The following is a 72,089-nucleotide window of genomic DNA, read 5'->3' as shown; positions in this document are numbered from 1 at the left end:
GAATATGTAACGAGGAGGCTAAACAGGATGCGGAGACGAGTCGCATTAAACACAAACACACGTTTATTTTTACACGTAACACTCACCGTAACTCGCAGGCTCGCATATCCACACACTGACAGCAGTAACACGGCCACGCTAGACTTTAATACACACAGACTAATGAAACCACGGGGGGCAGGTGTGGAGCACAGGGGGGCGTGGCCACGCTGACGAACACACACGAGGAGACGTTCAGGAGGAGGCGCTGTTCAGTGACAGAGACCCCCCCCCCCCCCTCCAACGACGCGACTCCCCGCGCACCAGCCTATCGGGCTACGGCCCCGAAACCGACGCCAAACGGTGAGGCCAGAGGACAGAGCGACCCGACACGGCGAGCGAGAGCAGGACAGAGGGGGGAAGGACACACTGACAGGCACAAGCACAGACACCAAGATGGACAAAGTGACTGGTACACACAGCGTGATGGGGACAGACACGGTGACAGATACAAGTACAAAAATACACAAGGGATTATTAAGGAGTCCAGGTAAGCCGGCAGGAGCCCCAGGCTGTCCCCCAGTCGTCAGCTGGGCTGGAGTCCATCCCTCGCCGATATGGGGGGTGGTGACTTCCGCGCATCTGTTTCAGGAGGCGCACCAGCTACTCTGCCCATCTCTGGGGTTGCCACTGGTGTGGGGCTGTGTGTCCTAGTGAAGGGAGTTTCCTCCTCGGACGAGGTCGCCTCTAGATGTGTCGCACGGAAAGGCTTGCTGGCACCCAACGATACCTCCTGGGCGGAGCCTTGCTGTGTTAAACTGGAGTGAGGAGGTCGTGCTCAATCCCAAGAGTCTTCAGAGAGAAACAGGTCCTGGCACATGCCGGGTTGGGATAGACTAAAGAATAACTGAGAATAACGTTGTTGAAAACATATGACTGTTTACAGGGAAAATTGTTCAATATTTGTGTTTCCAAAAGAAAAGAAATTGTAGACGCGTGAGAAAGAAAAGGCATCTGGCTGGTGGTTGCCTGGTTGAAGGAGTGTAACACACAGAGAGGATCAACTGATAAAAAGATTAAAGCTGATCCTAATTTGGAGGCTGTTGTATTACGTCATTTTAGTCAGGGGAGAAGTGAGAAGGAGAGTCGAGGATACAGCATGTGTTCAGGCTGACACTGGTAGTGCAGTAAAGGTTATGGTGTGTTATCATGATGGAAGGGTGGCTCAGGTATACCATACTTCAGAAAAACTGTGGGAAAGAGAAAAGATGGAAGCTTCTGGATGGTTTTTGAGGGGCATCATGAAATTAGAAAAAGGGACGTTTGATATGCTGTGAAAAAAGAACCATTGTATAAAATATTAAGACCTAATGGAGAGCTAGAGGCTGTTATGACATGCACACATAATGCTTATGAAGTGATTAATGAACATGAATGCTGATTGTGTGGCATTAGACATATGATGCATCATACTTATACTTGCTCCAGAACTGACATGTATGTATGCAGCAAGTGGAAATGTTGGGAATCGCAAGTATAGTAATATATTTAGTTTTCCCAGGGAGCTGTAGTAGACTTTTATCTGATACACAGAGGAGTGTGAGGGAGCCGTTAGAGAGAGAGAGAGCACAAGCGGGAGGGGGAGCGAGAGCCCCCACACACCCACACACACACCCACACACACACCCACACACACACACCTCCCTCCTACTTCAGGAGGGAATTTGTATGTCAGTGTGTGTGGTACATGTTTGTGTGGGAGGCTGTTTGTGAAAGAGATCAATCAGAAACCAGGCAGAAAAATGCAAAGGGGGGCAGACAAAAACCAGAAGAGATTTACACAGAAACCCCATCCATTTTTATCCTCTCTTAGGAAAGTAGTCCAGGGACAGACAGCCTAGAGAAGCCAGTCTGCATTATGTTATTGTAACGATCCGAATGTCGCAGGACACACAGACTCCGTCGACGTAGACAGACATTTATTGATAAAGACGGAAGACTACGGCACTCACATTTAACGTCATCGAACACGTTTAACATTAACGCGGTGAACAAGTACTTCAACAACATGACCATAAACAAAGACAAACCATGAACAATGACTGAGTCTGGGTTTAAATACACACACATAACGAGACTAAACCAGGTGCAGGTGTTTGCAGGCGTGGTTACAAACACGATAAACAAACAAGACCCTCCCACTGCACACGGCGGGCCAAACCACGTGACCTGTGGGAGGAACGCGTTCCCTGATAGCTATCCATTCACAAGCACATTTCCAAAGAAACACGTTCTGTTCTCAGCCAGACAAAATACAGACACATGAATCTGCAGAAACCTCTCCACTGGCACCCACTAAGATAGATGAAGATTCCTCAAGGTGAGGAGACATGTAACTCTGGGTGGTATAAGATGACATTTAGTGGTGATATAGAGGTATTAACAGTATTAGACATGTAACTCTGGGTAGGTATAAGATGACATTTAGTGGTGATAGAGGTATTAACAGTATTAGACATGTAACTCTGGGTGGGTATAAGATGACATTTAGTGGTGATATAGAGGTATTAACAGTAGGTGTTTACAAGACTAAAGCAATGCTATTCCTTCAGTTGCCTTACAGTCAGTGTCTCTCTTATTGAGATGATGTTTATTGTCTTATAGTCAGTGAGCAGACAGAGAGAGACTACCTGTACTACACACCAGACACTAAGTGATCAGACAGAGAGAGACTACCTGTACGACTCACTTCACTCATCACTCTCATCTCTAGATGATGTATCTTTGTAAACCAGTTTTCCATCTGTACATTTATAGGTACTTTACTAACAGAACTGTTGTAAAGTTTATGCAGGTCTCCATGCCAATAAAATCTCATGAGGCTCCTCTGGTGTGTACAGTAGAGTGCAGGTTACACAACCCCAGCTGAGTGTTTAGTAACACCTCACCCTCCTCTGCTGTTATGAACCCCAGTAACCACACTTAGCCCTGCACTGCCATGCGTACTTGCACACACCCCTGATCTGATTCACCAGAGTTCTAGCACACACCTGATCCTCATTCTCCTCATTACTGCCCCTTTATCAGCATCCCTCCCCTGTGTTCACGTCATGAACAATTCCTACTCGGTGCGTGCCAAGTGTTCTAGAATCTTGTTTGTCTTCCTGGTTTCCCGACTTCTGCCCGTTTTTCACACCTCGTCTCCCTCCTGGCACCTGGACACCCCCCAGACTCTGCCCCGTGTTATTGACCTCGGAACAACCTGACCGCGAACACCTGTCTGACCCCCATGGATCGGTTTGATTTCACTATTAAAACCACTTGCAATTGGATCCTCTTCCTTGTGTGTGTGTTCAAAAGTTACAGGTGTGTACTGTAGAGTACAGATTATACAACCCCAGCTGAGTGTTTAATAACACCTCACCCTCCTCTGGTGAGTACTGTAGAGTGCAGGTTATACAACCCCAGCTGAGTGTTTAATAACTCTTAGGAATGTTAGACACTGGAGCCTTTCTGTCTTCAGGCACCTAATGCAAGGTCTCTGCCCATCAGCCATGACATGGCAGCTTGACCGTGAGCTGGTCACCCGAGGTCATCCGCTCCCTCTTCTTGTCTCCTTTACCGCTCCCTTTCTCTCTCTCTCTCTCTCTCTCTCTCTCTCTCTCTCAGCACAGGAGTAGCTCATGGCTAGCACGGGAACAGCTCGTGGCTCGTTCATGCATAGAACATCTTTACTAACCTTGTCTCTTTCCTTTCTACGTAGGCCCTTAGATCATGCCTCGCTTTTCCCCCTGTCATCCTGCAGATTTAGATAGTAGATACAGGACACATATATACTCTGTGCTTTCCTCAATAAAGTGGAACTCTCTTGATTCACTACCTTGGTGTCAGTGTCTGGACTTCCCCGGATTGATCCGGCTACAGAGGACAGAGGGCTGGGGGGAACTTGGAGGAGATCGAACCTGAAGGACTGGTCACTTTGAACCAGGTTCTAAAAATAAAACCTCACTGTGGTCTGTTTCCCTATTAGTTATTAAGGTATTTAAAAAGTACACATATCACTTAATGAGAACTCATTCTCAGAGAGCTTAACTCTTATTTCCCCCACTATGTCATACATGTTGTCATTAAAAGGAGGAGCTGTATAACTGGAATTGTTGACTGTCATCATCACTCAGTGATCATCATTAACACACCTTACAAATGATCTTAAAACAGTAAAGATGGAGTCTACCTTACATTACTGACAGAACAGCACCCTCCACCCTTCCACACCTACAATAATGAAAGAATATGAGTGTGTGATGTGACACTTTGGGTCAGACGGCACAGGTCCACTGTTGAAGCTAGGAAGACGACCCATGGACACATCACTCTTCAGAGACACACAGCTGGGTGCTGGAGACTCTGCTCTCTTTACCCTGATGAAGATGAGGAAACTTTTGAGTAATTACATACTTCACTACATCCCATTTATCCTGAATATTCCCTCTTCCTGTTTTCTCAGATTAAGTGCTGATGGAAAGCTCCTCACTTTGGATCAGAGGTTCCTCCTCTTCTGCTGGAGTTATAATTCCCCATTATGGAGAATCACACATACACCACTGGACACTGGAGATGCTGCTCTCTGCTTTCTGTCAACAGTTCATACACACAGAGTGAATCACACTGAATAAATTCCTGACAAAATTGACAACATATTAAAAATGAAGTACACACTGATATGAACAAGGTAGGTGGACAACTGAAATAGTGATGACAGCAGAACACTGAACACACTACTGGATTCAGTTACATATTCCACTAAATACATAAATAATGTTATACTGAATATATTTAAAATTCCCTTTAAACACACAAAAAGCTGTGCACCATCACTTGTATGTTTTTCTATTTTAAAGAAATTAAATAGCAAATCCCCATAATAAGTAATCAACTTTCCCAGAATGCTTCCCACAGGAGATGTAATGTTTCCACACAGTGGGAACTGAAGTCTGGATGCTTTCAAATGTATTAATGAATTAATATTATACAGTTCCCATTTGGTGAGCGATTTTGTAAAGGTTTTCAGTGCTGGTTCTTAATTCCCAAAGCCCTGTGGAGACCTTCACTGTGTCTGTGATATTTGTTCTCACGGACTGCCCCGCCCCCGTAAATCACGTGGTGCAGGGGCCACGCCCCCGTGATGACGCGCACCTCCCCGGGTTCAGCGTTGAGTTTGTCCGTCTCTTTAACCCGCCAGTGCGCATCTCAGTGTTGGTCGTTGTTAGCGGCATGTTCGTATCCATGTTTGTGCAGCCAGTGTTGTGGTTAAGAGTGTTTTTGTTCCCTTTTAATGTAACGTGTGAGTGCCGCCCTTGTCTTAAATGTTTAATGCCACTAAATGTTTCATTTAGTGGGAGTCTGTGCGTCTCACTCGTCACAAAAGTTACACACAGTACTACATGTAGTGAAATATTGTAGGACTGTCTGTTGCCATTTGAAACAGACTACATAAAATAGATAAAAAGTGGAAGAACAAGAACATATAAAAATATAGACACATAAAAAAGTTGTATGAAACATACATGTGGATGAGAACATAAAGCTCTCATATATGCGTCAAAGTTCCCTCAGGCCCTGGAGTGATACTCTGAGCACTCAGTTACCGTAACAGACCGTATATATGGTCACATTATGTTGGAGTGATACTCTGAGCACTCAGATACCGTAACAGACCGTATATATGTGCACTTTATGTTGGAGTGTTATTCTGACGCGTAATGGCCCCAAATATGTGCACACTGGCCGTCAACTGCCAAAGCACCAAATAACACCAATTAGCAACCAGCACAACCAGTATGTAACACACCCAATGACAAAGAAATTCAAGTGTAATTTCATCATATTTACACTGAGTTCTCAACTTAAATTTACTTGATTCAAAGCTTTTCACTGCATACGGCAAATTAATCTATAGAGAACACATGTATTTATACTAGTGATGCATACAGTGTGTTAATCTGTGCATGACGGGAAGAGGAGCAACCGCATAATTTCTGACACACACACTCTCACACCAGAGACAACGAGTCAAATATAAAACCAGGCTCAGTGGTTAAGGAACTTGACTTATAATTGGAAAGTTGCTGGTTCCAGCCCCACCGTTGCCACTGTTGGGTCCTGAGCAAGACAGAACACTACACAGGGTACACGTTAGCGAGATGACGGACAGAATCCATCAACGCTAGTCTGTGAAATATATCACTATGACATTTCATCATGGAAATTATCTGGAACATAAAGTGGTGCAGTTGCATTGAAGTAAGACACTATAGTGATGATTTATAGTTTCAGTTGTGTTATGCTGTGACTTTATTAATACACAGCTCTATAGCTATGTCCATGTTACCATTTTGTCAATCTAAAACTACAGAGTAATGCTTATTTCTTCAGCACAAGATTTGTTTATTCTGTTTCTTGTTGCATTAACATTCTGTCACTGTTACATTTGGGTACAGCTGAAATAGTGATACTGAACCTGACAACATGTACATTGATTAAGGGCAGATAACAGACATCAGTTGTTCACTACATTTACAGTACTCTATAGGTGGAGGTATCCTTGTCCTTAATCAGTGTACATCAGTAGTTCACTACATTTACAGTACACTATAGGTGGTGGTATCTTTGTTCTTAATCAGTGTACATCAGTTCACTACATTTACAGTACACTATAGGTGGTGGTGGTATCTTTGTCCTTAATCAGTGTACATCAGTTGTTCACTACATTTACAGTACACTATAGGTGGTGGTATCTTTGTCCTTAATCAGTGTACATCAGTAGTTCACTACATTTACAGTACACCATAGGTGGTGGTGGGAAAAGCGAGGCTTTGCGAAACACTGAGATGTTTGAAGCAGTTGTGTTGAAAATAGTTTCAAGGTCTCAAAAGTGTAGTAAAGACTACTGTAGGGGACTGGGATGACTGGCACTGGTTGGCTTTATAACTGTGTTCAACCTGGTGTGTTGGCCAGAACACTTAAAGCCATACTGAGTTCAAAGGTGTAATATCTGTACATTCTGTAGATTGTGTACATATATACCCAACCATATACATTGTACATTGTGTATATAATCATAATATACATATATTGTACATACATTGTTAATATATTTTTGTACATAGAATATATATATTTATCTGCATATATATATTTTTCTCTATGCACCCCTGTGCATAGGGGTGTTTCTCTTCCTCAGTTTGGACAGAGCACTCTCCACCATTTCACTGCGTGTTATACTGTGTATGACTATGTATGTGACGAATAAACCGAACTTGAACTTGAACAGGTATGGGTTTTGATGTTACAGAACTGAAGTAGGGAATAGGATAATAATGCTAAGAGATCAAGCACAAATACAGATATTACTTTAAATGTCAATGTTGCTTGTAAATGACAACCTGCACAATACACAGAAAAGCCTTTTACAGTCGATTGTAATGTCTATAGTGAGATCAATATACAGTAACTGGTGCTTGGGTGCCATCTAGCGGCAAATCTCTAGAACTGACTCAGTGACTTGATAAACCAAGAAATGCACTGACACAACTAACATTTAAACTACTGATTAAACATCCCAAACTCAAGGACTGATACACAAAGGAAGTACATCTCCCAGCTGATATGAAACACAGTATTACCAGAGGAGAAATGTGCTAAAACATGAAACTAAACCTACACAGAGAGCACATGGAGTAGTTTGTCTACTCGTTAGTAACTGTAAACATCAACTAAAATTGTTTTTTCATCACAAAAAAACAATATGAACTCACAGTAACACAAGCAGAGTTTTGCTGTGTGGGTAACACTAAACACCATCTGCTTCCTGCAAGAAATGATGCCTGAATGCATGCAACAATATAACTGATATCTTTAGCCAATGACACAGATAATTGAATTATAAAGGAAAAACATTTAATATTCATTTAATATGAATTCACATTATAAATCTTCCATCATTTCTGGGCCTTTTCAACAGAAACAATCTGACACTCATCTCCATGGTGACAGCTACTGGCCACTTTAATCAAATCTTGATAGTGCTATTCTGTGAAACAACAGTCCCAACTAATTAGCCTAGATATTATTCTGGTGGGATATGCCAGGTTACCAATACATATGATCAATTAATATTTCAGAGAAATCACCAAACAACAGTTTTCAAATAGTTTTTCAGTAAATGTTTGTTTTCTGTTATGTTCTGTAAGGCATTTCAAATTATTGGTATTTCAGTTTCATGTTTAATATGTGAAAGATAATCTATTAACAAAAGGCTTTGTGTATTTACATGTACTCTGTAGGGTTGTGTGTGGGTTCACATGTACTCTGTAGGGTTGTGTGTTTGTTTGTTTCAGACACTGTCAGTCAAAGCCAGGAGCAGCAGGTACTGTATAACACCTGTAGAAACACAAGCTTAGTTCACCTGTGGTCACGTGACATGGCCGTTTTGAGCCACACTTCGGATCAGCGTTTCAAAACGCTGCGCTTCAGAAACTCGAAACAAGCGTAGAAACGTTAGTGTCGACCGTCCCATCCTAACTACAGGTAACACTACAGCTAATGAACTATACAGGGAATCTGAACTGTCCACTGAGAATGTGGACAACACTACAAAATGACTGAAACTGAACAGAAACTAACTGTAAAAAACACACATCACAGCAGCAACGTTACGGCTTTACTTTAGTCCAGAGGAGTTTTAACTGGGACCATTTCGAAAGATCACTGACTAACTACGACTTAAAATCCTGATTTACAATAACTGAGCACGTATATCTGACCCCGTTAAGTTATTATTTTAAATATAACTGTGTGATCATGCTGGGTGTCCGCCATTTTAGTTGCGTAAGTTCACCAGGACTTTAATCTTTACATTTCATTCGACTTTTTGGTGAACCTACGATTTAAACACACAACGATGTACAAAACACGTTGCTTAAACTGCACCGACATCGCATTTTAACAAACAGAATGAACTTACCGTGAAATATTTTAAACGCGCGTATCTCCAATCCGCCAAACTTTCAATAATGACAACAGGTGAGACTACAGGAACACCAGCGAGTAAGTAGAGGGTGGAGCACTTGTCAATCATTTTCAACTAAAACCAATTACACAACCGATTTCTGATCAGTCATGTTATTTAGCAGCCAACATTTTTGCTTTCCATCAATTTTACTACAGCCACGTAAGAGAGTAAATCTCCACTATGTCGGTACGTTGAAACACTTCGGAACTTCACATATCGCTTTGTTTGTAGATCTAACTTGCAGATGATTGTAATTTAGACAGATAATTAGACTCACAATAAGCATGTAAGTGTGTGGACGTCCATGGCATGTTGTGCATATAACAAATATTAAATCTTCTTAATGGCTGAATGTGGGCATGTGTGTGTGTGTGTGTGTGTGTGTGTGTGTGTGTGTGTGTGTGTGTGTGTGTGTGTGTGTGTGTGAGTGAGTGTCTGACTGACTGAGTCACCGAGTGCCTTTGAATGTGACTCTTTTCTGATGGCTGAAATTATTCAATGAGTTCGTATGCAGGCAAAGTAAACATCAGATATGTTCACATTTATAGTTATAAGAATATATGTTTAATATGAATTAATTAACACTTTCCAGATTAGGCAAACTATCAACACACAAATTGAGAGATTAATTCTGATTCTCTTTGTCATGATGGGATTCTTGATGTAAACATAAATAAGTAAATAACCTCTGAAATATTTGGTGTACTGGTACAGGTGCTTGGTGATAACTAGAGAAAGACACACTTGACCAGCCCAGTATGGGAAGCAAACCACTGCCCTCACAAGGACATCCATCTGAACCACCACACTACAGAGGAGGTGCATAGGGTAGTTAGACAAACAACTGATAGAGCAGGGAATGCTTCCCTCAAAAAACCTAGACACACACCACCATTTATTTACAGCATTTAGCTGACACTTTTATCCAAAGTGATTTGGACTTGTAGCTGAGTACAACTTTGAGCAATTGAGGATCTTTCTCAGGGGCAGCTTGGCAGTGGTGGGGCTTGAACTGGTAACTTTCTGATTACAAGTCAAATACCTTAACGACTGGGCATCCACTGCAGTACCACTGCCTACAGTAGCCCAACAACACCAACAACATGCTAACAAAACAGTATGAAGAAATTTCAATAGTTTCCATAGTAACCACTTCAATAACTACCACCATTCACAACTGTAGCATCACTCTGATGCTCCTTAATAACAAAATCCACCAAATAATAAACCATCATGACACAATAGTTACAGATGACACACAACCTACAGAAACAACACAAACACACACCTTTCACCTTTCAACTGTGTATGTATGAATGACCTCTTCATTACTGGTGTCCCAGATCGTGTAAACTCCACTATCAGATGATGCTGTTCTTCTCAGCTCAACAGCAGAGATGAACGACACTCCAGTGAGTGGCCATCCACTGTGCAGATCTGTCCACTAGAGGGGGCAGCTGCACCTGTGTTGTTATTTATTTAAGTATTGTGAAAAAGAATTTATTTGGTTACATGTATTTTATTTTGTACATCAGAAAACTACAAGATGTACTTTAATAATAATAATAACAACAACACTGCATTATTAACAAAAATATACTATGAATATACTTTAAATTCATGAAACATCACAACTAATAATTTGTTTTTTTTTACTGTTGGTGTGTAATTTTTCAGAGAAGCAAACTGCTTATTTAAATTACTTTAGACACAATCACATTAGATATAATCACATTAGATAACTCCATATAACATTAATACATAATACTCTACATTAAGACAAATATATGAGTTCTAAATAAGCAGATTATTTGTATATTAAACACAGAACACAGAATTCATAGAACAGAACACACAGAACACACAGAACACATAGAACACAGAACACATAGAACACAGTCTAGTAGTAGAATAGCAGTAAATGTGTATTAGCATTGATTTAAATGCCCTGCAGAGGAGATAAAGATACAAGACAACAGTAAGAATAAATAACAGCTGGATCACTGCAGAGCTCTTCCATTAGAAGAAGGAACCAAACAAGTTCCTCATTATATGAAAACTGTATTAAAATATTAAGTGAGCAATCTCCTAGTGAGCTATCTAGGGGTCCTTTATAGCAGACCACAACCAGATTCCATTGAGATGACTCCCAGCCTCACTAAAGGCTGTAATTAATGACTACTTGGATGTCATAAATCTGCATATGACATAATTATTAATTATTCAAGATGACATACCAATAGAATAGAGAAGAGGAAAAAAACTTGTATAACAAACCAACTCTTATCTTATTTGTTTCTTAAAGCTAAAATTTCCCACACAAAAAAAATCCCACATAATCATACTGTCACGGCTGGTTGGCCAGCAAGCAGGAGCGACATGCCCACTCCTGCTAGGGATCAAGCCTCTTACCTGCCTCGCTCACAGTCTCTGGAAAACTGATTAAGTTCACCTCATTGTGCTGTTGAATTTGTGCTGTTGAATGTGTTGAATGTGTGCTGTGTAACAGAGAGTTCTTCATCCGTCTTCCCCTCTTCTCCAGTTCTTCATTCTGCATCATCTCTCAGCTCACTAAAGGTGAATCGTCATGGTGATCTACTCTCCCCTGCACTCAGACGTGTTCTGGTCTGGTCACATGGACTGAGTTCCATAAACAACTTGACATTCTGGCTCAGTGTAACCAGACATCCTGCCAGTCAAAGGAGGGATTTCACATGTCACATGATCAGCACCTGAAGGGAAAGCTCTCCCTCACCATCACTGATGCTGATTACACTAAGAGGACCTGGTACACCTGTGAGTTTGTTGGTGTAGACATGTGTGATGTGAGTCTACGGATGGAGGGTAAGTGTCCTCCTTTATTTAACCTACTAAACATTTGCAATTGGAGAATAAAAAAATAAGGTGAGTCCATCTGTGTGTGTGTGTGTGTGTGTGTCCCCTTGTAGCTCCTGAGGTTTCCATGCAGTTTACCTCTGGAGAATCTCTTATACTGGATGCTCCCATCTCAGAGCCAGTGGAGATGTTTATTAACAGGACTAGTGATGCCAGTCCAAACGCAGTCAGATTATTTGAGGTCATAGTTTGTGAAATTCAGTGTGTCTGAGTATGAGCAGAGAGTGTCATTCAGTTCCAGTCTGAAACTGAAGGAGCTGAAAGAGTCTGACAGTGGCGTTTACATCATATGGGACATCAGGAATAAGGAGACTGTATTCACCTTTAGAGTCACCGTAGAAGGTAAGACTTTAACCTGCCTGAGCACAGTCATGTTCAGGATACTCTCAGGTAATCTCATGTGTTAATCAAATTGCAAGATTTCATTTTCTTTATGTTTCTCTCTGTGTGATTTTTGGTTGCTTATAAATCTGGTGTTGTAGGAAAGAACAAGACTTTGCCTCCAGTAAAAGGTGAGTATTTATTATAATCTGCTGTTTTATATTTTCATTATATACTTCACTATATACTTCACTATGAAGACAATCAAAATATACTGAAACTCACTGTTTGGAATAATAAACTCATTTACTGTCCAGTAATATGAACCGTTCCTGTTGTTTTACGTAACTTAATAAACAGGAAATACATCACCTGTGTGTGGTCCATCTACACTGATTACATTGTACAGTAGAACGTCTCCTACATGAAGAGGTTCTAGTGGAGGGGAACCCTGCACATCAGAGTAGACTCTTCCTCCTCCTCTTCCTCTTCCTCTTATTAGTTACATAATAATATATACATTTATATACATTTCTCAGACTCAAGGATGCTTTACAGACAGATATCAGCTTTTACAAACACTCACACTGTAACGTTGGATGTTATATGTGAGTGCCGATGGGCGAGGACCCCCTCGTCTGTGAAAGACGTTTATTAACATAAAATGTGGACAACAGTGGCACTCGCATATAACATCTACGGAGAACATACTTAAATATTTAACACAATGAACACAATGAACACATACACATCAATAAGGAAGAAACACAAACCCACATTACTGCTGCGATGTACATACAGACTGATGTAAACACAAAGTCGTGAGAATGACCAACAAAGGGAGCACACATGGACAGTTTAAATAGACACACAAGACCTTAACATTAACATCTCTGTCACGGTATGGCCCCTCTCCGCACAAACAGCTCCATGTGTGTTCATCTGCATCGCCACGCCCTCTCGTGCTTCTCACCTGATCCTTGTTGTATGTCATTGTCATGTGTCTCTTGTCTTATCATTGATGTTGTCGGTGTTTGAAACCTTAGCCTGCGTGCTACGTCTTATTGTTAAGTGCATTAATTAACATCTGTTTCAATGTGCCTCGTCCCCGCATCCTGCTTAAGCCTCCATACGTTACACCCTCTACACGTGTGTGCAATCCCGGGGGGCATGGTTACAAACAGAGACACAGTACATTTGTGAATGCCCCTGCACGCGGTGGGCTGTACCATGTGACTTATGGGGGAGGAGCAGTCTGTGACACACACACTGATGAGAGTACCACTTCATTCAGTATCTGAGTTATTACCACCTGACTACTGAATATAATACTAGGACCAGTTTATTGGATTAATATATCCTGTTAAATACTGGGAGGGTGGAGCGGCTGTTTCGTTTCTTTCATGTTATTTATTTTGTTTTTTCATCTTACTACTGTAAGTAATATTTATCTCACATGTGCACACAGTTAAACTAAGGTAACCAATCTAACCACACAAATCTAATTCGTTATAATAGATGAGGAAATGCGTGATTCTTCTGCCCCTGAAGACGCCCCCTTGAAGACAATGTGTGTATATTCAGGCTCTGAATACGACCCCTTGAAGACAGTGTGTGTATATTCAGGCTCTGAATATGACCCCTTGAAGACAGTGTGTGTATATTCAGGCTCTGAATACGACCCCTTGAAGACATTGTGTGTATATTCAGGCTCTGAATGCAACCCCTTGAAGACAGGGTGTGTATATTCAGGCTCTGAATATGACCCCTTGAAGACAGTGTGTGTATATACTGTAATGAATCTTCCTGTGAGAGGCTGTAATGGAGGATAAATGTAGACCTTCATAGTGAAGAGGAGGTCTACACACCCTCAGGCATCTGCTGGCCATGGGGTCTCATACTGGAACTGGAACTGGAAATGTACTACGGCCATCAATCTCACTACAGCGTTAATCCCACTATAGCATTAACCCCTATGTAATCCCACCTACATCTAAATACATCGATTCAATTTAGCATTAATGTGACCTTAGGTGCTAAAATAATCAATCCCACTCTTTTATCACTAATCCAAACAGTATTTACATATTTCCATTTCAACATTACTTTCTTAAAATGATCAAAAGTGCCTTTGTAACATCCATTGATGGGAACGTCACACCTTAGTCTGTGAAAAAGAAAAGTTTTTTTATGGAGTAGAAATAAATTTAGAAAAGGTGTGATTATCTCTCAGGCTTCACACACACACACACACACACACACACACACACTGTAAGTCTTGCTTTTTTGAAAGGATTGGTACCATCACCTGTGAGCTGTGTCACAGCAGGGTGTTTATTTTAAAAAAACAAAACAAAAACCCCAACTTTTTGGGTCAGCCAGCAACTCATTACGATGAACTTCCAGTCATGGAATGTTTTACCATTGTTGTCTTACCTTTGTTTCCAAGTATAGTATATTGTACTCAAGATCTGGCAAAGCTACTGAGATGACTGGTAAAAGATTTACAGGCAGGTGTATTGAGGACTGTCCAGGATAATTAATCAGTTTATAGTTACTGAAACATTTCTTTTATATTTTATGTTCAGTGTGGAATAGTGGCACCCAGTCAGAGATGAGAGAATTGTTGGTGAAATATTCTACATGTTCTCTTCACATGTCCACTGTAGATGGCCTTCTCATCCCATGATATTTAACAACCTGTTGGTACAATCAAAATCCTGCTGTATTACTTTGTTTCTTTTGCAACGTTGTTTAATGCTGTTGAGGTCATTCTCAGTGAAGGTCCTAATGAAATGTGCTGCATCTGTGGCTTTAGTTCTGCTTTCTAGATGACAATGTTTCCAATTATATTTCATATGTATGTTGTACATCTTGAAGCTTGTTTTGACCCCTATGACCCCTATGTGTACAGTTTTTAGCCACAGTAAGAGAGCTTTTTAAATATTTTTATGTTGTTCCATAACCCAAAGTCTGCCCTGCTATTGGGGGTTTGTGTGGCTGCCTGATCTGCGAGGACACGAGGCCATTAAACCAGTTGTATTGTATATGGTTTGTTTGCACCTGGAGGCAGTTTGCATAACTGGACACTGAATACAAAAACAAATAATATCAATATTTCTTAATTTCTAATGATTTTAAAAATAAACATACCCATACTATTTTTTCATGGGACCTCTGTATTTCAAAATATGTGCAGGAACATCTGTCATTAAAAAATATTTGGACAAAGCTAGTGTAATGATGCTAAGTGATTGTTAATTACAAAAAAATTGTAGATGGTAAACTCAACAATTGTGTGAAAACAGAAATAGTTTTTTAAACCCTTAGCTAGATTTCTCAGAATGTGATTTCCTAATATATTTGTTCATTTATTTATTAATTTGTTTGAAATAAAAATGTATGTAACTTACCCAAGTCCATTTTTTATAATGCCTACTGCATAGTACTGCAAAAATATCAAGTTCAATGTCTTTGCCGTTAAACGGTCATGAAGGCCTGTATTTTCATAAACATTTTCATAAAGTTTTTCAAATCCATTAGCATATTAGCTAACTACTAACTACTTTAGTCTGTCCTACACAGTAAAAATGAGTAGTTCCTTGAAGATTACTCCAAGAACCTAGGGGCTCCTCCAAGAACACAAATGTTCCCCAGTGCTCTTAGATGTGCCTGTAAGAACTTTTGGGATTCGTCAAAGAACCCATTTGAATTAAAGTTCCAAGGGGATCTTTTGGCTTCTAAACTATAAGGAACTTCTTGAATTATTCTCAATTAGTCTCTCAAGTAAACTTGAGATATTTGCAAAAGTTTTTCTTTCCAATATCGTTAAAATGTATGCATGCTGTCACGGTGGCCAGTCCACCACTGAGAGGGACATGCCCACGTCAGACGGGGGTCATACCATTTTTCTACCCGATTCTCAATCACCTGAATACTGATTGGAGACACCTACTGCTCATCACTGTGTCTCACTATTTATACACCTGCAGGTCCTGAAAAACAACGCTGTGCATTAGTGGTCAAGGATACTACAGACTTCCCTCGGTGCATTGCAACTCGGTGTTTGTAGCATCCCTGTGGATTACTTTACCACTTACGTTGTTTGTCATGGATAATAAAGAGCACGTTAGTTTATCTTTGTCTCTCACCAGCATCACACATGCCAGATAACCTACACTGATTTAATTTTGTATGGGTTTTTTTTGTGTGTGTGGACTGTGTGCTCCTTTATATTTTAATATTAATCCTTAAGTGGAACAAGAAAGATTCTTTACATGAGCAGAAAATATTTTGAATTGTTTATTTTGGCCCCACCTCTAATATCAGGAAATGCCCTATTTATAGCAGACATAATCTTTTTAAGCATTTCTCAAGAAAACAAAGCTTGTAGAGCCAACAATTGTCAATTTCCTTATAAACTGGTCGAGTGCTTTTCTAATTGTGCTTTCCACTGACACACTTCTCACATTTTTCAAGATAAACCCAACCATGTCTGTATAATAAAATTTTGCTTTGGCCTGCAGGTGCCCAATGTTAACAAAAAAGTCTAATGTCACACCGCAAATGAGTCTGAGTTCAGAGAATAAATAAGAATAATACATTATATGAACAATTACAAATTTATATGAGTTAAATAAAACCAGAATGCAAGTTTGTATTTATTTCCACGACCTTGATGTTTTTTATTTAATCATACATTACAGCTGCTATCATACAATTCACATTTCTATGCAAATTCCTGGTTTTTGTAATAGTTTTTTTCTTAACTAGTATGTTCACTTGCAATTGTGAATAATGACTTTGAAGTTGACTTTGAACATTTTTAGTGACTTTAGATTTGACTTTGACTTGCACTAAAAGACTTTGAGGTGAGGCTAAGAGGGCTATAGGCTAAATGTTAAAGACTAAAGGATAAAGGCAGCCTATTGAAACACAGGACAACAAGCTAAAGGCTAAATGCTAAAGGTAGACTATTTAAACCATGGGTTAGTCATTTAATCCTGTTTCTGTTGTGGTTTAGTGGCTTAGTCCTGCTTGTACTGTAAATTTTTGGTTTAGTCCTGTTTGTACTGTGGGTTAGTGGTTTATTCCTGTTTCTAGTGTGATCTAATGGTTTCGTCCTGTTTCTAGGGGGGGCTAATGGTTTAATCATGTTTCTACAGGACTGCAGTTGACTACCATATTTTGTTTTTAAAACTTACATTTTTAAACCTGTACAGTACTGACTGGGTTCTCCTGTCTAGTCTGTACAGTACTGACTGGGTTCTGCTGTATCCTCTGTACAGTACTGACTGGGTTCTCCTGTCTCCTCTGTACAGTACTGACTGGGTCCTCCTTTCTAGTCTGTACAGTACTGACTGGGTTCTCCTGTATCCTCTATACAGTACTGACTGGGTTCTCTATTGTCTCCTCAGTGTTTCATGGTCACATGGTGAACAAACTATAGTTCATGAATGTTTTTTATCCCCTTTTCATAATCTCTCTTTTAGTATCTGCACAGTCTTCAGCAAAGGTGAATCTTCATGACGATGCTACTCTCCCCTGCACTCAGACGAATTCTGGTCTGGTCACATAGACTGTGTATCATAAACAACTTGACATTCTGGCTCAGTGTAGCCAGACATCCTGCCAGTCAGAGGAGGGATTTCACATGATCAGTACCTGAAGGGAGATCTCTTCCTCACCATCACTAATGCTGATTACACTAAGAGGACCTGGTACACCATTTAGTGTACTACCACAACGCTAACCCTCTGGCTGTAACACAATTTAGTGTACCACCACAAGATGTTCACTGGTCCCATTTGTCCTCCACTAAATATTTTCTGCTGGCACCACTGCATAAGTAACCAGGGTTGCAAATTGTAACCGATTATTCAAGTTTAAATTTCTATCTAGCATATATTAAATTCTGATATATAAAGTTGAAGAGGGACAGTTTCTCCTTGTATTCTCCACTCTCTCTCTGTATCTGCAGTTTTTTCCAATCATGTTTCATGTAATGCAGCACAATTCATTAGATATGTTTTGGTGTTAGAGACTAACACAAAGATGTTAGTGACTTAGGTTGTTAGGTGTTAGTTGGGAATTTTGTTCAGTATTTCAAAGTAGGTGTTTTGGTATAGCAATGACTTATGCAGCCAGAAAGTATGAACTGGTTCTTGTGCAGTGATCTTGCCTCATAAATCATGAGCTTTTCTCACTTACAGTGGCCTGTAGTGAGATTAAATGTATAAAATGTTTTAACAGGTAGTGTTAATTTGATGCAAATGTTAAGACTGGTTCAGATCTAGCAGCTGAACAAAGCTGAATATGTTCTGTTGAATGTGTTGAGTGTGTGCTGTTGAATGTGTTGAATGTGTGCTGTTGAATGTGTTGAGTGTGTGCTGTTGAGTGTGTTGAGTGTGTTGAGTGTGTGCTGTTGAATGTATTGAGTGTGTGTTGTGTAACAGAAAGTTTGCCATCCCCCGTCTTCCCCTTTTCTCCAGTTCTTCATTCTGCATCATCTCTCAGCTCACTAAAGGTGAATCTTCATGATGCTGCTACTCTCCCCTGCATTCAGACGTGTTCTGGTCTGGTCACATGGACTGTGTCCCATAAACCACATGACATTCTGGCTCAGTGTAACCAGACATCCTGCCAGTCAACAGAGGGATTTCACATGTCCCATGATCAGTACATGAAGGGAGATCCTCACCATCACTGATGCTGATTACACTAAGAGCATCTGGTACATCTGCACCTGTAATAGTAGAGGCATCTGCGATGTGCATCTACGGACTGAGTGTATACAATTGATTACCAAGTTATTGTTACCAAGGCAATAAAGATATATGCAGATAGAACTTTATTGATCCTGGGAAGGGCACGTTGCATCATTACAGCAGTAGAATGTAGAATTGTAAACATCACAACCATTAATTATCATTAATGTTTGGTATCAGATTTGCAGCTCTGTACTTACATGATCAAAGCAACTGTATATTATAATGAAGTTCCTGACTGGATTTCTCTTCAGCTTTGAATTCTTCAGTTCAGATTAAGCATGGTAAACCTCTGATGTTGGATTTGCTCATATCAGAGTCAGTGGAGGTGATTTATAACAACACAGGTGCAGCTGCCCCCTCTAGTGGACAGATCTGCACAGTGGATGGCCACTCACTGGAGTGTCGTTCATCTCTGCTGTTGAGCTGAGAAGAACAGCATCATCTGATAGTGGAGTTTACACGATCTGGGACACCAGTAATGAAGAGGTCATTCATACATACACAGTTGAAAGGTGAAAGGTGTGTGTTTGTGTTGTTTCTGTAGGTTGTGTGTCATCTGTAACTATTGTGTCATGATGGTTTATTATTTGGTGGATTTTGTTATTAAGGAGCATCAGAGTGATGCTACAGTTGTGAATGGTGGTAGTTATTGAAGTGGTTACTATGGAAACTATTGAAATTTCTTCATACTGTTTTGTTAGCATGTTGTTGGTGTTGTTGGGCTACTGTAGGCAGTGGTACTGCAGTGGATGCCCAGTCGTTAAGGTATTTGACTTGTAATCAGAAAGTTACCAGTTCAAGCCCCACCACTGCCAAGCTGCCCCTGAGAAAGATCCTCAATTGCTCAAAGTTGTACTCAGCTACAAGTCCAAATCACTTTGGATAAAAGTGTCAGCTAAATGCTGTAAATAAATGGTGGTGTGTGTCTAGGTTTTTTGAGGGAAGCATTCCCTGCTCTATCAGTTGTTTGTCTAACTACCCTATGCACCTCCTCTGTAGTGTGGTGGTTCAGATGGATGTCCTTGTGAGGGCAGTGGTTTGCTTCCCATACTGGGCTGGTCAAGTGTGTCTTTCTCTAGTTATCACCAAGCACCTGTACCAGTACACCAAATATTTCAGAGGTTATTTACTTATTTATGTTTACATCAAGAATCCCATCATGACAAAGAGAATCAGAATTAATCTCTCAATTTGTGTGATGATAGTTTGCCTAATCTGGAAAGTGTTAATTAATTCATATTAAACATATATTCTTATAACTATAAATGTGAACATATCTGATGTTTACTTTGCCTGCATACGAACTCATTGAATAATTTCAGCCATCAGAAAAGAGTCACGTTCAAAGGCACTCGGTGACTCAGTCAGACACTCACACACACACACACACACACACACACACACACACACACACACACACACACACACACACACACACACACACCTCCCCACACAAGCAGCAACATAGTCCATCTCGAGTTGTGAAGCACCACTCCAGGCGCGCTGGGTGAATTTAATCAGTCATTTAAATCATTTTAATCATGTCATGTAGCCAGATAGTCAGACACTGTATTTCACACAGAAATGACCGACAGACAGGTTATCGAGCGGCTAGCTAACTCGGGCGGTTCGCCCATTAAATCTCACTTTTACAGTAAAGTCTTGACGTACCGAGACCGGGAATTAAAGCCAGAAAAAAAGGACTCGAAGAGAAAAATGGGAAAAGGGCGCTCGGCTTCACTTACCGCACGCTGTAAAGCAGAAGTGAGACAAGGCAACAGCACAGCAACGGGATGGCAACAGGAGAGCCAATGAAAATTCGAGAAGCAAATTGCAACAGACCAATGAGAGGACGCAAGTATTCTGGAACATACTGGAACAAAATCAGGGTCAGTAGAATGGGGGTCGACATGTAATGACGGACAGAGCCAGAAAACGAAAGTAAAACACAATAATATAAATGGAGTCTTAGTGCAGTGAACACAGGATGAGTGAACAATAATCAGCAACAAAACTAGAGACACAAGGAATATACACTCGAGTTAACAATAATATACACACTAGTTAACAATAATATATACACGAGTTAACAATAATATATACACGAGATAACAAGTAATATATATACTAGTTAACAATAATATATACACGAGTTAACAAGTAATATATATACTAGTTAACAATGATGTATACACTAGTTAACAAGTAATATATATACTAGTTAACAATAATATATAAACTAGTTAACAAGTAATATACACACTAGTTAACAATAATATATACACTAGTTAACAATAATATATACACGAGATAACAAGTAATATATATACTAGTTAACAATAATATATACACGAGTTAACAAGTAATATATACACTAGTTAACAATAATATATACACTAGTTAACAGTAATATATACACTAGTTAACAATAATATATACACTAGTTAACAATAATATATACAGGAGCTCGAGGGCTGTTTAGCTGTGGGGATAATTAGGGTTGAGTGGTAACTGGCTGCGTGGTAGTTGTAGGTGAAGGTTTGATTAGTTGTCCCTATAGTTCTGGCTGCGGGAGTGAGGGAGAGAAGAGGGTCTGTGCTGTTTAAATTAAAATTAAATAATGTTTAATTATGTTAAACGCGTTAAGAAAATGAAATTTGTGCATCCAAGTACGAGAAAGCTCAACCGATTTCTATCGACTTGCAGCGAAACGGCTGCGCATTTCCCATAAGTATCATTCAACGTTCATACAGCATATAACACAAAAAGAAACATTGTAATTTGACAAAAATGTTTTGAGAAATGAGGAACTTTATTAGATATAAATTGCGAAATGTTCTATTATAACTGGTATCTTAGCTAGCCTAGCCAGCTAACTTAGCCAGCTAGTTAGCTGACATACCTGAAGAAAGGTAGCTAAGCTAGTTAGCCAGCTAGCTAAATTACCTGGCCGCCTGTATATTTTAACTTGCATAAAGAACACATTTTAGCACAAATAGCAAATATTGTAGCTAGTTAGCTGTCACAAAAGAGTGTTGTTCTTTGTTATTATAATTTGGATCTATGATGGTGTAATTCTATGATGCAGTAATTTTGTCATGTTTATTAGCTAGCTAGCTAGTTATTTAACGTTGTGAACATGACAGAAAACGCCTAGCTAACTGTATTAGCTAGCTATGTTACCTAGTTAGCCTGATAAATGTGTGTATGTTTGGTCCGGGCTTGCTTTATTCAGCTACAGTCTTATTTGGTTAAGTTAGCTAGCTGGCTAACTAACAATGCCTAATGAAATCTAAAACTGTGAATGTCAAGGGGGGTGCAGGTGTCTGCTTGCGTATCTTCTGCCAAGAGCTTGGTAGGCGAGCTAATTAGTCAGCTGACAACTGGCCGTTTAACAGATAAATGTAGGCCTGTGAGTGGCAGCAAACGTCTGAGGCATTTTAATGAGTTGTTTCATCATAAAAATGTTGATTCATTGCATTTAAGTTCGAGAGGAATTTTGTTCCTTAAACTAGCTAGTGACCTGATAGATTTTATTATTGCAAATATGTAGGTACATGACAATATGCATACAACATATTAATTAGTTAAAGCTTATTTGTATCTGGGTAAACAAAACAATGCCTCAGCCCTATGTTGATATTATGCTTATAATTATATATTATTATTACGCTTATATTAAGATAATTGTGTTTCTCTTTCCATAGGTTAGTTTCTAAAAGTAAGATTAATCTTTTGTATTAAGGTGGACAGTGACTGCTATAGTATTTATCTATAGCTGTTAGTAGTGATATTAATGCCTGTTAAGGTAACTTTTTTTGTCAAATTTCTTATTTTGGAAGCAATAGACAGCTCACTTGTTTTTCACAAAATGTTCAAAATGCACTCTTAATATAAAACAGGGTCATATGAAGTGAAAGAAATCACAAAAATATTTACAAGCCAGTATGGTTTAGTTGAGACTTTGTTTGCAAAATAAAAGAATATTTTTTGAGACATTTTATAAGTTTAAATATTTTGCTTTTGTGTCTGTATGTCCATAGGTCTATGTCAGATCCATTAAAAGTGAGTTGAAAGTTATTAAAGCTGCCATTTCTGCATAACTGCAGTGGTTCTGAAATTACTGAGATTATGTGGAAATATCAGTATACTTGAAAGCATTTGTAAATTAGCAAAATTAACAATACATATATGAAGCTGAAGTGCTTTTATCATATAGCTAAGCATTGTTGTGCAGAATACAAAGAGTTAGCTGTCCACATATAAAACAGAAACAGACCAATGGATACTTTCACTCCATGCAAGATATGTTAGTCAGTCAGTTAACTTCAGTATGTATTTACAACTGATCATATGTCATTGGATTCTATTAAACACATGTAATGTAGGCATTTGCTGTTAATAGAAGGGTCAACACACTAAGAACATTTTAATTAATAACAGTTTATTCATAACATAATTATGACATTTTAGCTCACATCCAAGTTCCACTCTAAGCAGGACTTTAGCCTGAGTATTACTGGCACTGACCTCTCTATTTTCACATGAACATCTGTATTTGATAGAGACTATAATGCACTTCTATAAGTTGGCAAATGCTGTAAATGTACACTGATGTCCACATTTATGTTTCTGTAGGTTAAGATTACCTCACATTTACCATCTAAATCTTAACCTTCTGTATTCAGCGACTAGAGCAACAGCAGCCAGTCTAAATGTAAAATGATTTAAATGAAGTAAATGACAAACATTCCTTTAAAGTATTTTTGCTCTTGTACAATGACACCATAATGTGGAGAAATTATTTGACTCTTATTCAGTGACATTAGAAAAAAGACAAATTACAAGTATAGAAACATTGAGAGTAACTGGTTATGAAAAGGGGAAACTTGGTCACATTATATTTAAAGCTAGCTACAACATGTCTCAACAGCTAAAAATCCTCCCATCCTCAACTACTCCACAGCAAATTACATTTCATGTTTAAATACCATTTAACAGTATTTCAGGATTTCGGCATTATTGCAGGATTACATTTAACATTTAATCATTGGCATCATATGACGTAGAGTAGATTTTAAAATCAGTTTAGTCTTTTTTTAATATGACAAATGATGGATTATTAGTATAAGAAATGTGGTTGCTATGGTGTTGCTAGGGTAAATGTTGAGGGATATTTTGTTGTGGGGGTAATTTTCCTTGAGGGTTCTTTGGCTGTGGGGTTGATGAGGATGAGGGGTTGTTTAGTGTTTAATGTTAACACCATAAATACTATGAAATGATGTTAAATGCAGTTTGCATGTAAAATGAAACCTGAAATACTGTTGAGTTGTTAAACCATTCCCAGGTAGTTGTGAATGCCAGGATGTTAGCAAGTGGTTGCTAAAGTGTTACCAAGTGGTTACTATGGTGTCTCAAGTGGCTGCTAAGGAATTACCAAGTGGTTGCTTTTGGGGTGCCAGGTGGTTGTTATCGTCTTGCTAGGTAGTTGCTATGGAGTGCCAAGTGGTTGCCAGAGTGTTGCTATGGCTGTGGAGTAGTTGGAGACGGACGATGGGGTATTTAGTTGTTGGGGTAGTTGTGGTTGAGGGCTGTTAGTCTAATGGGGTAATTGTTGTTTAGGGGTATTAAGCTACATGGGAAATGGTCGAGGGCAATTTGGCTGATGGGGTAGTTGTGGAAGGACTGTGGTTGTAATTTGAAGTGAAGGCTAATTGGCTATGGGGTAGTGTCCAATGTCAGCCAGAGGAGGATTTTTGAGTCTTGGTTCCTCTCAAGGTTTCTTCCTCTTGCTCTAGGGAGTTTTTCCTTGCCATTGTCACCCTTGGCTTAGTCACTGGGGGGCTGGACTTTGACATTTGTAAAGCTGTTTTGTGACATCTGTTGTAAAAAGCGCCATGTAAATAAATTTTGATTTGATCTCCTGAGGAAAAGCCGGAGTAGCTCCCGCTCTGAGGCAGACGCTTGTGTGCAAAAGTGTAAATACTTGGGAATGTTGTTATGAAAGGTAATGGCTGTTATGGATTCCAGTAAATTAGTGTCCAATTACATTAGTTTCATTTCTCCAGTGCAGCAATAAAAAATAAATATCAGACTCTATATGACCAGAGATAATGAACGTGACACTTACTACTGTATCATATAACCTGAGATCATGGATGTTACACTTACTACTGTATCATATGACCAGAGATCATAGATGTTACACTTACTACTGTAACAGATGACCAGATATCATGGACGTTACATTTACTAGTGTATCATATAACCAGAGATCATGGACATTACACTTACTACTGTATCATATAAGCAGCAGTGAATCCATAACAGAAGAACTTTGGGAAAGACCAGAACTGCACCTTTACTAATGAATGTGTGATTGTGCTTGTGTGACGTTCCTCTATGGACACTGTGTGTTCAGTAGAAATACTCATCATTATTCACACAACTTTTTGTGACAAATAAACATGTTAATGTTCATCTACCTTCAGTGTTGTCCTAAAGAAAAGAAGTGTGAGAACATCTGGAACACAGTGACAGAAGGCAAAATCTTTTAAAATAACAATTACAGACATAGAACACATAAATAGGCTGATCATGTTTTAAACATAAACAGCCAGTTGGGCATCTAGAGGGGCCACGTGACCCCAGTAGCCCCCTCAGACTAGAGATACTGGAACTAAAACTGAACTGAAATATTTGAACATTGTTTACATACCTGTTGACATGGATATAAACAAAAATATAGAAGGAAGAATTATGTTTTTAAAACTGAATTTTATTATTTATGTTCCAAATATAATTAATTATGATTGCACAATATATCAATATATGTTAAATTACAAAGTTATTCACAAAAACATGCACACTGGGACATGTTGTGCACCTGCTGTGGAACCTAAAGGTTAATATTACTCCTCCCCAAGTACACTCATACAGACCACTTCATATCCTCAATGTTGATCGCCAATTACACACGTACTAACACAAACTTAATCTTTTACAGACGCCACACTACATTTCTAAGAAATAATGTCAATCAATACAGACGTCATTAACATAGAATATTAACTGGGCTGTGCAGAAATAAGCTGAGATTCCAATAAGTAAGCAGTTGAAATTGTGTGATCACGTTAGTTTATTTGGGAAATTCTAAAGTATTCATCACCTTTCAGGAAAGCTTAATATTTGACTCCAAATATGAAGAACATGGACCACATTGGAATTCGTAGCGCTTCTTTAAAATCCAGTGTGGTTCGTCTACCGCCATCTATCGGGAAGATGGAGGAACAGCTCCACAGGCGCTGGTTTGGAGTCTTGAGCGAGTAGGACAGAAATGACCTGCAGCCTTATAAAGCGCTTCAACTGTTGCACGTGAGGAGGGCGACGAGGAGGTGGCGCACATGATCGAGGAGGTCAGAGGTGTTCTGGACACGCGCTGTGACGTTTGTCTGCAGAAGCACGTGAGTCGCTGCATCCGGTTTCGGTGGCAAAGATTCTAGAACACGAGTTTTACACTGAGATTCAGATCTGAGAAGAGTTTCTAGACTCAGATTTGATAAGAGGCGGTTTTAATGAGCACCCTTTAGGGCTAAAAATCACATCATATTTATAAAGATGATTGATTATATATTTGTATTTTATTTTAAAATGCCTCAATTCATGTGTATTTCATTTAATATTAATCCATTTAAGGAGGATTTTAGTTTTTTTCCCCACACTGTTACAGTTTTCTTAACGCAAGCTAAAGTATTAATGAGAATATTATTAACCTTTATATATATATGGGGCAAAATGACTTCGGGTCTCCCTCACCTGTTCCCAGCCACTGGGATCCCCAAGCTCACGTTTGTTAATGCTGTCACTATTGAGTGTAAATGTCATTATACTGGTCCCAGTCAGAACGTGGTGAATTACTGGTCTCCTCTCTGTTGAGTATAACTGTCATTATCCTGGTACCAGTCAGATTGCTGGTCTCCTCCCTGAAGCAGCAGGTGCCCTTTACCGTGTGGCTGGCATGGAAAACCCTCGTCCCCACAGTGGAGTGGATGTTCGTGGTGAGGGATGAGGGCGAGGATGCTGGCAGCGCCCTCCTGTGGATGGAGGACCCAGAACCCCAGGCCAGTGTCAGAGACTCTTGGGTAGAGGGTTGCGTACCTGTCATGTACACCGACCAGCAAGAACACGAACCTGTACTACAGGTGCACACACTACAGTAACACTCACACCTGTACTGCAGGTACACACACTATAGTAACACACACACTACAGTAACGTGCACACACCTTTACTGCAGGTACACACACACACCTTTACTGCAAGTACACACACACACACCTTTACTGCATGTACAAACACTACAGTAACACTCACACCTGTACTGCAGGTACACACACTATAGTAACACACACACTACAGTAACGCGCACACACCTTTACTGCAGGTACACACACACACCTTTACTGCAAGTACACACACACACACACCTTTACTGCAGGTACACAAACACTACTTAAATACACGCACTAGGAGGGCGTGGCCATACAAACAAACACACACACACGGAGACATCTGGGAGGAGGGACTGTACCGTGATAGTTAAAAATTCATTTAAAAAATTGATTTATGGATTATCTAGTTTTTAATACTTTTAATACAAATTTTTAATACTTTATTGTCTAATGAATTTGCTTTTTCTCTGAATATTAAAATACTTTCCTATTCAACATGTGCTCTGTGGTTTGCTTAGAAATCACTTTAAGGCAGGGCATTAATAGTTAGGTTCAGAAACAGCTCCAGGGTCTTGATGATATAGAATACTCCGCCCATTCTAGTCACTACTGTAGACCTGTACCTAGACTTTTAGAGGCTCTTGCACCAGTGATTATGTCAAGGTCATGATGACACGTCTCTTCACCACTAGGGGGCAGACTCAACATACCTATCCGGGATATTTCTTCGTTCTCCAATTACATCACCGGAACCTATACGATTACACAAATACAACAACGTCACATAAAATATTATGTGTATTGGAGATGGAGATCCTGCCAAAAGGGAGAATGCAGCCCTTCAGGAACCCAGGACCAGCTCTTTAAAATAAGGCTCCACCCCTTTCTCCACCCAGGAACAGTTCTTTAAAATAAGGCTCCACCCCTTTCTCCACCCAGGTCCAGCTCTTTAAAATAAGGCTCCACCCCTTTCTCCACCCAGGACCAGCTCTTTAAAATAAGGCTCCAACCCTTTATCCACCCTGCAGCAGCGCTTTAAAATAAGGCTCCACCCTTTCTCCACCCAGGACCAGCTCTTTAAAATAAGGCTCCACCCTTTTCTTGACCCAAGACCAGCACTTTAAAGGGATGTCTCTTGCCTCTTTGTTTCAAATATCTTAGCAGTAGGAATACACCAATATTATGATTTTCACAAAATATGTAGTCTCTGTGCTATAAGTTAACACTTTTAACCTTTACAAAAATATACAGGTGAAATATATTCTACTAAACATTTTTTTTTAATAATGCTGACTTCTGCTACCCATAAAATTAAATCTGGCAACAGCTAGTCTAGTCATGATGATCTGTGAATGTAGCATGTAAACACTGGGTAACACAATGAATTAAATTTTCAGCCACCAAAACATTTTCAAAGTATTCAGTTCAAGCCTGGCATGCTGTGCTTCCTCTGTGACAGGTAGCCAATCAGCTTTCAGATCTACCACAAGCACAATGACATAGGACAGATGAACACACTGAAAGCACCAAACGTGACCTCACAAGTGCTCACGCTAAGCTTGACCCTAAGCCAGACCCAAAAAAACCCAGAAAGATATAAAGACATGAAAAGCATCTATTGTTTGTACTAGGAGATAACAGATTCACTGGCAAGGCTTCAGAATCCCTGTAAATATATTAACATCTTTTTAAACATCCAGCCATGCTGTATTTTATCAATGGTTCAGCACATAGTGTGATGGAAGCAGTTCTGAGGGTATGTGTACATGTCTGTCTGTGTCCAGGTAGCTCACCTGCACCTAAACAGCAAACAGTGTTTTTTAACCACATGATAGCCTGAGGTAGGACCAACTTCCCTTTCTGCTGTTACACTAGTAGCCTCAGTATGGTTAGTACCAGCAGCACTTATTAATGTTGGTGGTACTACCTGTACAACTGTGTCTGTTACTGCAAAGCACACATGTCTGCCCGGTCTGAGGAATCCTGGTTCTGAATAAGGAACAGTCAGATGCAAACAGGAAGGGAAATAGCATGAGTAGGGCACAGAGCCAGGGAGCACAACAACAAATGAACACGGGCAGGTAGAAAGACGGACAAAGGGCATGGTGGGAACAGAGGTGATGGGGCACCTGTTACAGAGTCCCTCCCTAACGAGCGTCTCCTGTGTGAGGCTACGAAGTTTGGATAGATAAAGGGGGGTGAATGAAGAACTGAGGAAGGTTGGGGAAAATGATGATGAGCTCAACTAAGAGAGCAAAATGGAAACTGTGAATATTATTTACAATTTTACCAGGTAAAAAGAATCATTAAAACTTGAACTGGGGCAAAACAGAGGAACAAACTCTTCTCATTGCTCTGTTTTAAGACTCTGGAAAACTGGAGGAAGACCAGAAAAAAACAATGAGACATATTGCAGGAATTTGGTCTGGCAAAGAAGACAAAATTTTAGAGAAAGGGATAACCAAGAGACACTAGTACATTCACCACTACTGGCCTTGTGCCCAAACACTGAAACCCAAGACTGATCACAGGCAGTGTATGAGCTGTAGGTACAGGTACCACTGGTGACCCCTAATTTGCCACAAGCCATATTAGCAAGTCTGTGCAGGGGCCATGGTGTTATAACCATGGGAGTCCAAGTCTGGCATGTAGTTCTGGGGCCTTGATCAGCAAGAAAGAAATGTGTTCACCTAATAAGCTGAGGGGCTGGGTTTGTTGGGAGACAGCCCTTGAGCCAGGGCCCAGGCCAGACTTTAGAAATGCTTTAAGATGTTGCTTAGGTTGTCCTCTGAAGAGATGGTTCCACTGAGGAACACCCAGAAACTGAAGAATGAAGGTTTAGGGTCCTCCACAAGTCTCCCACCCTGGCTTTCTTCAGTAGCTTTTCCCAATAGTGGAGGTGGCCTGAGGGCCGACAGTACACACACCGGCATGCAGGAGTAACACTTCAGATCTTCTAGGCATGTGTTACCCAGCTGTGTACGGTGTTGGGATCAGCAGGATGAGGGTGCAGGAAAGACCCATCAGGACTTGAGACACCGGCTTGCACTGTTGAAGGGGTGCTGTTACTATAGCGTTTGTGCAACTGGTTGTGGAGGGTCAGAGTGCACTCTGTGAGTTCCTTGAGAGAAACTGGGCCCGTTGGCCTGGCTGATCCAAAACAGCACAGAACCTTTCTGCATCCACACACTCCATCCAATCCCTACTCTAAAAAAATACCAGGATAGGGACCTCGGTGACCTCATAGCTGACTATAGGCATGGCTACATTTTCTAACACTTCAAGTAAAATATGCAGTAATTCAGATTACCTGTACATGTTAAAATGTGGTGATGACTAGCAGAATTACAGTACATTAAGAAAGATCACATATCACATAAAAATACATTTTTATGGCTCAAATCAAGTAGACAAATCCCATGACTGTTGTCACACTGTGAGAGCTGTTGTATTAAATGTAACGTGTTTATTTAAAGATTTAACATGTTTTTATAAAGTATAAGGTCAGAATTTCTATTTTCAGTTTGTTTTTACTGTAATTACTATAATTCTGTGGTCACTGAAACATTTCTGTATGAATTTGGAAGTATATGCTCTGGATTCCAGTCACATTAAAAGATAACAACTATCACCTATTCCTAGATTATCTTTTCTGGGATAAAAGGTTTCCTCAGAGTTTCAATGATGTTTACTGAATAGAGCAAATCATTTATTGGCATCAATATTTTAGACACATAGTGTCCTCGGGATTTAATCTGCTTTTACAGTTTTCCACCTGTGATCTGTGGAGGAAGTTTCACCTCTTTACTGTGGAGGCAAAATACACTTCGTCTTCCCAGCAGTTTTAGCTCGTTTCAAATTTTCCTAATCATTCTCCTAATAGTGAATATAGTATAGTGGACATAGTAATAGTAGGAGTGGCATTATTTATTACAGCTTTTGTCTCATCTGATTGATTAAGGTCATTAATATTTAATACCATTTGTATATTCTCTAATGTTGATGGGTGATGAAAGGTATCTGGCTTGTGTGTTGCTAGATAATTATACCCAATGAAATAGGAACTCATGCAAGATGACTTAGGAGTTCCTGTAGACTCAAGGGTTCTTACAAAAAGGTCAAAGGTCAAATGTGAATGTAAATATTTGCCAGCTTTTGCTTTTAAGAATATATAGATTAATGAAATATTTTTAAGGAGAAAATTGTTTGAATAACTTGAATGACGGGTTCAATTTCTCTATTATCCATATAAGATGATAAACAACAGATATTTTCTCACATGACTTTTTGCTTGTCTTAATCCTAGACAAGGAAAAAATGTGATGAGTCAAAGGGTGCTAATATTCTTTAAGACAGACATTCAATAATGATAGACCATTCTGTTTAGCTAAACATGGAGACAGGGTAAATGAAGATAAATATTCAACCACATATACTTTCCACCCACTTCATTAGTGACATTTATTTATAAGAAACACTGTGTGCAATTAGATGCTGTTAGCCCTTCTGGTTCTGTGCAGTTTGTGCTTGTAACCCTCAAACTCACTGGGTGGTTTCTGACCACAGGATGACCTGTTGCCTGGATGTTTTCAGGGGGCAAACCACTCTAAACCCATGGAGGAAGCTGACACATGGAAAAGCTACAGTTCCTGATGCAATCATACTGGCACAACACCCACAGCCCTGCCACCACCGTGTCACTGTCAGTGACTCTTTGAAAATGCCCCACTACCCAAATAACATCCTGTCAGAAACTGACCACAGGTGAATGGGATAGTGTGTGGCTGACATATAGTGCATGACAAGAGACTACAGACTGTAATAGTACACCTATAAAATGCATCTATAATAGTCAAATCAAATGTATTTATTGCACTTTTTACAACAGATTTTGTCACAGAGCAGCTTTACAAATGATGGAGTCCAAGCACCCAGTGAGCAAGCCAAGGGTGTCACTGGCAAAGAAAAACTCCCTGGAGGATGAGGAACAAATCTTGAGAGGAACCAAGAATCAAAGGTGGGGGGGGGTTCTCCTCTGGCTGACAATGGTCACCACAATAGTAACAATAGAGACAATAAGGAGCATAAGAAGTAGTGAAGAAAAACAAAACAAAACTAATAAATATGTATATATATATATATATATATATATATATATATATATATATATATATATATATATATATATATATATAATAATAATAAAATGAAATGTTTTCCAGAAGCCCTAGTCTGGTCCCAATGGTGTATGCATGTCCAAAACCCATCCTGTACGAGAACGTCCATCAAGAGCAACTGAGTAGTTGGCTGGGGTGGAGGTGTGGTGGGCTACAGCAGGGGACCTCAGGGGTTGGTGGGAGTAGCAATAGCAGCTGAAACGGGTTGAGGCTCAGTAACATCATGACATCAGGGGTTAGGTGTACTTTGGCAGGAAGAGAGAGTAGATTATTAGGCATATCCAGGTAAAGGGGTGTGTAAATTAGAAAACTATAATGTGCAAATATGGACTCCAGCAGATCTATCTATGGCAGCATAGCTAAAAGAAGAGAGCCAGAAGGAACCACAGGCATGAGGCCACCCTCATAAAAGGGGTGTAATGACAAAAGGGTCCAGCACTGAGTAGAGGTGCAAGGCAGGTGTTTCTGATAAAGTTGGAGGTGAATGTGTTTCAGGTTCAGGCATGTACTGTATATATCATACTGTAATTCACAGATGATGCAAAAAGGTTTAAATTAGAGGTACACTGAGCCTGTTCAAACATACTTAGGAAACACACCTGGGAATTCCTAAAACTGTGCATGACTCTGGCTCTCCAGGTGTGGAGTTGGGCACCCTGGTTTAAGACGTCATTACTGCTCCAAGAACATAATATAAAAATTAAACATGAATAAACAGTAAAAAACAGTCAAATTTATAATACATTTAAACGAAGCTCACCTTTATTCAAATAGAAACTAGTTAGGTGGGACATTTCTCCCTCCTTTTTCTTTTTCAGTGCCCCAGTTTTATTTTCTTGTGGGAAGGCATGATGGCATTAGACAATTAACTACAATTAGTGACATTTAAACAAATCCATTTGCTGATCCATTTGCACTTCTGATTAGGGAGATGAACCACTGGGCCTCCGCTATATATATGGATGGAAAGTTCAGACTTTTAAGCCACTTATTTTGCCAAATCTTATTTACACAAATTTAATTTCCTAGAAACTAAATAAATTGTTGAGGACTAGAGTACCTTTGAGGTCATCCACAGCAGTACTTTTCTGATGGTTTATAATTTGGTGCTTTTAAATGGCAAACAGTTTCTCATTTAAGGTGACAGTATTATGTAATCATTACTCCTTAGCATATAAAACATGAAATGTTTCAAGTTTCAAGTTTCAAGTTTGGTTTATTTGTCACATACATAGTCATACACAGTACAACACGCAGTGAAATGGTGGAGAGTGCTCTGTCCAAACTGAGGAAGAGAACCAGGGGTGCATAGAGAAAAAAATATATATACAGATAAATATATATTCTATGTATGTACAAAAATATATTAACAATGTATGTACAATATATGTATATTATGATTATATACACAATGTACAATGTATATGGTTGAGTATATATGTACACAATCTACAGAATGTACAGATCCATTGTATAGTACCATATCTACAGTTGTTGTAACAGGTTAACTGAGTATAAATCTAAATCTATATATACAGATGTACAGATATACAGTCATGTTACGTGGTGGTGGTCCCCACAGTTTATCAGTTTCCCTGATTCAGGGCCCGAATGGCCTGTGGGAAGAAGCTCCTCTTCAGCCTCTCTGTCTTGGCCTTCAGGGAGCGGAAGCGCCTCCCTGACCTCAACAGAGAGAAGAGTCTATTGTTGGGATGGGTGGGGTCCTTCACAATTTTCCTGGCCTTGGTTTGGCACCGCTTGTAGTAGGTGGTCTGCAGGTCAGGAAGTTCCGAGTGAGTGATGCGCTCTGCTGAACGCACTACCCTTTGGAGTGCTTGTCTGTCCTGCTTGGTGCTATTTCCAAACCAGACTGTGATGTTCCCTGTGAGGATGCTCTCGATAGTGCAGGTGTAGAAGTTCCGCAGTACCTTGGAGGGCAGTCTGAAGTCCCTTAGGCGTCTGAGGTGGTAAAGACGCTGACGAGCCTTCTTTGCCAGGGAGCTGGTATGGCGGGACCAGGACAGGTCCTGCGAGATGTGAACACCAAGGTACCTGAAACTATCTACTCTCTCCACCGTGGTTCCACTGATCCTCACAGGTTGGTAGTGCCGCTCCTGCTTCTTGCTGCAATCCACGATCAGCTCCTTTGTCTTACTGACGTTTAGGAGGAGATTATTTTCCTGGCACCAGTTTTCCAGGTGTTTAATCTCCTCCAGGTAGGCCCTCTCGTCGTTGTCCGAGATCAGACCCACGACAACGGTGTCGTCAGCAAACTTGACAATGGTGTTAGAGCTGGAAGTGGCTGTGCAGTCGTAGGTGTACAGTGAGTAGAGCAGGGGGCTTAGGACACAACCCTGAGGAGCTCCAGTGCTGAGGGTGAGGGTGGATGAGGCGCAGTTGCCCACCCGTACTGATTGTGGTCTGTCTGTTAGGAAGTTGGAGATCCAGTCGCACAGGGATGTATGCAGTCCTAGATCTCCCAACTTAGTAGTGAGTAGGGAGGGAATGATAGTGTTAAATGCTGAACTGTAGTCGACAAATAGCATTTTAACATAATTTCCCCTCCCTTCGTCCAGGTGAGTCAGTGTAGTGTGGAGCAGATGTGCAATCGCATCGTCAGTGGAGCGGTTGTGGCGGTATGCAAACTGCAGTGGGTCCGTGGAGACTGGCAGTGAAGATGTGATGAAGTCTCTAACTAGCTTTTCAAAGCACTTCATCACGACTGATGTGAGGGCGACAGGGCGGTAGTCATTGAGGTCGGAGGGTCGAGGTTTCTTCGGGACGGGGACGATGGTGGACCGCTTGAAGCTGGACGGGACAATACCGAGCGTCAGGGAGAGATTGAAGATGTCGGTGAATACCGGGGCTAGATGATCTGCGCAGGCTTTGAGGACCCTCCCGCAGATACCGTCTGGTCCCATCGCCTTCCTGGTATTCACCCTTTTAAACACTCTCCTCACGTCACTCTCCGTGATGATGAGAGGGCGCTGTTCTATGGTGGGCCCCGCGCATGTGCCACTGGCTGCGCCGATAGTGCCATTTGCACTAGCGCCGTTAGCATTGGCGCTGTTAGCACTAGCGCCGTTAGCATTGGCGCTGTTAGCATTAGCGCCGTTAGCATTGGCGCTGTTAGCACTAGCGCCGTTAGCATTGGCGCTGTTAGCACTAGCGCCGTTAGCATTTGTGCTGCTAGCATTAGCGCTGCTAGATGTAGCCTCGAAGCGAGCAAAGAATGTATTCAGCTCGTTCGCCAGAGACTCATCCGCACTCATCAGTCCAGAGGGTGGGCTCCTGTAGTCCGTGATCATCCGTAGTCCCTGCCACAGGGATCTAGAGCCACTCTGCTGAAACTGTGTCTCTAGTTTCTTCCCGTAGCGCCGCTTCGCCTCCCTCACCGCCCTGCGCACTCCGTATGCTGCAGACTTGTACTCGTCCATGTTCCCGCTGATGATCCCCGCATTGTAGGCAGCAGTGCGAGAGTTCAGAGCCTCGTGGATGGTTCTGTCCACCCAGGGCTTCTGGTTGGAAAACTTCTTGATGGTGATTCTTGGGATCGTGTCGCCCACCAGGACGGCAGATTCGGGGGATTCGGCAGATAATGTGTGTCTGTCTATTTAAACCCCCGTCAGTGCGTGCCTCACCGTTGGTCATTGTTTGTCTGCTGATGTATGTAAAACGCATATGTGGTCATTGTTAGATGTTACTGTAGCCTGTGTTTAGTTAAATGCATGTCTGTCATTAATGTTGTGTGTGAGTGCCACCGTTCTTCATGTTTTGTTTTAATAAATGTTTCACGCCATCGAGGGAGTCTGTGCGTCCTGCTCCACACCCACCGGCACTCGGGCCAGCGACAACGTTACACAGGAACATCTGTTTGTGAATGGAATAGTCATTAAACACTATTTGGACAAATGTACTGTAATGATGCTAATTGATTGTTAATTACAAAAAATTGTAGATGGTACACTGGTTATATGAATGGAAAGACTATATAAACAATATAGAGTTTTGTTTGTACACATGAAAAATGTAAGCCAGGTAAAACTGAGTGGTAGCTCTGTGGTTAGAGTACTCAACTTGTAATCAGAACAATGCCAGTTTAAGCCCCAACACTAAACATTTGGGCCCCTGAGCTAGGCCCTTGGTCCTCAGTAGCTCAGCTTGTATTCAGTGATATTTGTAAGTCACTTTGGATAAATATGTAATCTGTAAATGCCATTTGCTACTTTTCCAAATCTTTACAGTGCACTCAGTGGGCCTCAACAGTTGTGTGAAAACAGAAACAGTATTTTAAACCCTTAGCTAGATTTCTCAGAATGTGATTTCCGAGTATATTTGTTCATTTATTTATTCATTTGTTTAAAATAAAAATGTATGTAACTTACCCAAGTCCATTTTCTATAATGCCTACTGCATAGTACTGCAAAAATATCAAATTCAACGTCTTTGCCGTTAAATGCCGTCATGAAGTGGGAGGACTGGGTTCTCTTTTGTCTCCTCAGTCGTGCCTCTCCTCAGAGTTACATGGTCACATGGAGAACAAACTGTAGTTCATGAATGTGTTTATCCCCTTTTCATAATCTCTCTTTTAGTATCTGCACAGCCTTCAGTAAAGGTGAATCTGCTGATTACCCTAAGAGGACCTGATACACCTGCAAGTGTAATAGTAAAGGCATCTGTGATGTGCATCTATGGACTGAGTGTATACAATTAATTACCAAGTTATTGCTACCAAGCCATTAAATATACGCAGGTAGAATCGTTGCATCGTTACAGCAGTAGAACTGTCACGGAACGCTCACCTCCCGCGAGGCACGTGGTTGGGCCAGCCACGTGCAGTGGGAGGACTTTCGTTTGTAACCACACCTGCACACACCTGCACCTCATTTTGTCTGTGTGTATTTAAACTCACGTCAGGGTGTGCGGAGTTGTTGGTCATTGTCAATGTAACGCATTAATGTATTGTGTTAATGTTAAATGGTAGTGTCATTATTACATGTATTCCCAGTTATCGTGTCTGTTTATTGTTAACCGTTTCATGTTCCGATTCTGTAATACTTGTGAGTGCCGTTGTGTTTATGTTTCCATTAAATGTTCGTCCCTGTCCAGGAAGTCTGTGTGTCCTGCTCCATGCCCTTGGGTACTTGGGCCACACGCGTTACAAGAATGTAGAATTGTAAACATCATTATCATTAATTATCATTAATGTTCAGATTTGCAGCTCTGTAGTTACATTGTCAAAGCAACTTTATATTATAATGAAGTTCCTGACTGGATTTCTCCTCAACTTTGAATTATTCAGTTCAGATTAAGCTTGGTGAACCTCTGATGTTGGATTTGCTCATATCAGAGTCAGTGGAGGACAGCACAGGTGCAGCTGCTCCCTCTAATGGACAGATCTGCACTCACTGAAGTGTGAACCTGAATACACTCGGAGAGTGTCGCTCATCATGACTTGTAATTAAAAAGTTACCAGTTCAAGCTGCCACTGTTGGGCACCTGAGCAAGGCCCTCAATTGCTCAAAGTTTTACCCAGCCATGATTCCAAGTCACTTTGAATAAAAGTGTCAGCTGAATGTTGTAAATAAGTGGTGGTGTGTGTCTAGTTGCTTTTCGAGGGAAGAATTCCCTGCTCTATCAGTTGTTTGTCTATCTGTCAGTTGTTTCTCTGGCTATCTTAACCATCTACTCTGTAGTGTGGTGGTTCAGATGAATGTCCTTGTGAGGGCAGTGGTTTGATTCCTATACTGGGCTGGTCAAATGTGTCTTTCTTCAATCACCAAGCACTGTCTACCTTTGTGTGTTTCTTTAGTCTTTCCAGTATTGTAGCAGGTAGCGCAGTGCTCTGTAGTGCTCCCACTCTCTCAGTTCACTCCCCTTCCCTGTAGTCATTACATGTTTTGGTTGGCTTCTTCTTCTTCTCCACTTCCCTTTCCTCCTCTGCACTTGGGTCCATCTAGAATGTCCCTCCTTCCTACAGTATCCACCAGGCACACAGTCTGAAGGGGTACATCACCCCCAATCAATCTGACCGTCCTGCTGTCCTGATACAGAGGTCTGTGGTATCTCGTAATTAAAATGATTTGTTGAGTTTTTCTCAAAGCAGTTAGTAATAAGTAAGAGATGCCATTGCTTGTTTGCTGACAGGCAAATATTTCAAGCCTGATATTTCAAACATGAACAACTCAATGTGAACTAGCTAGGAGACCAGTTTCCAAATCATCTGATTTGGTTGGCTTTGTATATATACATATGATTTTACATCGATACTGATTAAATAGTGGTTCATATTTTGGTAGTTTGAAGTCTCCACTCTGGTACATAATTATACTTCAATACTGTTTAAATAGTGGTTCATATTTTGGTAGTTTGAAGTCTCCACTCTGGTACATAATTATACTTCAATACTGTTTAAATAGTGGCTCATATTTTGGTAGTTTGAAGTCTCCACTCTGATACATAATTATACTTCAATACTGTTTAAAAATTGGTTCATATTTTGGTAGCTTACAGTGTCAGACTGGCTTATCTTATTCACTTGGTATATATTGTATGATCACTTGTGTGTGTACCAGAAGTCCAGTCATGTGGAGATCAGAGCTCCACAGTGGCTTTGCTGTTGGTTCTGGTGGGGGCGGGGCTTGTGGTAGCAGGGCCACAGAGGTACAAAATTCAGCAGCTGCCGAAAGGAAGTGCTGTAACCGGTAACCATGACAACAGAGGAATAAATATGAATGGACTATATAACCTTCCAGATGAAAAGCAGAGTTTTTCTTCAAATAACCTTGAGAAATCAATTTGAAATTGTTGAATATAACCAGTATGAAGTTCAAATGAAAGGTGGGTAACCACAGAACAGAAGAAGAGATTGTTACCCACTAAAACTTACTTCATTCATTCATTCATTCATTCTCCCACTACTAATAACCAATATGTCTCAGAGAAAAATTCCACAATGAACAAGTAAAAAGAGATTTTTTAATTGCTGCTTTTAGTCATGTGGGAGCTGGTACATTTACGGCTTTGTAGGTGAGTGTCAGTGTTTTAAATCTGATGTGAACTACTACAGGAGCCAGTGGAGAGAACACATCAGGAGGGTGACATGGAGAACTTCAGGAGGCTGAAGACAAGCTGTGCAGCAGCATTCTGCATGAGCTGCAAGGAGCTGATGACACAGAGGGAAAGACCTGCCAGGAGAGAGGGGCAGTAGCCCAGTCTGGAAATGACAAGAGACTGACAAAGGACAGGTGCATTACACCTGTACCAGAACACCAGGGCTTCTGTGAGAGTGGTGTTTACACCTGTACCAGAACACCAGGGCTTCAATGAGAGTGGTGTTTGTACCTGTACCAGAACACCAGGGCTTTTGTGAGAGTGGTGTTTACACCTGTACCAGAACACCAGGGCTTCTGTGAGAGTGGTGTTTACACCTGTACCAGAACACCAGGGCTTCAATGAGAGTGGTGTTTACACCTGTGCCAGAACACCAGGGCTTCTGTGAGAGTGGTGTTTACACCTGTACCAGAACACCAGGGATTCTGTGTGACAGTGGTGTTTGCACCTGTACCAGAACACCAAATATTTCAGAGGTTATTTACTTATTTATGTTTACATCAAGAATCCCATCATGACAAAGAGAATCAGAATTAATCTCTGAATTTGTGTGTTGACAGTTTACCTAATCTGGAAAGTGTTAATTAATTCACTGAGTCATATTTTCTCATAACTATAAATGTGAACTTATCTGATGTTTGCCTGCATACGGACTCGAGGAATAATTTCAGCCATCAGAAACGAGTGACGTACAAAGGCACTCGGTGACTCAGGCAGACACATGCCTATCCACACAAGCAGTAACACCTGGAAGACACACAATACAGCAACACAGTCCATCTCGAGTTGTGAAGCACCACTCCAGGCGCGCTGGGTGAATTTAATCAGTCATTTAAATCATTTTAATCATATCATGTAGCCAGATAGTCAGACACTGTATTTCACACAGAAATGACCGACAGACCGGTTAATGAGCGGCTAGCTAACTCGAGCGGTTCGCCCATTAAATCTCACTTTCACAGTAAAGTCTTGACATACCGAGACCGGGAATTAAAGCCAGAAAAAAAGGACTCGAAGGGAAAAATGTAAAAAGGGCGCTCGGCTTCACATATCGCACGCTGTAAAGCAGAAGTGAGACAAGGCAACAGCACAGCAACGGGATGGCAACGGGAGAGCCAATGAAAATTCGAGAAGCAAATTGGAACAGACCAATGAGAGGACGCAAGTGTTCTGAAACATACTGGAACAAAATCAGGGTCAGTAGAATGGGGGTCGACATGTAGAGACGGACAGAGCCAGAAAACGAAAGCAAAACACAATAACAAAGAACAAATACACTGACAGAAACACAACTGGGAACAGGTTACATGGCAAAAATGTGGAATAAAGAATACATGCTACACGAACAGCGAACACGACAGGGGCTTAATATAAATGGAGGCTTAGTGCAGTGAACACAGGAAGAGTGAACAATAACCAGCGACAACACTAGAGACACAAGGAATATATACACTAGTTAACAATAATATACACACGAGTTAACAATAATATATACACGAGTTAACAATAATATATACACTAGTTAACAATAATATATACACGAGTTAACAAGTAATATATACACTAGTTAACAATAACATATACACGAGATAACAAGTAATATATACACTAGTTAACAATAATATATACACTAGTTAACAATAATATATACACGAGCTCGAGGGCTGTTTAGCTGTGGGGATAATTAGGGTTGAGTGGTAACTGACTGAATGGTAGTTGTGGGTGAGGGTTTGATTAGTTGTCCCTATAGTTCTGGCTGCAGGAGTGAGGGAGAGAAGAGGGTCTGTGCTGTTTAAATGAAAATTAAATCATGTTTGATTATGTTAAACGCTTTAAGAAAATGAAATTTGTGCATCCAAGTACGAGAAAGCTCAACCGATTTCTATTGACTTGCGGCGAAACGGCTGCGCATTTCCCCTAAGTATCATTCAACGTTCATACAACATATAACACAAAGAGAAACGCTGTAATTTGACAAAAATGTTTTGAGGAATGAGGAACTAAAAATGAGGAAACTTATTAGCTATAAATAGCGAAATGTTCCGTCTATTATAACTGGTATCTTAGCTAGCCTAGCCAGCTAACAGCCAGCTAGTTAGCTGACGTACCTCAAGAAAGGTAGCTAAGCTAGTTAGCCAGCTAGCTAAATTACCTGGCCGCCTGTATATTTTAATCTTGCATAACGAACACATTTTAGCACAAATAGCAAATATTGTAGCTAGTAAGTTGTCACAAAATAGTGTTGTTCTTTGTAAGTATAATTTGGATCTATGGTGGTGTAATTCTGTCATGTTTATTAGCTAGCTAGCTAGTTATTTAATGTGAACATGACAGAAAACTCCTAGCTAACTGTATTAGCTAGCTATGTTAGCTAGTTAGCTTGATAAATGTGTGTATGTTTGGTCCGGGGCTTGCTTTATTCAGCTACAGTCTTATTTGGTTAAATTAGCTAGCTGGCTAACTAACAATGCCTAATGAAATCTAAAACTGTGGATGTCAAGGGGGGTGCAGGTGTCTGCTTGCGTATCGTTTGCCAAGAGCTTGGTAGGCGAGCTAATTAGTCACCTGACAACTGGCCGTTTAGCAGCTAAATTTAGGCCTGTGAGTGGCAGCAAACGTCTGAGGTATTTAAGTGAGTTGTTTTGTCATAAAAATGTTGATTCATTTTGTTTTGCAACGAGAAACACTGCATTTAACATTTTAACAGCATTAAATTCGAGAGGAGTTTTGTTCCTTAAACCAGCTAGTGACGTGATAGATTTTATTGCAACTATGTAGGTACATGATAGCATGCATACAACATAATAACTAGTTAAAACTTATTTGTATCTGGGTAAACAAAGCAATGCCTCAGCCCTATGTTGATATTATGCTTATAGTTATATGTTCTTATTATGCTTATATTAAGAGAATTGTGTTTCTCTTTCCATAGGTTAGTTTCTAAAAGTAAGATTAATCTTTCATATTAAGATGGACATTGACTGCTATAGTATTTATCTATAGCTGTTAGTAGTGATATTGATGCCTGTTAAGGTAACCTTTTTGTCAAATTTCTTATTTTGTTTGTCTTTTTTGCAATGTAATTTGCAGGTTTAACAGCTGGTTAGACTTGACGGTTTGTCTAAGTGCAGTTTGATACAAATTCATAATTCATAAGATTGCCAAGTGGGACTAATTATGTAGTGTATGGAGTGATCTTAGTATGACTTGATGGAAATTAATGCTCGTTATCATTACACCTGCAGTCAGTAGAAGTGAAAGATTTAATAAATGAACCTATTGGTGTATATGGAAGCAGCAGACAGCTCACTTGTTTTTTCAATAACTGTTCAAAATGCACTCTTAATATAAAGCAGGGTCATATGAGTTGAAAGATATCTCATCTCTGTTGTTGAGCTGAGAGGAACAGCACCATCTGATAGTGGAGTTTTTACATGATCTGGGACACCAGTAATAAAGAGTTCATTCGTACTTACACAATAATACTTACTGAATAATACTTACTCATACTTACTGAATAATACCCCAGTAAACAATGTCACCATTCTACAGGTCAAACTAATAAGAGGTTCACCACAGGCGTGTTTTAGCTTTAGGAGAAAAGGAGAAAGAGATTCAGCATCATCTACCCACACACACATTCTCCAACTCTCACTTACTTGCAATGCCATGAGCTGCTATGAAAGACTGATGATGTGGTGACGGACACAGTTCTGCTCAGCGCAATTCAGGTTGAAGAACAACGTTCAGTACTGGAGAAGTTAAGAGGGCATAGCCTGAATTTCCAGTTAGTCTGTGTTGTGTAAAGAGCTGTGTGCGTCTTTTAGTAAGTGTAGACACAACAGTAGTAAATGTAATTGATTTATTATTTATTAGCTAAATATATGCAGCTGATGTGCTGTGATGTCTTAGGGTTAATGTGATGAAAGTGAACCTTGATGGCAAAGTTATAGGTTAGTTCATTATGTAATGTAATGTAATATTGAATATAGTCTGATATTGTGCTCTCAGTGTACTAACTATAGTAAGTTAGTTATAGGTTAGTTCATTATGTAACAATGTAATATTGAATATAGTCTGATAATGTGCTCTCAGTGTACTAACTAGAGTAAGTGAGTTATAGGTTAGTTCATTATGTAACAATGTAATATTGAATATAGTCTGATGATGTGCTTTCAGTGTACTAGAGTAAGTGAGTTATAGGTTAGTTCATTATGTAACAATGTAATATTGAATATAGTCTGATAATGTGCTCTCACTGTACTAACTAGAGTAAGTGAGTTATAGGTTAGTTCATTATGTAACATACTGTAATATTGAACATAGTCTGATAATGTGCTCTCAGTGTACTAACTAGAGTAAGTGAGTTATAGGTTAGTTCATTATGTAACAATGTAATATTCAATATAGTCTGATAATGTATTCTTAGTGTACTAACTAGAGTAAGTGAGTTATAGGTTAGTTCATTATGTAACAATGTAATATTGAATATAGTCTGATAATGTGCTCTCAGTGTACTAACTAGAGTAAGTGAGTTATAGGTTAGTTCATTATGTAACAATGTAATATTGAATATAGTCTGATAATGTGCTCTCAGTGTATTAACTAGAGTAAGTGAGTTATAGGTTAGTTCATTATGTAACAATGTAATATTGAATATAGTCTGATAATGTATTCTTAGTGTACTAACTAGAGTAAGTGAGTTATAGGTTAGTTCATTATGTAACAATGTAATATTGGATATAGTCTGATAATGTGCTCTCACTGTACTAACTAGAGTAAGTGAGTTATAGGTTAGTTCATTATGTAATGTAATGTAATATTGAATATAGTCTGATAATGTGCTCTCAGTGTACTAACTAGAGTAAATGGGTTATAGGTTAGTTCATTATGTAATATAATGTAATATTGAATATAGTCTGATAATGTGTTCTCACTGTACTAACTAGAGTAAATGAGCTCCTTTATGTTTTCTTCTTGGAGGCAGTACAGACGTTTGGCTTTCCACTAAAGTCTGATCAACAAATAGATGTGGCTCACCCTGGTACTCATTCCTCAGTGATGGGAGCATTAGCTGTCAGTTAAAGATGTAGAATCTTATTTTTATGTTATATAAATGTTATACTGGACGTCAGCTGCTGTATTCTTCTTTTTTTGAGTAGTTTGATCATTTTAACCATTTACAGATTCTTCATTTAAATAATTTGAAGTCCTTCTCTAAGCAGCGCTGGTGACAGCAGGTTGTTCTGGTGGAGTGGACGCCATCACAAGCAGATGTTATGCTGCACTCAGAGCTACCATGAAGTGAGAAACCTCACACTGTAAAGTGTCTGTTGATCTGCACTTTCAGTTGATCGCAAACCCACCATGTCAAATAAAGACCAAAAGTCTGAAACTGAAAAAAATAAGATCTCAAAGTGGTTATAAAAGTAAAAACAGAATTCCTTTGAATTAATAAATCATATTCAATCATTTAATCAAAGCTGATGTATTCTTCAAAGTTTAAAATCAAAAGTCAGGAAATAACGAAGCTAGGCAACATTAATGAATGATATTAATGTTCGTGACGAACACCAACAACATTCAAGATGCCGATAGTGGCAGGTTGTCTCGCTGCATACGGGAGTGATTCAGAATCAGAAAATGAATCAGCCCAATACAAGTCCCGAGAACGTAGACCCAGACGCAGTCTCACATCTTCAGCCTTTAAAATCTGGAAGAAAGACGAGTTTATCTGTTCTTAATTCAGCACCTGAGGTCGCCGTATGGTACATGTCGGCTAGCATGTCTGGGTAGCTAACGCTAACTAGCTTACTCGCTAACGGTAGCTCGATTAGCTAGTTAGCTAACCTAGCTAAATAACTTGCTCAGCTAGTTAACGCTACCTAGCTAAATTTTATTTGACGCGAGTTTCTTCGTGTGGTTATGTTTAAAACCTTTATATAGGACTCATACACAGTGACATGAAGTGTGGTGTGCCGCCTAAAAGACAACAACGCTAGCGTAACTAAGAATATCATGAAGTAACACAATGTGTAAATAGCTTGCAAAGTAGCTAGCTAGGTGGCTATCTTAATAATTTCCTTCATTAATGTTGCCTAGCTTCGTTATTTCCTGACTTCTTAAATAACCAGCGTTCGTTGGCCATCTAGACTGTTAATTTACTATGTGTTCGTGTTGCTGTATTGCAGGAAGATGTTGAGACGGGCACACACATTGATCCCTCACTCAAAGAGCTCCTCTACAACCCTACTTACGAAACCATGTTTGCACCCGAGGTCAGGTAAGGTCACGGTCAAGAGAGTTTATATGCGGTAAAGGAACCATTTCAGTGTTTTGTTTAACGTAAAGCCCCGTCCTCTGTGTGTTGTAGTTTGGACCAGTTAATCCATTCAAAACGCAGCAAATGGCTGCGCCAAGGAACATGCTTTCTGGATATGCTGAGCCCGCCCAGTCAACGATTTCATGTTTGAACAACAAAGAAGGACGTTTTCCACTTTCGGTAAGGGGCATGCATATTTTACATTTACTAAAGAGAATTTGTGTCTCAGAATGATTTGATCATGGTGCAATAGCCAGTGTTGTCAGTATTCTCACCACACCAGTTATAGTGAGTATTATGAAATATTCATACTTAGTTTAAATCTTTATTTCTGAGCACGAGATGCTCACTATATTTTAATAGGGTATGCGTTAGACCATCTGTGGACAGCAGTCAAGTCTCATCGAGCAGCTACATAGGAGCAGTGGAGGAAGCAGAGAAAAAGAAAGGTACTAGACATGATCTGGTTTTTCTCTGCTCATTGGTTGCAATTGGTTGTGGGTCTGCCTGAAGCTACAACCACCCCTCCCTGTGGCTGCTTGGACAGTTCTTTGCAGCTGTGCACATCTGTTCTCCACAGGGATGACCGTGTTTGAGTCGGGCCTAAAGAAGGAGAAGAGGAAGCGTGTGAAAGGGGGAGACGCATCAGAGATCGACAGCTTCTTGGGGCCCTGGGCCAAGTATCAGGATGAGAAGGACGTGGCCAAACCTTCAGAAGTCAGAGTTTGCCCACATGGGTTCCTTACACTCTATGATAATCACTTGGGTTTTTTTTGTTTGTTTTTGTTTTTATATTTGCTTGCTTTGCACCTTGTGGCAGGCTGTCTACTCCAAATTTGTTAGCCGTTACTTCACAACATAAAGGCTAGGTTTAGCCTAGGCAGCGCGTTTATATATCATTTACTTCAATTGCACTTTGAGGATCCCACTCTGTCATATTCTGTTTGATAGGAGGAGCAGAAGGAGCTGGACGAAATCACGGCAAAGAGGCAGAAAAGAGGCAAGAATGAGGAAGAGGCCTTTGCTGAGGAGAAAACCATTCTACATGGTAAGACACATGGCAGCTGTTCCAACCCATTACGCTTCATAGAGTCAGATTTACTTTTGTCCACAGCATGAATTTGTTCAGCTCCCGTTACTTTCTTAAAGCTAGCAGGACTACCATAATCCCTCTCAAATTTCTCTGATTTTCTTTTTGTTGAAATGGCTAAAAGCCTCTTTCCTCACCCTTTGATGTGTCTTTGCTCCACAGTCAAAGACGCGTATGACTACCAGGGCCGCTCTTACCTGCACGTCCCGCAGGACATGGGCATTAACCTACGCTTGGCGGAAATACCCGACAAATGTTACCTGCCCAAGAAGCAGCTGCACGTCTGGACCGGGCACACCAAGGTGAGGAGGCGTGTGTGTGTTCTTGTGCATTCACATGTGCGCGCATGTGCTTTTATGAGTGGAATGTAGTGAGTAGACCGACTCTGATTAATTATCTAATGCATAATGATATCTAGTGCATAATGATGATGGAATGACAAATTAGTTTTGTTCATGTATTTGGGAGTGAGAGAGCGAAAGGGAAATGCATTACAGAGGAGGATGCTTTTATGCTTGGTGGAAAATATCCGGAGAAATTACTTGCCTACATGGTACCATTTTTGAATGGAAGTGTTTTTACGAAGTGGCACAATATGAACAAAATATTAATTTCAGCTATTTTGAATAGAGATTGCACTAATACTTGAGCTGGAATACATCCTGTTTTCACTTTAGTCTCTATGAAATCATTATGTTACATTTATATTGGACTTTTCTAGCCAAGGGTGCTTTATAAACTATTTTTAAAAAAGGGAAAGAAATTGTATATTCAATCAATATACTATAATGTAATTGGTTTGTAGATTTATCTTAGAGTGGTACTGTGGTCACAAGTATTAATTTAAATGAACTGTAAGTAGTGTATTACATTACAAAGTTAGAATGCATGTCTGTGATTGGTCAGGAAGTTTGAGTAGCTGTGATTTGTTAGAACACAGAGTACGTTCACCAGGGCTATCAGCTACAATTAGAGGGCCCTGGACGTATGCAGTGGTTGGGACGTTCATATGAAAAATACTGCCGTTTGTAACTTGCAGTGTTCTGAAGCATCAGCCAGTGAGAGAAACACAAACATAATTTTGGTTTTAATTTTGCAGTTAATGAATTGGCTCAAGTCTTGATGAGGATTAGATTTACTCTGTCTCACATAATGTCTGCTTTCAACGTGATTGGTGTTTGCCATTTAGACTTGTGAACTCCTTAGCCTGGTCTGATATTCACTCACGATGTTTTCTGGAGCACTGGAGGTCAACATACCCGTCTCTCTCCTTCTTTTCTTGCTCCTCCTTTCTTCTATCCCTTTCTTCCTTCTTTCTTCATCTCTTCATCTGTGTGTCAGCCTCAGAGCACTTCCTTTATTTTAGCAAGTGTCAGAATGTTGATTTGAGATCAGCTCCCCCACATTCTTTTCTGTTCCCAGTGCCAATCCCAAGTCCAGAACCTTGGCGCTGTTGATGTCTGTTGGAGTCACATCGTATTGGCATCTAAACTTTGAATGTGAACACATTGTGTGATGTCAGTTATGTCTGTGTGAAATCAAAAGTGTTTGCACTTAAGCTAGCAAAGTGAGCTTGCTGTTGAAATGCCCCCATTTTACATACAATATGTACAGAAAACCGGTCAGGGTGCTACTGAAGTTAGTAGAGCACTTCAGTACCGGTGTCGAGGCCTGATGCTTCTGTTACCACTTCTCCACTGTTCGTTATGGTGTAAAAGGCATCAGTCCAGGCTCATTCTATTAACGGTGGGAAATGTGGTCAGCACTGGGTGCAGTCATTCGTTCCTTGAAAACACTCTCGTTTTAGTTTATCCACGCAGCCACAGAATAATCAGGACGCAGCTCTCAATTAAGGCAGCACTGAACATTACATTTGTGGGCCACGACGCCAGTGTGCGAAAGAGTAGAAGCTAACCTCGTGGCCCTTGTAAATGGCTCTTGAAAGCAGGTGGTGTTTAATTGCACATGAAGTGCACACACACAGTTGGCTCATCTCCTCTCAACTCCACCTTCCACTCGTAGGGTGTCAGCGCCATTCAGTTGTTTCCTGGGTCTGGCCACCTGCTTCTCTCCTGCTCTATGGACTGTAAGATCAAGGTAGGTTTTATCTCTCACACTCAGACTTATTGAGCATACCTCTGGGGAAAACAAAGTGGTGTTCATTCTGATGGCTGTTTCTGAGGATGGTGGGTGGCTGGGGGGGTTTACAAATCGTTTTTCTAAGCAATTACTCTTTGTCTGCAATTGTTTTTCATAAGAATTCACTATTATAAGTATCGGCAGGGATGTGTTGCATAATGCCGAATACCTACGCCTAACAGGCTCCCAAATGTGGGTATTCAGTGAGGAATATGATCATTAATTTATGTAGTACGTTTCTCACTGTTAAGGCCACTTTGCAATAGCAATAATAATAATGTTACAAATTAGTGGTTGACTAATTAATCAACTGATTAATGCCATTTTGTGACGGTCGGCTTTAGCTGATCGCCCCCTCTCCACCCTTCACCCCTGTGGCAAAGTTAGTTTAAGAATTGCCTTTGGAAATTGTTGCATTTTTTTTCTAATTTAGTTGCTACATTTTTTTTTAATCAGTGCACTACAGAGTGCAGATCTACAACAGAGATAATGCAGACAATAACAGTGTTAAATGTTCATTTAAATTCTGCAATTTTTGGTCGCATTTGTTGTTAATATTAAATTGTTGTATTTTATAAGGTGCAGAAAGTTATACCAGTATTATATATTGCCCATCTGCCTCCCTACTCTCTAAATATTGCCATCAGCCATTGAAAATCTTATAGCGGTTGCCCTCTAATACGAATAAAATAAGTTACAGATAGCTTGGTTCTATCCTTAAGATGAGTGATTTTTACTTTTGCAAAATAAATTGTTGCTACATGCAATATCTGATCCCTAACCATTCAAGAAACGTTTGGAAGCCTGTATAAGGAGAGCTGAATAATGGAAAAACAGACTTGTGTTTTACTGTGCTTGGCTCTTTTTAGAAGTCTTCCTGACTGGATATCAGTTATTTTTAGATACCCTTAGACAAACATATAGATATATCATAGTCAGTAGAGGTCAGTACTGCCTGCTTTACATTTACCTGACGATATTATCCGAAGCGACTTACAATGTTGACTGAGTACAATTTGAGCAATTGAAAGTTAAGGGCCTTGCTCAGGGGCCCAACAGTGGCAATTTGGCACCAGTGGGGCTTGAATTGGCAACCTTCTGATTACAAGCAAAGTATCTTAACCATTGGGCTATCATTGGCGGCTCTGCACAGAGGACAGCAAAGCAGAGTTCAAATGTTGGGTCATCTTCATAATTTGGAGCATTTTGTTCTTAGCCCACTCTGCAGTGTGATTAATTTGATCTATTTGACCTAGCTTGCTGATTGCCTTTGCTTTCTTCAGCCATGCTAACAATCATTTCAAATAGCTGAAAGCAGAATTTAAGAAGAGATCATGGATGTGTCCACCAGCCAACCCACGCAAACATTTACGCACTGTTTCCTGGGAAGACATTTTAGCACTGCTTTCAGTTTCTGCCATTTGTCATATCTGTCTGGCATGGGATTTAAAGCTCTTTTTTTCCTTTTGTAGCTTTGGGAAGTCTACAGTGACAGGAGGTGCTTACGGACATTTATTGGTAAGAAGGGGTGTTTCCTGAGTAGCTGTTTCATAATCCAGAAAGCTCTTGACTCCATCTTAGAATGCTGTTGTAAAAGGACATTTAGGGCACAAATTTTAAAGGAAAAGAACTCAGGTTTGCAATGTACCTGCAGAAAGATCTGGTGCTCCAGATGAATATAGTGATGTTATTTTGTTTGCACCTCGAGGCAGAGAATTGATGAGACTGAGCTTAAGAACATGAAAGGCTCTCAGAACACGGTGCCCTCTGATCAATGTCTCTCCCTCTTTCCCTGCTTCCCTCTGTCTCTCCCTCCTCTGTTCTCTTTATTGAGCTTTGTCAGATACCACCAGAATGTTTTTGCTTGTGTTATGGTTTCATGAGGGAGCGTGCAGGTAACGTGTACAGAATCTTCTGATGTTTTCCCAGCCTATAGACGAAGTGGAGTAAAGTCGAAACGGGCTTTTCTACTGGTCCGGTTGTGCTTGTCGAGATCCATCCATCGTGTATTATTCAACAATGAGGCGGTTGCCGGGCGATCGAGCCCCGCAGCATGAGCACCGGCTCACTGGAGGCGTCGTTAAGGGGTCCCTGCTACCCAAGCCAGTATCTGTGGGGCACCGTCCCGGTTACATTCGCCAGCTGTTGCAGAAACCCCTCCAAACCAGTGCTGGGTGGTCCACAGCAAGTTTTGTCTCATAACTGACAAAATGTTGCATGTACAAATAGAAAAGAATAGAGCAGGATACTCTGTCGGTGTATCTCTCTCTTTCGCGTTCTCTCTCACATGTACTGTCACATTATACTTCTTGTTGTCATGTCGTTTTCCGCTGGTGATCTCAGTCTACCTTATTATATGTGCTTGTCCGGGACACAACATTGTCAGAACAGATGAAGGCAAATGCTAATGGCTTGCTTTCTCCATGGCCCTTCTCCTTGCTGCAGGTCACAGTAAGGCAGTGCGCGACATCTGCTTCAACAACGCTGGAACTCAATTCCTCAGCGCCGGTTACGATCGCTACCTCAAGCTGTGGGACTCTGAGACAGGTGAGCACCATGCACACACCTTTTGGAGACCAACCTGTTTTCTGTGCCTCCCTAGCTTCCAAGTGTTTCTCTCACATTGAGTTGGCATGCAACTTTTCTGTAGTTGGGGTCTTTAAAGAAGCACTCTGCCAGTCATGCACTCTGCCAGTCACGTCTCTGTACGGATGGGAGTCTCCTTCACCAGCATATACTCGTCCCTTCTCTCTGCTCCTCCACTAGGAGGAGCCACTCGTACAGGGCGCACAGGGTTGTTCTTGGGTCAGATTCTGAAACCGGATGTGGGGTAACTCGCACCGCTGTGCTTTGATCAGTGCCATCCGTGTCTGAGCTTATGATTCACTCACTCAGGCGGCCTGCTTCCTTCCAACCCCGTACTCCTCTGGGGAGAGGAGTGCACCTCCTGTGTGCTGAAAGAGGTTGAGGGGTGGAGGATGTTCGTGTCTGTTGGCCACTCTTGACAGAATTCCTTCTGCCTTCAGGTCAGTGCATCTCCAGGTTCACTAACAGGAAAGTCCCCTACTGTGTAAAGTTTAACCCAGACGAGGACAAACAAAGCCTGTTTGTTGCCGGAATGTCGGACAAGAAGATTGTGCAGGTAAGCTATATGCATGCATGGGGGGGTGTACGTGTGCACATGCCTGAGATAGACTGCCTAAGACTGTCCTTAGCGTTCATCTTGCTGTTAGTTTTTAGGTGTTAGACTGTCCACACATGCATGCTCGCACATCCCCAAACCCACACCCAAGAGAAGCCTTGGTTACCCTCAGTAAATCTGAAGACAGGACCTTATTTCACGCTCTGTGCTTCCCTCAATAGAAGGAGAGAGTGTTTGTGTGTGTATGTGCAATGTGAGGAGGAGGGATACTGAAGGATGGATAGATTCACATGAGGGAGAAGTTGAGGAGGAGAGCGAATGAGTGCAGTCCTTCAGCAGCAAACATGATGGGAGTAAATAATCAAAGCTGAAAAACTACTCACCTCTCCTTCCCTCAGTCTCCAGCTCCATCTCATCAGTCTCTGTCACAGGCAGAGACCAAAAGTCATCATCTGATCTGCTACCGTAGGGATACATTAGAGAGTGTGTGTGTGTGTGTGTGTGTGTGTGTGTGTGTGTGTGTGTGTGTGTGTGTGTGTGTGTGTGTGTGTGGAGAATAAAGCCCTGTTCCTGCCCCGCTGTCACCTACCTAGTGGGACATCCGCTCTGGGGAGGTGGTGCAGGAGTATGACCGCCACCTGGGAGCCGTCAACACCATCACGTTTGTGGACGAGAACCGCCGCTTCGTCAGCACCTCCGATGACAAGAGCTTGCGCGTGTGGGAGTGGTGAGTGGGCGGTGCCACATTCACATATGAATGAACAACCTTTTGTTTCTCATATTGATTTTAACTCGGTGTGTTGTATGTGACCACACTGAACTTGATGGGTTGCAGGTTAATGTGTGAGTCGAATGCAGAATTGGCCAGCAATAGTTGGATTCAGTGCATATGGGGAAAGTTTTTAGATGCATATTTAAAATGTTTCATTTTCAAATGCAAAACATTGACTTAAACTGTGTGTATAGACACGCTCCAGCTGGCCATGTCAACATCTGTGTGCAGTATAATCTGTAAAAGACATTAAGCAAATGCACTGTTTTAATATTGTAATTGCATGCAGAACCGAGGTAAATAAGTTCTTTGCCATGAGATCTCCCTGCTTGAGGAGTCTCCATTGCTCTGGGCCATAACGTGGATTTGTCTGTTCTCTTGGGTGTCTAGTATTCAGATCCCTCTGCAAAAAATATAGAACACCTGGGGCTAGTCAGTTATCTGTCTCTTGGCGAGAGTCTTTAGAGTGGACTTATTTACATGTAGATATTGATTGGCTTTCAGCTTAGGCCTTGGTGGTAGTTTGACACTGGGGCACTAATTATTCCCACGGTAACTTTTTAAATAGGCATTAAATACCATGTATCGTGTAGTGTGTGGCACAGGGCAATTACTGTGAGATGTGATGAATGTAGCAGTTTTTGGGTTCGGCCATGTCTAAGCATGATGCAGCTCCATTTCCTCACAGTTGATCCAGTAGCACTTAGTGCTATATCCAAACACTTGAATACTATTTTGTGTGACTTTGCCCTATCTTGTGCATCCCTACAACTTTAGCCCTAATTTCCTTTAGAATACTCTTTGGTAATTATTTTCATAGCTTTTCATCTGATTTACAGTCTGACCAATGGTACTTGAATTAATTTTCTGGATAAAAAGTAAACTTGGAGCTTCCATTGTAAGTAATTAGTCATTTTTGTCAGAAAATTTTATCTAAAACCAATATCACTTTAAGGCAGGCAGTACAGTTCTCTTGGAGAATATATTAATCTGATTTGTTAGTAGTGTAATGGATCAAGGAGAACATGAACTTTTTCACATTTTCTTTTTTGTTGTCCTAGTGTCATTAGCTATGAGACATTAATTTGCTGTTAACTTCTGTGCGACATTGCCTTTTGATGAATTTTCACATCAATACACTGTCTTAACTGTTTAAATCTCCACTTTCTGGAGATTTTCTTTTTTTTTTTTTGAGTCACTCCACACTGACATGTGCTCCCTAGGTCGTGAGATGGATGAGGATAAGACTGGACTGCAGTATCATTGTCTTACAAGCTACATTTTTCTCAGTAGATTTTGTAGCTTCTGCCAGTATTTGCGTTTTGTAGTCTGGGAAGGACTACAAAACCCACTGTCTCTCTTTGGGGTAGGAAAGATGACAAATTTACCTTCTTTGTCAACAGAGTGGCACTGGCTAATCAAGAGTGTTTAGTTACACAGCCAGAACAGAAAGGAAAGGAGGAAAACCACAATAAAATAAGTTTGAGGCTCAAATATTTAAAAATGTAGCTCCACATCATTTGCACTTGTTTGTGCAGGTCGAGAGGCCCGGTCTGCTTCCTCTACACCATAGTTTGGTGCTAAACATTAAATGCGCTCATTGCATGAACTGAAGGTGTCTGGTTTTCATAAACACCTCCTCTCGTTTTTTTAGGGACATTCCAGTGGATTTCAAGTACATTGTGGAGCCCAGTATGCATTCGATGCATATCAGCACTTCAGTTCAGCGTGAGGCATCTGTTTCTAAGTGTAATAAAACATTTTGTACATCAGTCTGTTTGGTATCACTGGTGATCAGAATCAGACATGGCTGACAGCACAAGGGGTTCTCATTTGTATATTTGATGTAAGTTGTCTCTATCCTCTGACTACGTTGTATGGGCTAACCAAATGAATCACCATGGCCAGTTCCTCTCCTCTAACCTGGTCTAACTGGATCTGATCAATATTATAGTTGGTTTACATGCAGCTGATATTTTAGGATGATTTTGGCCCTCATTTTCTAATCATCTGAAATGGGACAAATGTGTACAAAACATCTTTGTTTCCAAGCAGGCTGAAAGTGCTATAAATAATTTTTCTAGAAGACATTTGGCAGTTTCTGCCCAAACTTCACTATGGCCTTTGAACAAGCTGATAGCAAACAGCCAACACAAAGCTAAAAGCAGATTAATAACACGGGACTGGGAGGCACTAATCTGCCTCGTGTCATGAATCTACTGATGCAGTGACAAACTGCATTGCTTCCTTTTGATGATAAACATGCCTGATTCTCAAAGGCAAGTCAAATTTCCTTTGGACGGCGAACGTACTTTGTGCACCACAATCAGATGATGATTTATTGTTTGCTTATCTTTGAACAAGAGGAGTCAAGGTGAGACTGCTAATGCAAAGCCCCTATTTTGCACTCCTTTCTTATGCCACTTTCGTTCCCTGTGAGTGCAGTTCATTTACTTGTTTGTTTGGTTTAATTAAGTGCCCAGAGTTCTGGCTTCAGTGAGGAGCAGATGCCTCGTTGGAAGCTATATAACCAGGCATTTGACTTATAAAGGGGGAGACCGCTTTGTAAGTGTGAAAGGCTGGTTTCTATAGTTTTTTTGTTTTGTTTTTTCACATACGAGACCATAGTACTGAAAGCTGAAGCACACGAACGCGCTTAAGCAAGCACGGCTTATGTCTCTCGCACGCATGCACATGCAAGGGAAGTCAACTTCTTGGGTCTCATCCATAATTTATCACGTCACTGTATTCTGACGCAGCAAAGTCAAACCATTTCTATGTAGTCAGCTAATATTTCGGAGAAGCTTTATGTGCTGATAGTGATGATACTGAAAAAAAATTCTCCCCAAGGATGAGGGAGGGAACATTTGTCCAAGCAGTCTGCGTCGACAGCCCAGGGGCTCATTCTCCTGTGCTCTCTGACCAACCTTCTTAAATCGCAGGACCGCTCTGTAGTCAGCTGTGCGTCTCTTAGATTTTGACCATACCAGAGACAAAACTAGTCTGCTGTGTTCTGTTTGAGCTCTTTTCCTGCCTGTAGCTCTATTCCAATCTCATTACTTCTCTTTTTTTGAGCCTGTTCATTTGCCCGCCAGCCAAGACTCGCTCACCCTGTGTCTCCCAGAATGAAGGGTCATCGTTCTCGGACCAGATTCTTCCGATAAGAGGCGGAGGGTCAAACGCCTGACCAGTAGCCAGCAGTAGACGGGCTCTCTCCCGCGGAAGCTTTTCTAACTGCGTCGCTGACCCTCTGGAAATAATACGACCTTTACATAAAACACTGCTGAGCGCTTAGAAGCACTTATAGCCCCCCTTTGTCCTCATCTTTTTCCCTACAAAGGATGATGCAGCTCTGCCATATGAAAACAGCACTACAGTGAACAGGCCAAACTGTCAAATCTGAACACATCTGGTTGCAACTTTTGGCCTCAAAGTTTGCCCTTCTGAACAATGTTCCCCTTAATTCAAATTCGTGCCAGGCAAGTCGATCTCCCTGCGGAGCGTAACGTGTGTTGACCCACCCCAGTATATAAGTGCTGCTTGTGTTGTGTAGGTTCCTCTGAAGAAAGAGGCGTGGTTTTGCGTAGACACTGTAGCTGTGCTAGAGACTGAAATGTGCATGCTCAAGCACTCTCAGCAGGCTAAACCAATAGCACACCACGTTTGGCTCGTCCCCGCCCACCTCGAACCCCGCCCAATGCAGGTGGACCTCAAGAAGCAGGAGGCCTACAGAATGCAAAACTCCTTCCAGGACCAGATTCTCTAGAATCTTCCATTCTGCACTCTCCATGTCTACTTTCAGCACATCCACCTGTGAGGAGAAAGCATGCAAACAAGCATTCACTTCATCAGTGATTCATCGTGGACTAACAATCGCACTGCATCTGATTCTTTTGTCTGGCTGTTGGCAGGAAACCAGACAAAGAACAGCTAAACTTCGACTGCTGAGATCCCTTGCCTCATTATTTCTCATGCATTCAGGACTTTCATTAAAAAAGTTCAGTCTGCTGCTGCCTGAGTGAAGCACAATTGTTACATTTGGCTCATTTCCTTTCATTGGGCAGCTCTGGCTCCATGAGTACACTTTTAATAACTGAATTGAATTGACACCTAACAAGACACTATAGGCTTTTGTTACCAGTAAGTGGTGATCTTTATAATCACAGCTATTCTTTATTTCCTAATATTGGTGTGCAGCAGCTCATTAACATTTATCAGTTTGATAAGCTATGTAAATTTGCATCAGACCACGTATAGACGTTTTCATGCATTGTCTCAATATTTTTATCAAAATCATGAACGAGAGTGTGATAGCTCTCCATGTGGATGTCTCCAGATGTCAGTTATCAAATGGTAAGTTTTCAAATTAACTGTGAACTCCAGACGGGTGTTTCGCACACACATGAATTGAGGTGCATTCCCTCTTTCTCCATCTTGTGTCCAGCTAGAACACTGTCCAAAGTGTCATGTTTCTCTGGAAACTGTGTACTTCACTACAATTCTGAATTGAATCTCTGCAACTTTTACTACAGTACACTACAGCTGAAGAAGATTCCAGAAAGGAACCAGAACGTTTGTACTATACATAGAAAGGTGGGGCCTCCATGGATCAAACTTGTTTTTCCAGCACATCCCACAGATGCTTGGTCGGATTGAGATCTAGGAAATTTGCAGGCCAATTCAAGTTCAAGTTCAAGTTCGGTTTATTCGTCACATACATAGTCATACACAGGTATAACTCGCAGTGAAATGGTGGAGAGTGCTCTGTCCAAACTGAGGAAGAGAAACACCCCTATGCACAGGGGTGCATAGAGAAAAATATATATATGCAGATAAATATATATATTCTATGTATGTACAAAATTCAACACCAATTCAACACCTTGAAAGCTTTTTCATATTTCTCAAACAACAAATGAGTTTTTTTCCAGTGTGGTAAGGCACATTATCCTGCTAAAAGAGGCCATTGTCATTAGGGAATACAATTCCTATGAAAGGGTATACTTGATGTACAACAATGTTTATGCAGGCAGAAAATTGCCCTTGCCTCCTTCCCATTGTGACTGCTGGTGATATCTTCCCGAGTTACGCAAAGCACCTGCACTCAGCCATCCACATTACATAAAAGAAAACACGATCCACTGGGCCAGGCCACTTTTCTGCAGTGTCTACATGACCCTGTTGCTGGTTGACTGCTTGTCTTTGCTTGGGCCACTTTTGGTAGGTACTAATCATTTCTGGGAATACCCCACAAGACCTGCCATTTGAGGTGCTCTGACCCAAACTAGGCATCACAATGTCCTATAGTTGCCAATGTCCTATAGTTCCTATTGGTTGCTCATTTTCCTGCTTCCAGCACATCGACATCAAGAACCTTGACAGGTGCCAAAGGGCTGGGATATATCAATGTTATTCATTTTCCCTATAAGTGGTTTTAACGTGGATGATCGGTGTATATTGAAGGTAGTCTATTGATTTTAAATGTAGTTCTATGCTCCTCTTGACAACAAGGAAGCATGCTTCGCTTACAAATGATGAACACTTTATAATGAATTTAGAAATGATTGGTTTACAAAACAGCTAGATCTAGGCAACTATCTTAAAATTGTTTAGTGGTACCACCTGGCAGTGGTAGCTCAGTGGTTAAGGTACTTGATTTGTAATTGGAAGGTTGCTGATTTAAGCCCCACCACTGCCAGGTTGCCGCTGTTGGGCCCATGAGCAAGGCCCTTAACCCTCAAGTGTACTCAATCATAATTGTAAGTTGCTTTGGATAAAAGCATCAGATAAAAGCTTAAACATCTGAAGTAAATTAAACTCCCAGCATGGTCTCCTGTGCTAAATCAGATTTCCCTCAATAAATTTTGTTTCCCCCAGAAGACCTTTCTTGAGATGGTTCACAGAGTGTGCACTTCTGAACTTGGAACCTTAATCCCAGCACCTGTTTTTCAGCATTCTTGGTGTGATAAGTGGCTCATAGTTCTGAGCAAACAATATTGGCCATTTTCCAGGACAAAACCTTAGTTCAAAGTTTAATAGTTTTGGCTTCAGGACATAAATTTTCAACCTCTGTGGTCAGAAACCACCAGTGAGTTTGAGGGTTACAAACACAAACTGCACAGAAACAGAAGGGCTAACAGCATCTAATTGCACAAAGTGTTTCTTATAAATAAAAGTCACTAATGAAGTGGGTGGAAAGTATATGTGGTTGCATATTTATCTTCATTTATCCTGTCTCCATGTTTAGCTAAACAGAATGGTCTATCATTATTGAACATCTGTCTTAAAGAATATTAGCACCTTTTGACTTATCATATTTTTTAGGATTAAGACAAGCAAAAAGGCATGTGAGAAAATATCTGTTGTTTATCATCTTATATGGATAATATAGAAATTGAACCCTTCATTCAAGTTATTGAAACAATTTTTCTCCTTAAAAATGTCATTATTCTATATATTCTTATAAGAAAAGCTGACAAATATTTACATTCACATTTGACCTTTGACCTTTTTATAAGCACTCCTTCGTCTACAGGAACTCCTAAGTCATCTTGCATGAGTTCCTATTTCACTGGGTGTAATTATCTAGCAACACACAAGCCAGATACCTTTCATCACCCATCAACATTAGAGAATCTACAAATGGTATTAAATATTAATGACCTTAATCAATCAGATGAGACAAAAGCTGTAATAAATAATGCCACTCCTACTATTACTATGTCCACTATATTATATTCACTATTAGGAGAATGATTAAGAAAATTTGAAATGAGCTAAAATGGCTGGGAAGAGGAAGTGTATTTTGCCTCCACAGTAAAGAGGTGAAACTTCCTCCACGGATCACAGGTGGAAAACTGTAAAAGCAGATTAAATCCTGAGGACAATATGTGTCTAAAATATCGATGCCAATAAATGATTTGCTCTGTTCAGTAAACATCATCGAAACTCTGAAGAAACCTTTTATCCCAGAAAAGATAAGATAGGAATAGGTGATAGTTGTTATCTTTTCATGTGACTGGAATCCAGAGCATATACTTCCAAATTCATACAGAAATGTTTCAGTGACCACAGAAGCTTCAGAAGCCAAAGTGTCTACAGAAGCATCCTAAACCCCACTGAAAACCTCTGAGTTGCGCTAAAGACGAGAGTCCCCAGAGATTGTCTCTATTTTTTTCCCTTTCCTTTGAATTAAGATGATAAACAAGAAACATCTTTCACAAGAGGTTTTGCTTGTTTTTACCAAGGGTGTCAATAATTCTGGAGAGCACTGTATTACTGGAATGTTTTCCACCTGGGCCACAAAGTTTAATCGATAGAGTATAAAGCATCGACTTGCTGATGCTACGCACCAGAGCGTGGTTTGTAGGCTTTTCAGTGAAGGGCCTGAATATAATTTAAACTCACAGCGTGAGAAGGTGGGAGAGTGATATATAAGAGTGACAAAAAAGCCTGGCATCTTGGGATATGGTGCATAGATACGAAGCAATTATCATTTTTGATAAAGGGGTGGGGGTGGGGATATAGTTCTTTCTTTCAGAGCAAAGTTGAAAAAGACGTTGACTGATGAGATGGGCGTTGTGATATGTCAACTGTGAGATCATTGCACGCCCCGCTGACTGTAGGCATTTGACAGCGCTGTCGCTGTGATGTAGTGCAATACAAGTGTATCACTGCACCAAGTGAAGACGTGGCACCAGTACTGAAGTTCTTGGCTCGAGCTGTGACATGACATGGTGGCCTTTGCTTTAAACATGGGTCAGCAATTCATTAAAACAACTGGGTGTGAAAAGTTCCCAATATTCATAGGGCACAGCACTAACACGACCTCATTTTCCACAGACATGAACCAGTGTGCTCGCGCTACAGACTCCGTACATACAGCTGTAATTTGCTTTGCAGACAGCTATCAGGCTGCGCGGTATACCTGGCAGGACTGCGAAAATTTCAGGTTTTGCTAAATGATAATGTGATGATATGCAAGGATAAACCCATTCAGTGGAGAGTGTCTTGCAGCTTTCAGGACTGAATGCAGAATGAGTCAGGATGGATGCCCTGATGACTATGAAGATGTCATCATGGGAAAAGCCCGTGTATGGGGTGCTGCTTTGGTCACAAATAACTCTCCACTTATGAATGATTATGCGGGATTTATCGGAGAACTACATTTGGTATTCCACCATCCCTGTCAGGGAAGGCTCTGCGGGCAATCACTTTTGTGCCTGAGGCAGGGATTGAGCTCCACGGCCAACTATGCCATGGAATTCCGGACCTTAGTTGCAGGAACAGGCTGGAATGAACCCATGCAGATTGATGTGTTCATGAATGGGCTGCGGGCTGACCTACAGGCGGAGCTAGCATGTAGACAGGAGGGGAACACCCTAAATGAAGTGGTTCACCTAGCCATAACGTATGACCGACTCCTGCAGGAAAGGCGGCGGTGTGTGCAACGAGAGGCTACGCAACAAACAGGGGCTGGACCCGCCCGACAAACCGACATGCCTGTGGAGCCCATGCAGCTGGATGCAGCCGGGCTACAGCGAAGAGGAAGAGGCGACAGTAGGATGAGTTGTTCTTCCTCTCGTTCCCTGTTTAAATTACCAGTTAAGGTATCGTGCAAAGGCTGTGTACTGTCATCTTATGCCCTAGTGGATTCGGGAGCTGCAGGGAATGTCATGGACTGGGGCTTTGCGAGGAAGCTGGGTATCAAGCCCATTGCTCTACCCTCCTCGCTAAGCATACAGGCCCTGGGTGGGGGTCCGGTCGGCCCATGATACATCACCCAAGTAACTTCCCGGGTTCTCCTTGTCAGCTGGGAGGGGCATACAGAACGCATCAGTTTCTTCCTCCTGCCTGGCCTGTCTCACTCTCACTCTAGGTTTGCCTTGGCTGCGTGCGCACAATCCACAGATGCTGTGGACGAAAAACCAGATCCTGCAGTGGGCACCGTCCTGCTATCGGAGGTGCTTCCCAAACAAGGCAGTACCCCTCCAGGCTACTTCAATAGAAAGCCCTGAAGCTGATAGGTAGGTGCCTATTCCTTTAGAGTACCAGGACCTGGAGCAGGACTTCAGCTCCAGCAAAGCCACTCGGCTTCTACCGCATCGAGACTGGGACTGCGCTGTAACACTCAAGGAAGGAGCGGTGCCCCCTCGGTGCAGGATCTACCCCCTCTCTCAGGAGGAGCAGCAGGCTATGGGACAGTATATCAAAGAGGTGCTGCAACAAGGGTATGTCTGACCCTCGACCTCTCCGGCATCAGCAGGGGTCTTCTTTGTAAAGAAGAGGGACGGGGGCCTGAGACCTTGTGTGGACTACCGAGGACTCAACAAGCTGCTGGTACCAGCAGCACTTGAACAACTGAGAGGGGCCAGGTATTTCACGAAACTGGATTTACGCAGCGTATGCAACCTAATCCGGATCAAGGACAGAGATGAATGGAAAACAGCCTTCAGCACCTCCACGGGCCACTATGAGTGTTTAGTTCTGCCGTATGGTCTTGCAATGGCCCTATCGATTTTCCAGGTCTACATTAATGAGGTTCTTAGGGAGTTTTTGGGAAGATCCGTCGTCGCCTATATCGACGACATTTTGATCTATTCCCCCTCCCGGAACCAACATGTGCGTGACGTGCGGGCCATGCTACAGACCTTGTTAGTGAACCAACTGTATTGCAAGGCTGAGAAATGCAAATTCCACTGCAAGGAGGTCGACTTCTTAGTGTTCACTATTCAACAAGGGAGTGTGAGTATGCAACCAGGCAAGATGAAGGCGTGGCCAAGGCTGCTTACACCCAAAGCACTACAATGCTTTCTGGGCTTCGCCAACTTTTATAGGAGGTTTATTAAATCCTTCAGTTCATTGGTAAGGCCCCTCACAGACCAGCTGCAGGGACCTGTGCGAAGGATCAAGTGGACTCAGGAGGTCGACAAGGCCTTCGAGGAGCTCAAGAACACCTTCACAACCGCTCCCGTCTTGCAACAACCAGACCATGAGAGAGCTTTGTTGATAAAGGTAGATGCCTCCAACATGGGAGTGGGCGCAGTACTTTCACAACACACGCGAGAGAGAGGCGGCCTGTGTCCCATCGCTTACTTCTCTGCTGAGCTCAGCTTCTGAGAGAGGAACTACAGGGTTGGGCACCGTGAGCTCCTGGCTATGAAGCTCGCTTTTGAGGAATGGAGGCACTGGCTTGAGGGAGCAAGACACCCATTCACAGTTTATACTGACCATAAGAACCTAGAATACCTCCAGACCACCAAGAGACTAAATGCCAGGCAGGCGAGGTGGTCAATCTTCTTCTCCCGGTTTCAGTTCAAGTCACCTACAGGCCGGGAGAGAAGAACACCCGAGCGGATGTGCTCGCCCAACAATACACAGCAGAAGCATGGCCCACAAGCTCAGAGCCGGTTTTCTCACCCACCTGCTTTTTGGCGTCCCTGGAATGGGAATTGGACCAACAGATCAAGGCTGCTAATCCTCATCCACAATGTCCTGCCAATCGCCTGTATGTCCCCCCAGCACATCGAGGCGTACTTATCACGTGGGCACACACATCCTTGGGGACGGATCACCCAGGCGCAGCCCACACCGCGCAACTGATCGGAGCACATAATTGGTGGTCTGCTATGCCCAAAGACATAGTGAGGTATGTGGCTTCCTGTCCCGATTGCGCATGCAGCAAGATGCCTCTGGCAGGGAAACTCTTCCCCTTGCCTACACCCCACTGACCATGGTCCCACCTAGCCGTGGACTTTGTAACCGACTTACCAGTCTCTGAGGGCAACACCATGATCCTGAGTGTCGTGGATCGGTTCTCAAAGATGGTTCGATTTGTCCCTTTGGTAGCCATGCCCACCGTATTAGAGACGGCTACTTACTGTTCCGCCAGGTCTTCAGACAATTCGGTCTACCTGAGGACATCGTTTCAGACCGAGGTCCCCAATTTATATCACAGGTATGGAAGGAACTACTGGGCAAGCTTAACATCACGGTTAGCTTGACGTCTGGTTACCACCCCCAGGCCAATGGGCAGGTGGAACGAGTTCACCAGGAGCTGGGTAAGTTCTTGCGCCTCTATTGTAACCACCACCCAGAGAAACAGAGTACATATCTCCCATGGGCAGAATACGCGCAGAACTCCATGCAACATACGGGAACTGGTCTCACCCCCTTTGAGTGTGTTCTAGGCTACCAACCGCCTCTCTACCCCTGGAATGTCCCTACATCGGACCAGCTGGCGGTGGATAGATGGTGCCGGGAGAGCGAACAGACCTGGGAAGAGACATACCAGAACCTACGTAGAGCGATTGCTGCCTACAAGAAGAAGGGTGACCAGAAAAGAGTAGAGACCCCCAAGTATGAGATCGGGCAGAAGGTGTGGGTCTCTACCAGGGACGGCCGTGCAGGTGCCACAGGCAAGCTCGAGGTAAGGTATGAGGGCCCCAATTCCACTACTGGCCGGGTTAATGAGGTAACCTACAGAGTGGGCCTGACGGGGAGTAGTTGGGTTTCCTGGGCCTTCCACGTATCCTTGCTGAAGCCCGTGGAGGAGGGGGATTCCCTGGATGTCCCTCCCCCGCCTCTGGAGACAGAGTTGGGCCCAGCATGCAGGGTGCGTTCTCTGCTGGACTCCTGTAGGAGGGCGAGGGGCTTCCAGTACCTTGTGGACTGTGAGGGATACGGCCCTGAGGAGCGCTGTTGGGTCCCGGCCTCCCAGATTTTGGACCCCGACCTCATTGCCCCGTTCCATAGGTGGCGCCCGCAGAGGTTTGCCCCGGGTCGGCGGGGTCGGCCGCGGGCCAAGGGCCGGACGGGGCCTTTGGGGGGGGAGGAGTTCTGTCATGGTTGGCTGGTCCCCTAAAGGGGGGGACACGCCCCTGCCAGACCAGGACCGTGTCACTCACTTTCCCCGTTCGCGATCACGTGTCTTCTGACAGGAGACACCTGGGTCTCATTTACCTGTATGTGTATTTGTACACCCACAGGTTCGGAGGGATGGCGCTGCACATTATTAGTCAAACCACACAAGCCTACTGGAGAGACGTTACTCTGCTGCTGAAAAGCCACTAGACTCGGTATCGCTGCTTTGAGAGAATGGATAATAAAGATCCTGTTACTGGAACTTCGCCTCTCGCTTCATCTCTGCCACCGATGTCACACCCACAAAGCCTCGATTTAAATACCCGAACATTAGGAGCTTGTGTTGTCTTTTTTGCTGATCTAGCAATCAAAACACTACTGACAGAACGTGACATTACAATATGCAGACTTCAGTGTATTTAACTGGAAATGCCGAAACAGATTTTATTGTGTTATTCAACATTTATTAATAACTGGCAGTGGTGACTGAAATAGTTATACAGGAACACTGCAGCTATGTGTTTTTTCTTGGTCAAAGCAGGGTCACTTTCTTAAAACATGCTAGAAACATTGCCATCTTGTGGAAAAAATGTGCCTTGATCTTAAATGCTTCTTGGGTTTGCAGACAGGAAGCTGTTTTTTTATCAGGACACACTGGTCCATAAACTTCATGATCAGGAGCATTATTCATTCTATTGGTCTTTCTGAATGTTAAGAGAGCTTGGATTAAGAGGTCTATAATTCCAAGCAAATTCACTTATGTACACATGCTAATGCAGTTTGATTTTATTACTTCAAGAGTCAAATATGTGGCTTATTAACTTACAGTTGTGCATATATTGAGAGAGAGAAAGAACATGCAACATATAAAGTCATAACATCCCCCTGTTATGCCATTACTCAGTGTGGAACCAAAGCAGTTTACACACAAAAACACTCTCAGAAGGGGGTTAATGTTCACACTACACAGAACTTGCTGATTCTGCAAGTTGAGGAATACAGCGAGTCCTCAGTCAAAAAAACGGATCGAGACATGACCTTCACCACAGGAGTAATAGGACAAACTGTGTGTGTGTGTTGCTGTATGTCTGTGTGTCGGTGGGATGCATGACAATGTGAATGACCGAAGGGTGTAAATTATGAGGGGATATTTTTCCATGAAATGAATAAGACTTCAAAGACTTCCTCTTTTTCAGGCCCATTTTAGTTTGTTTTTTAAAATATTTTTACATTTTTATTTATGAAGTTTTATTTGGGTGCAATCCAAGTCTTCTGGCATATGAGTTGAATTCTATAAGATATTTATTAATTTCATCTTAAGGGGTTTGACTGGTCCCTTTACAAAATGTAATGTTTTTATGTCTCTTTCTATCAAGAAGTTGAAACAAAATCTGTCTTAGATGACCTGCAAAATACATTTCCCCATCAAGCAGGTTTCACATTATCTCATTAGTGGTAGGTCTCTGCTGTATTTGAACAGTAGGAAAGAGGGTTCCTTTGGGAAAAATCTTATCTATGTGCACATGTATGAATGCATGAACTGTGTGTGGGTGAGCACATGCATGCATACAGACTGTAGTGAGCATTCATTTCAAAATTTGCCGTGTGATCACATGCAGTCTAAAGCGCTCATTCCTTACCTTTTCACCTGAAATCTTGTTGGCTCCATATCTCGCCCATAAATTTTGGAAGCCGAAAAAGGATCCGTGCCTGACCCGAGTGAGCCCACCTTCCCTAGCTGTCTTTATACACACATATAAATACATACATACATCTTACTCTCTCTTGTTATCTGTGGAACGAAATCTGCAGCAATAGTTTCATTAATTTGAAAATGAACGTTGCAGTTGAAAAACTAAATTGAAACTGAAACTTCAAGTTTTGATTTTGAACTTTGAAAAATACAACAATTTTATTCAAACTAAAAATAAGTGCAGGAAACGTTTCTGTTTAAACACAGCTTTGATTAAATGATTGAATATGATTTATTAATTCAAAATAATTCTGTTTTCACTTTTATAAGCACTTTGAGATCTTAATCTAGTTAGTACACTGAGAGCACATTATCAGACTATATTCAATATTACATTATGTTACATAATGAACTAACCTATAACTCACTTACTCTAGTTAGTACACTGAGAGCACATTATAAGACTATATTCAATATTACATTATGTTACATAATGAACTAACCTATAACTCACTTACTCTAGTTAGTACACTGAGACCACATTATCAGACTATATTCAATATTACATTGTTACATAATGAACTAACCTATAACTCACTTACTCTAGTTAGTACACTGAGAGCACATTATCAGACTATATTCAATATTACATTATGTTACATAATGAACTAACCTATAACTCACTTACTCTAGTTAGTACACTGAGAGCACATTATCAGACTATATTCAATATTACATTATGTTACATAATGAACTAACCTATAACTTTGCCATCAAGGTTCACATTCATCATATTGACACTAAGACATCACAGCACGTCAGCTGCATATATTTAGCTAATAAATAATAAATCAATTACATTTACTACTGTTGTGTCTACTGTTGTGACTGTGATTGGAGGAATGACGCTTCACTAAGCGATATGGAGATAAGAGAGAGGACCGTGATTTTAGGAATGACACTCACTAAGAGATATGAAAATAAGAGAGAGAGGATCATGATTGGAGGAATGATACTTCACTAAGAGATATGAAGATAAGAGAGAGGACTATGATTGGAGGAATGACACTCACTAAGAGGGAGAAGGATAAAAGACCCCAGAATTAAAGTTTCAGTTGATCTCAAGGAATTCCTTTGTAGTAACCCCTGCTGGTATCAGTAGTACAGAAGTTCATCTTCTGATTTTCTCAACTTCCTGAATGCTGACTCTCATTGCTGTTGAGTGCTTTGATTTTTTGTACATGTCAAATAAAGACAAAGTGGTGTAATGTATGTGTGTGGGAAAGACAGAGCGAGAGCGAGGTGTAGTGTGTGTGAGAAAGAGTTAGAGTATATGTGTGTGAGAGAGAGAAGTGTAGTGTGTGTGAGAAAGAGGTATAGTATATGTGTGCGAGAGAGAGAAAAGTAGTGTGTGTGTATGTGACAGAGTGAGAGTGAGGTATAGAGTGTGACAGAGGTACAGTGTGTGTATGTGAGAGAGATGTGTAGTTTGTGTGAGAGTGAGGTGTAGTGTGTGTGTGTGTTTGTGATAGAGAGAGAGAGAGAGAGAGAAAGAGAGAGAGGTGTACACTAGTAGCTGAGTGCTGTAGCACAGCAGGGTTCCAGAGAGGAAGGAGAGAACATGGGGTGTATGAGAGAAAGCGTGATGAAGGAGAGGAAGAGGAGGAGAGTGGTGCTGTCATGTGCTTCCGTCACACTTTCTTCATGCTAAGAGCTTTCCGCTCTTTCTCCGCCAGTTCTTTACAAAGAGAACTTTCAGAGCTGCCCATTTGTTTCCTTTGATGCTATTACCCCTCAAACCTACCCCCAACAGCCAAATAGCCCACTGACAGCCCTGCAACACCTACCCCAGAAAGCAGCTTTACAAATGTCAAAGTCCAAGCCCCCAGTGACTAAGACAAGGGTGACAGTGGCAAGGAAAAACTCCCCAGACCAAGAGGAAGAAACCTTGAGAGGAAAAAAGACTCAAAGAGGAGGGGGGGGGGCATCCTCCTCTGGCTGACATTGGACACTACCCCATAGCCAATTAGCCTTCACTTCAAATTACAACCACAGGTACTGCGGAACTTCTACACCTGCACTATCGAGAGCATCCTCACGGGGAACATCACAGTCTGGTTTGGGAATAGCACCAAGCAGGACAGACAAGCACTCCAAAGGGTAGTGCATTCAGCAGAGTGCATCACTCACACGGAACTTCCTGACCTGCAGACCATCTAATACAAGCGGGGCCAGACCAAGGCCAGGAGGATTGTGAAGGACCCCACCCATCCCAACATTAGGCTCTTCTCTCTGTTGAGGTCAGGGAGGCGCTTTCGCTCCCTGAAGACCAAGACAGAGAGACTGAAGAGGAGCTTCTTCCCACAGGCCATTCGGGCCCTGAATCAGGGAAACTGATAAACTATGGGGACCACCACCACCATGTAACATAACTGTATATATATAGATATTCTATTCCATCATGTAACATAAAAACTGTAAAAACTGTAAATATATAATTTTACAAATAGATCTGTACATTCTGTACATTGTGTACATATACATACACAACCATATACATTGTACATGCGAGTTGTACTGTGTATGACTGTGTATGTGACAAATAAACCACACTTGAACTTGAACTTGAACAGTCCTTAAACAACTACCCCATCAGCCAAACTGCCCTCAACCATTTCCCACGCAGCCTAATACCCCTAAACAACAATTAACCCATTAGACTAACAGCCCTCAACCACACTACCCCAACATCTAAATACCCCATCATCTTTCTCCAACTACCCCAAAAGCAACCACTTGGTAATTCCCTAGCAGCCATCTGGGACACCATAGCAACCATTTGGTAACATCCTGCCATTCACATAACAACTCCCTGGGAATGGCTTAACAGGTCAACAGTATTTCAGGATTCCATTTTACATGCAAGAAAAATTACCCCCACAAAAATATATCCCTCAACATTTACCCTAGCGACACCATAGCAACCACATTTATTATACTAATAATCCATCATTTGTCATATTAAAAAAAGAATAAACTGATTTTAAAATCTACTCTACATCACATGATGTCAATGATTAAATGTTAAATGTAATCCTGCAATAATGCCGAAATCCTGAAACACTGTTAAATGGTATTTAAACATGAAATGTAATTTGCTGTGGAGTAGTTGAGGATGGGAGGATTCTTAGCTGTTGACACATGTTGTAGCTAGATTTAAATATACTGTCACCAAGTTTCCCCCTTTCATAACCAGTTACCCTCCCTCAATGTTTCTATACTTGTAATTTGTCTTTTTTCTAATGTCACTGAATAAGAGTCAAATAATTTCCCCACATTATGGTGTCATTGTACAAGAGCCAAAATACTTCAAAGGAATGTTTGTCATTTACTTAATTTAAATCATTTTACATTTAGACTGGCTGCAGTTGCTCTCTGTATTCGCTGAATACAGAAGGTTATGATTTAGATGGTAAAAACTGATGCCAGTTTTATGAAGTATTTAAAAGGAAACAAAGGCTAAGCCACAAATTTTATTCTTTAACATACTTAGAGATGATGTGAGGTAATCTGAACATAAAGAAACATAAATGAGGACATCAGTGTACATTTACAGCATTTGCCGACTTACAGAAGTGCATTATAGTCTCTGTCAAATACAGATGTTCATGTGAAAATAGAGAGGTCAGTGCCAGTAATACTCAGGATAAAGTCCTGATTAGACTGCAACTTGGATGTCGGCTAAAATGTCATAATTATGTTAAGAATAAGCTGTTATTAATTAATATGTTCTTAGTGTGTTGACACTTTTAATAGCAGCAAATACCTACATTACATGTTTTTAATAGAATCCAATGATATATGACCAGTTGTAAATACATACTGAAGTTAGCTGACTGACTAACATGTCTTGCATAGAGTGAAAGTATCCATTGGTCTGTTTCTGTTTTATATGTGGACAGCTAACTCTTTGTATTCTGCACAACAATGCATAGCTGTATGATAAAAGCACTTCAGCTTCATATGTGTATTGTTAATTTTGCTAATTTACAAATGCTTTCAAGTATACTGGTATTTCCACATAATCTCAGTAACTTCAGAACCACCGCAGTTATGCAGAAATGGCAGTTTTAATAACTTTCTACTCACTTTTAATGGATCTGACATAGACCTATGGACATACAGACACAAAAGCAAAATATTTAAACTTATAAAATTTCTCAAAAAAATATTCTTTTATCTTGCAAACAAAGTCTCAACTAAACAATACTGGCTTGTAAATATTTTTTGTGATATCTTTCAACTCATATGACCCTGCTTTATATTAAGAGTGTATTTTGAACATTTATTGAAAAAACAAGTGAGCTGTCTACTGCTTCCAAATGAAATTTGACAAAAAGTCAAATCACTGTCCATCTTAATATGCAGTCACTGTCCATCTTAATATGAAAGATTAATCTTACTTTTAGAAACTAACCTATGGAAAGAGAAACAATTATCTTAATATAAGCATAATAATAATATATAACTATAAGCATAATATCAGCATAGGGCTGAGGCATTGCTATGTTTACCCAGATACAAATAAGCTCTAACTAATTAATATGTTGTATGCGTACTGTCATGTACCTACATATTTGCAATAATAAAATCTAACAGGTCACTAGTTAGTTTAAGGAACAAAATTCCTCTCGAATTTAAGTGCAGTGTCTCTCGTTGCAAAACAAAATGAATCAATACTTTTAGGACGAAACAACTCACTAAAATGCCTCAGACGTTTGCTGCCACTCACAGGCCTACATTTAGCTGCTAAACGGCCAGTTGTCAGCTGACTAATTAGCTCGCCTACCAAGCTCTTGGCAAACGATACGCAAGCAGACACCCACAGTTTTAGATTTCATTAGGCATTGTTAGTTAGCCAGCTAGCTAACTTAACCAAATAAGACTAGCTGAATAAAGCAAGCCCCGGACCAAACATACACACATTTATCAGGCTAACTAGCTAACATAGCTAATACAGTTAGCTAGGAGTTTTCTGTCATGTTCACAACGTTAAATAACTATCTAGCTAGCTAATAAACATGACAGAATTACACCATCATAGATCCAAATTATAATTACAAAGAACAACACTATTTTGTGACAACCATCTAGCTGTAATGGTTGGGTAATTTAGCTAGCTGGCTAACTAGCTTAGCTACCTTTCTTGAGGTACATTAGCTAACTAGCTGGCTAAGTTAGCTGGCTAGGCTAGCTAAGATACCAGTTATAATAGACGGAGCATTTCGCTATTTACATCTAATAATACATTTCCTAATTTTTATTTCCTCATTCCTCAAAACATTATTGTTTTGTCAAATTACAACGTTTCTCTTTGTGTTATATGTTATATGAACGTTGAATGATACTTATGGGAAATGCGCAGCCGTTTCGCCGCAAGTCGATAGAAATCGGTTGAGCTTTCTCGTACTTGGATGCACAAATGTCATTTTCTTAAAGCGTTTAACATA

General features: G+C 41.1%; 1 protein-coding gene, 1 long non-coding RNA gene and 1 pseudogene across 6 annotated transcripts in view; 2 read left to right on the top strand and 1 right to left on the bottom strand.

Annotated features, from left to right (window-relative positions):
• Positions 1 to 9,032, bottom strand: part of LOC145659035 (uncharacterized) — an 11,089-nt gene extending 2,057 nt beyond the window's left edge. The window contains exons 1-3 of the long non-coding RNA XR_014125011.1: positions 9,005 to 9,032; positions 4,514 to 4,613; positions 87 to 4,400 (exon numbers count right to left, since the gene is read on the bottom strand). This is a non-coding gene — a long non-coding RNA (uncharacterized LOC145659035). The remainder of the gene's footprint in view (positions 1 to 86; positions 4,401 to 4,513; positions 4,614 to 9,004) is intronic.
• LOC145658771 (uncharacterized) overlaps positions 1 to 20,874 on the top strand; it is a 28,450-nt gene extending 7,576 nt beyond the window's left edge. Inside the window, exons 1-4 of one of the 4 annotated variants that reach the window (XM_081718189.1) lie at positions 8,966 to 9,087; positions 11,562 to 11,629; positions 11,668 to 11,896; positions 12,001 to 13,377. In XM_081718189.1, the coding sequence (XP_081574315.1) occupies positions 9,054 to 9,087; positions 11,562 to 11,629; positions 11,668 to 11,896; positions 12,001 to 12,158 (489 nt within the window). In that variant the 5' untranslated portion in view covers positions 8,966 to 9,053 and the 3' untranslated portion in view covers positions 12,159 to 13,377. Of the gene's footprint in view, positions 1 to 4,625; positions 8,569 to 8,959; positions 9,088 to 11,561; positions 11,897 to 12,000; positions 13,378 to 18,759 lie in introns of those variants that run through there. The other 3 variants (XR_014124647.1, XR_014124643.1, XR_014124654.1) reach the window with 3 other exon arrangements.
• A 14,419-nt stretch (positions 20,875 to 35,293) lies between these two features.
• On the top strand, positions 35,294 to 55,983 carry LOC118241314 (pre-mRNA-processing factor 17-like; annotated as a pseudogene). Its single transcript, XR_014117367.1, has 14 exons — positions 35,294 to 35,299; positions 35,330 to 35,377; positions 45,751 to 45,837; positions 45,933 to 46,061; positions 46,245 to 46,330; positions 46,462 to 46,598; positions 46,833 to 46,929; positions 47,134 to 47,273; positions 48,994 to 49,068; positions 50,583 to 50,628; positions 51,556 to 51,657; positions 52,137 to 52,252; positions 52,846 to 52,979; positions 54,679 to 55,983. The product of XR_014117367.1 is annotated as a pre-mRNA-processing factor 17-like (transcript).
• The last annotated feature ends 16,106 nt before the right edge of the window (positions 55,984 to 72,089 follow it).

The sequence above is a fragment of the Electrophorus electricus genome, chromosome 1 (genome assembly GCF_041902795.1).
Source record: "Electrophorus electricus isolate QZ-2024a chromosome 1, ASM4190279v1, whole genome shotgun sequence".
In the NCBI taxonomy this organism is placed as follows: Eukaryota; Metazoa; Chordata; class Actinopteri; order Gymnotiformes; family Gymnotidae; genus Electrophorus; species Electrophorus electricus.
This window is presented reverse-complemented; position numbering and strand designations above follow the sequence as displayed.